The following is a 72089-nucleotide window of genomic DNA, read 5'->3' on the forward strand; positions in this document are numbered from 1 at the left end:
TATACCGCCACAAGCAACACGATTCAGTCATTCCTCCCATCACCCTTACGCTTGGCGCCCACCCAATCCCACTAGTATCCAAAATCCGAGTGCTAGGGCTAGTTATCCGCTCTCATGGCGCGCACAGAGAAGTCTTAAAGACTCTCCAAACACACGCTCAACAAAGTACCCGACTGGTTCGCCGCATAGCGAACCGCCGGGCTGGCTTACGCGAGGGAAACACCCTTCGCCTCACCCAGGCTGACATAATAGGCCGCACCGCATATGCTCTTCCTTACCTACCTTTTCCACAGAAGGAGAGAGATCGGGTAAACGCGCTCCTACGGAGTTGCGCGAAAGCAGCTCTACGCCTTCCTCCCAGCACATCCAACAACTGACTCCTCAAACTCGGTGTCCACAATACCTTTGAGAAACTCAGAGATGCCACCTTTACGGTGGCTTCTAAGCCACCGTAAAGAGAAGCCACCTAACTCAGAGGCTCGCGGCACTCTGTTATCCCAATTAAACCTAACCCCAATTACTCAGCCTACCGAGAGGGTCCCCCTTTCTCATATCCTCCGCTCTAGCCCCAACATACCCCCTGTCCCCAAGAGCATGAAACCTGAGGGAGACGGGAACCGCCGAATAGCAAGGGCTCGGACCCTCCACAAACAGCATGGCGAGGACCATGAGGTGGTCTACGTGGACGCAGCGGAATATACGTCAGGCTCCCGTATGGCCCTGGCGGTAGCCGGCAATAAAGCAAAGCTTCTAACCTCCAGCTCAATCATCACCAATTCCACCACATAGGCAGAAGAGGCAGCCATCGCGCTTGCACTGATCTCTACATCTGCCACCAAAATTATCATTGACTCCAAATCCGCCATTATCAACTATGCCAATGGCTACATATGCCGCACCGCTGCGCGCTTACTACGCTTCTGGCAGCCCCAGCGCCGCATAACCCTAATCTGGACGCCAGCACATGCCGGCCTCCCCGGCAACGAGGAGGCTCATTCCTTCGCCCGAGGTCTCACATTCCGGGCAGTGGGAGCCGAGCCCCCTCTACAGGCCGGGGAGTGCCTGCTCTCCTTCCGTGACATTCTCTCGTACTGCCGGGACAAACGAAGGGAATACACACCTCCAGCACCGTCCCTCACCATTGAGCAGGCCGCACACTAGCGTCGACTACAAACTCGGACTGCTCCATACCCCATACTACTACATGCCAGATACCCAGACCAATTCCCCTCAACATGCAAACTTTGCCGCAAACCAGGATACTTCCTGCACACCCTCCTCACATGCCCCACCTTCCCTCATCCCCCATCCTCTGCCATGGGGGTGTCTTACTGGGAGACTCTTCTGACGTGCACTTCTGCACAAGACCAGTGCCGGATCATCTCCAGTGCAATAAGAAGGATTGCGCTTCAAGGACTCTCCTTCGCTTTGTAAGGGTGCCCCCTCATAGTAAGGGAGCACCCAAGTGCCCCCACCATTCATATCATAGGCAATAAATGTTTCTACCACCACCACCTTAGTTCCTAGTAAAAGGGTCTTTTCTACCAGTGGAAATGTTGTTACAGTGCATAGAGAGCGTTTACTTTCTGAACATGTTCAGCAGTTAATTTTCCTTCACGATAACCTGGAACGAGCGTTTTACCTGACTGAGAGCATTACCTGGCATTACCTGAGTGCATTAACTATAATGAGTGCCTCTTTAACGTGAAGCAGCTTTCTAAAATGTAATATATTTAAAAGGGTAATAAAGCTATTCTTACATCGTTTTGCAATTTTTAATACTAAAGATATATTGGATATTTGATTCGATATTCGAAGACAGTTTTTCGCCTTATTCGTATTCGATTCGTATTCGAAAATTTCAGTATTCGCACACCCCTACAAATAAGTTTCCACGTGCCTTCCCTGGCATCTTCCTGTTGTGATTAAGGAAAATTTTCACCCTCAGTATCCTTTCATCTCGTTTGGAAGAATAGGAGCTATAGAATTTTATGGTTTTGTCAAGGTTTATGGCAATGTTGTGCTTAATATGATGGTTTTGTAAAAGTGTACGACCATGTGAACAGGACGTGTGTGCCTCTGCTGTTGTCTTTGCCAGCGTGGGGCCGAAGGAATCCCTCAAGCCATCCTTGAATGGCTTTTCCCTTCGCCTCCCATACCATGTATATGTGATAAACCAATAAAGAATCAATCAATCGATCAATCAACCTTGTTCAGCATCTCAATATGGTCTCAAATGTTATCACAGCATCTGTATTACTGAGTGAAGTTTTTGTTAAGATGATGGAACCTAATTAGTAGCCTTTGTGTACAGAGATATGACTAGTCTAATAAATAGGAGTATTTTAAGAAGCACTTCTAACATGGTCTGATCATGTGTTTATAAAAACTAATCTAGCCTGATTTCAGGCATAACTGTTGCCCCTGAAAAATATTTTGATCATCTGCATTGGCATTGTGTTTAGAGAGCACCAATAGCGCTTTGATTGAAGTAGCCTCGTGGAACATGAAACATCGCTTCTTGCTGAGTCAAGGAAATATTTGCATATCTGAGGTGCATGTGTCATATTCTCGAATGCTGTTTAAAGGCTGCTAATAAGAAAATTACTTCACTTGCCTTGCAGAGATTGCTTGAGTAGTCTATGCTATTCGATCATAAGCAATTTACCAGAGTGAAGTTTCATCACAGTTGGCTTTGCAAGGTTTATGCAAAATACCACAATTGCCTACTAGACATGTGACTGCACAAAAACTTGGAACTAATGACCAGTAAGATTTATGGGACTGCAAAACTTAGTTTACTACTCCAGAACAAAATGCCAGGCACTTCGGTTATTTCTGCCATAGAGTTTCTTACAGTAATTACTAGACGGAACACTGGCGCTGCAGTCTTACCACCATGGGAATGATGGGAAGCACATGGATTTGTCTTATATTCGTGTTTGTGAATTCAGACGTTCTTGTGGCCTCGTATGTACTACGCTATATAAATCTTATTGTCAATTTCAGCGCAGTCTATACTCTTTGATGTGCAGAAGACGCCGCCAACACGCATAATTGCTATTAATTGCAACGATTGAGCTTGTCCAGGTGGCCAAATGGAAACGCGCCAAGCGTCTCAAGGCGCTGGTATGCCCGCGATAAATTCATCAGGGCGTTGCACTCGCTTGTCGCTAGATGCCTCCGTGGCTTAATGGTTTCAATGTCACACTTCTGTTCTAGAGTTCCTGTGTTTAAACCCTGTCGTCGTACGATTTTAATGTTTATTTATTTATTACACAGTATATTGTTGAAAATGACTAGTTTACAAAGTCACAAAGCCGTTTGAAGCCACATTGACGAAGTTTATGCAAATCCATGTATTCCCATAATTCCCATGCTGGTACAACCGTTCTTCTTTCATCTCCTGTAGACACTAGTGTCAGAGTTCCCTCTAATAATTATTGTGTGAACCTCTATGATTTCTGCACCTCACTCGTTTAGAAGCGGCACCACACCTGCTGCGTAAACATGCTACATGCTACCTTTCGGCCAAGTGCAGGGAATGCTGTGAACTCGCCCTCTACAAAGCCTGCACTAAGTAAAACAAATCACAACGTGCAGTTGCAGCCATGTTGATATGGTGGAACGAGTAGTGAAATGCAGCACCTCCTGAACTAGTTCAGAAAGTGCAGCTTAATCGAGTGGAGATTATATAGTAACAGAAGTGGAGTGATTCTGCGTTACATTCACGAAATATACTTCATGATACCTTTCCATTTGTTTCCTCAGTTATTAAGAATCCCTTTTACATTGTTGGACAAAACTACAGAATGCCAACATATTTTCTAGCATTTACTGGTAGCAAACATGTCAAAACTTGTTCTAGAATCTGGATTGCTGCTTTACCCCTTAACACCCAAGTTAATTCCGAAAAAATGTACCAAACTTTCCAAATTTTTTATGTTCTCATTTTTTCGGTGTCATTCTCATTCTAAAAATATATTAGTTCATTGGTCTCTGGTTAGAAATAACACAAAAATAAAAGCTGCTCTTGAGGGCAGCTTTCCCTCAATGCCGACTGTAACTCATCTTTGACAGTCAGAGCAGCATAACATCGGGCAGAAAGAGTGCGACTCGTCATTGGCGATATTGGTACTACCTGCAGTCACTACTACAGCTTGGGATCAAGGGTTAGAGGTTGCGAATTCTTTGCGGCCCAATTTTAATTCTGCAGCTGTTCCACTTAGGTGTAGCGTGTGTATGTACATGTGCATGCATTAAAATGACTTCATGCTAGAGCAACGCAACTGTAGTGCAGAGAGACATTAGTCATATTTATATATTTGCTTTGTAAAGATTTGCTAAGTTTATCTTTTGCAGTATAGACTTGGTACTCTTTGGTCAAAGATGCCCTTCTGCTACTAAAACCTATTAATTAATTAGCTTTTTGCAGTAGCATCTGCTTACTCGTTTTTTCAGAATCGGTGTGCCAGTTTTAATTTGTTTTTTAACTGTGCAATTCCTTCTCACAGGACTGCATTTCATCTAAGGTGTTCCTTTTTCAATCAAGAATGTTGAGGTTGTCTTTGTGAAACTCTATTTCTTGCCCCAAACGAGCTTGTACAAACTGACCAAGCTGATAACTCTACCTGCTTATATATGAAATATTGTACGGTATGAGCCCTCATAATGAATGACACATAGTACAAAAATTTTATGTATTAAAACAATTTCATGAAATTCTACGTGTTTTTTGCGTTCGTGTTCACTTCTCTACTCTTGTATCCTGTCTGCATGCCTCACCTCTTTTTTTACATATTAAATATCGTCTAAACTTAACCATGCTTTTTTTACCACAATGCTGGGAGAAAAAGTTGCGGTAACACCATGCATTCAGTATGGTAGCCCCGACGTGTATGCAAGCAACCTCCTTCATGTGGACCAAGAACTACTCTGCAGTGTCTCGCAGACTTCCATGCGAAGCCCTCGACATTCTCATCTCAGTGTAATGGCTGCTCATGTATCAGCGTGTCCATCACCAAGACGGCTGTTGTAAAGCTTCTGAACCCGTTTAAGAAAGCTTAATGATTTTTTTATTTAGTTTTCACGGTTGGCCGTAGAATCTTAACATTTTTGATGTTTCTAACATTTTTACCTGGCAGAAAGCCGTGCAATAACTTCAAACCAGTGCAATGTATTTAAGTGATGCTCACTCTAATGCCTTTCTGGTTTTGTTAGTGTTTAAGAAATTTGAATGTCTGATGAGGTAACAGCATTTGAATTTGTCATCGTGGCTCGTTTCAATGAGCCGCTAGGAAATAAGACGCAAAACTTATCACACGCCAGTTGTAGCATTTTTGTTTTCATGACTACAGTATACACGTTTCAAAAGATGGAAAGTGGGGAAAAAGCCTCAAGAACGTAATCATGCGAGGATTGTCATGTCCTTAAGCTCTGCAATGACTAATGCCTCATAGATCTTGGGAGCACATTTGTCGCAATGCCTACAGGTATATTTGATAAGAGTGTAGCTTGAACCCAGATTTGCCACACAGTTGATGGCTGATGGCTTTTTTTGTCATCTTCATGTTACCACTATGTATTCAATATTCATTTAGATGTAAAGGACACTACAGGTACTCACGTACCAAATGGCACTTGCATTTCAGGGGACAAAAGGCCCAGCATGCCTGCCACAAAACGTGTTCTAGGGGCTACCTTGCCTCTATAGATGAATGAACACCAGATGCTCTGTGTACAGTGTAATCGGTGTACTTGTCTGGAGTGCTTGAAAAATGTGCTACGGGCTGTACCGGCACTGTATGAAGATAATGCATTGTTCTAGAAAGCCTGCAGCTGAGCATCTGCCACCATACTGAAGGAATTGTCCTAATTTATTTAGTTAATATGGTTGAAATTTATGAGCTGCAATGAATAGTTGTGAATGTGGCAGTGCTCCCGAACTAAAGTACAAATTACACAACTCGACACACACAATGCACTCTGAAAGTTTTACTACGTGGTATCTGTGTTTGCTGCCTGACCTTATGGCACCTTTACGAGCAGTCGCAAGTCATTGCAGCTGCTGAGGCTTTATCAACTGGCAAGGTGAAAAAAGAATGCTGTGCCACCAGTGTGGCTGCACACTCTGAGATGCAAGCTATCTTGAACCAGGTGTTCGGTAGACAGTACCTGCACACCCAAAACATAATGTTTGAGCCCTACAGGCAACTGCGTTCACAACTGCCCACAAGTGTGCTGTCAGAACAGAAAGTTGAAAACAAGCAGCATTTTTACCGGTGTTTCTTCAAAACATTAGTGCAAGTCAGTCTTTCACCAAGGCTGGCAATCATGCCTATGTAATGAGAGCAGGGCATTTGTGACGCACAAGAGGTCATATGTCAAGGTTAATTAGATCAGTAATCTATGAAATGGAATTATAAAAAGTATACCTTTTGTTCCTCAGTGGTCTCTTGGAAAGATGATCATTTCTGGCAGTATAGTTTTGACTTCTTATGTCTAGATTTGGTGTGCATATTTCAACTACAAATAACAGTCAGTGCTCTGTCCTGCCCAGTTTTTATGCTGTCTGTGTGATATTTGCAATATTTTGCAGTTCAGCTGAGCGAAGTATATGTCTTTACTCTTGTTAGTTTTCACGTTCCAATTTTGGGCAGTGCCCACTAGTTATTACTAGCCATGTTTTGTTCACATATGCTCTTGGATTGTTCCGCGAAGTCACACAGACTACATGCAGGCAGGACGAGCGCTAACTGTCAACTAAATCTTTATTGAAACGAAGAACATATATATATATATATATATATATATATATATATATATATATATATATATATATAGGTGGTTGCAATAAACTGCACGATACGAACTTGACAAGGTATAAAGACATCAGTTAAACATATCAGGAAGTAGGGAAGTCAAAAAAGGAAACTACAAAAAGACACTACTTCAGATTAACACACGTGTTGTGAAGATACCGAAATTCACATTCTAACAGAAAGATGCATGGCTAACGCTAGTCTCTCCTAATCTTTAAATGTGGAATGCCTCGATTATTTTCCTTGTGGTTTGGCATTGGTGTCTTGAAAGAATTTTTGTCTTGAAACAAAGGTTTACAACCACAATTGAAACAATGTGACGCTATATGTGAAGCATTAGGCTTGTAAAGTGAATGTTTGTGTTCTTTCAGTTTATTATTAATGCACCTGCCGCTCTGTCTACTGTAAGTCTTCCCGCACTTGAGAGGAATCTGATAAACTATACCAGGGTTACAAGGCACAAAAAGGCACACACGTCTAACGCTGCAATCGTCTTTTCTTTTTTGCCATCCTGCTCAAGTTTCCTATTTATCATAATGCACATGATAGACAATTGCGGGGGCCGAGAAAACATTATCCACGTCATATCTATTGGCCACGTTCCATAAACCATGGGATAATCTATGTACATAGGGCACCACAGCCAACCTTTTTTTTTCTGTTTTTCTTGTTTCTTAGCGGGGCATTTTACCCATTTTAAAAGCTTTTCGTAGGTTAGTGATAATAAATGTACAGGATAAGCAGCCTTCTCGAGCCTATTTGTTGTGAAAAACTTTGTTTCATATTGTGTATATATATATATATATATATATATATATGTACATATATACATACGTTCTTCGTTTCAATAAAAATTTAGTTGAGCGTTAGCGCTCATGCTCTGTGCTTCTAGTCTGTGTCCATGTCACTTCGCACTAGAATCCAAGATCATGTTACTGTACCAACTCGCCGAACCTTCTATCCTTGTTTTCACATAGACACACTGAGACTTGTTCTTTCTTATGTGACCGGCTATTTTTGTACTTTATAATAAGATGCAGTGCTTTTCGAATGAAAACATGTCATAGTTCATAGTGAGGTTATCTAAAAAATCTTTTCTGCTTAAAGTTTATTTGAACAGCCTGTGCCATTACTCGGTGCTTATGTCTTTGTATTGGCATGGTTTTACTGCTTATCTTTCTTTTTTACTTTTAAAATGTGCAAACGTTATTATGTAACCATTTCTGTTTAATGAAATAATAAATACTTTTCTGCTGAGATTTCGTCAAAAATTTTGCAATGATCTTGTTCAATTACGTAACCTTAGACTACCTGATTGTTCTTCTGTTAGCTTAACTTACAATGCCTGTGGAATATTCAATGCAAGCACATGGAGAAAAATAAACTAAATTATTGGGTATAAGCATGTCACTGGCAGTAAATGGAGCATACATAAATTTCAGGAAATAGTGCATGCTGATATATTAAACAGCATGCACAGCTACACATGCAGTTTTGTCTGTAAATGCTGAAACATTATTCTAAGTGGACGCGCTTCATTGCACTTTGTTCTTGGGCTTTCAGTGCTACCTTTAGGTCATTATATATGTGAAGGTACTAGTATAAGCATCCCGTGATGATAAATGACAACATTGCTGAATAGAGGTATCAAATATGTGCTTAAAACGGCAATAAACTGCTTGACAGGCAAACGTATGCTTCTGTAGTACTGCACTTATTACCATCGCCAATCCATGCATTGCTTGCGCTCTAATGCATTCAATATGAGCTACAACAATGAGCTGTGGTGTTTTCCCTCCTGATCCAGCTGGTGGTGCTGCGAAAATTTTTGACCAAGAAAAGTGGAGGTTTTTACTTAATTCTGAAATGCATGTAACATCATGCTTTTGGCTGTGCTGTTTCCATGGAGTGATAAGTACTGGTACACCAAGGTTCGGCAGATCCTGTGTCCTTAGTGCAGCGCGCGTTGTTATTGCGCTCTGCATCCTGCCGGCAGTGTACTATCACTGCAGAGGAAGATTACGAAAAGCATAGGGTGTGTGCATTGCTGCGATCGTGAAACTTAAATTTTTTTGCCTTAAAGGGTCGCACGTTATATATGCTACCACATGACGGACCAGAAGCGCAATATGACGACGCCTCACAGATTCTGGCTCATACTGAACAAGGTAGTACCATAGCTAAAACTAGGCAGCATTCACAACAGCTAGTCTGTCCATTAAATACATGGCTGTAGTGAACGCTGAAATACTTGCAGGGATAACACCCTTTTGGATGGGTGTTGTCCATGCTACACCCATATTGAAAGGGTGGTGTCTGTGTTACGCCCATATAGAAAGGGTGTTGTTTGTTTTACACCCATAGGCAAGGCGACATCATAATACCACCCTTTCCTTCGTAGGGTGTTAATTTGCACCCCTTTGCTTGGGGTGTAGCAACACACCGAAAAACGGTGTCACCCATGGGACAAGTCATTTACATCTTTAAGGGTGTTAAAATTTTTAGAGTGTGTGTAACAATAATACCGAAGTTAATTTTTCATTTATTTAGGAAGTCACATATTTATTCAAAATACCAAAATAATTTGTCGTCAGAACGTCATAAAAAGAAATAACAGATTTTTTTATCAACACTAGAAAAACATATTTTACTTCCATTTCATGGTAAACGCACGCTCGAGCAATATAGTAGACCCACCAGCCAGCGTGAGCGCCGCCATAGCACCGATGTCCAAATTACGTGCGAATTAGGTCACCTAAATAAACATTAATGTACAAAATGAGGAAGCGGTGCAGCCTTTTCAAATTGAGATTTTATACATTTCTTTCAGTTTCGCCGCACCAAAGCGAGAATCTTTTGTACTAAGGAAGACACACAATGACACCGGTTAGTAAACTGATTAGGTAACAATAAATATTGTGAGTTGCGTGAAGTACATCAAAAGAACACTGTACCAGATTTGACGGCTAGCATGAGGTGCGGCTTCCTACATAAGTGATTGCATGCTTACTCTTTTTGTATCTTCTCCATAACAATGCGCAATATAATTAGGTGTGCACTGAGGCACAATTAGGAAAAAAAATGGCATTTGGGCGGGCTGCAGGAACATCACCTTGATGAGAGGAATGATGTGCATGACATCCACAGAGCGTGAGGTCATCAGCAACTTGAGCCGTATGTAGTACTCTCTGTGGGAGGACACAGGTGCCACAGATTAGCGAGCACTTCGAGAATAATGAAGCGCCACTCACCCTTCGTTCTCAGGGTCGTACGCCAGCCAGAATGACTGTTTCGTCTCATAGATATACTCCCTGCGAGAGAAAAATCACCCGCAAACAGTTTATTTTTACAAAGCGAGACATGGTTAATACCAGCTGAAGACTCTAGGGACAGTCTATAGCAGTAGTAGCAGCCGCACACATTACTCTTCACCACGCAGAATTGACACAGTGCATCGAATCTGGGCGGCTGCTGTTCCATTTTCTATATAGCAGCAACAAAAAAGGCAGTTAGAAGACATCGCTGACTGTCCGCTGAATTTGTATATGTATGTTAGAGCAATACACAAGTGGTGGCGCCAAACAAACCTGTAAATCACTAACAGAACTGATCAACCGTCACAGCTTCAAGGCTATGATACAACAGCAAAACCATACGAAGCAAACCGATAAGCAAGCCAAGGAAAGCACGGGGGAAACGTTTGTAGCTTTAGGTGGACTCTGAAAATGACGATATTGAGGTACGAAAGCGGACGAATAAACAAGTACAGCCAGTGGCAGCAGAACCCACAACCTCCGCGCTACTTGCGCACTAAACTACCAGTTTTGTCTACGACCGCGGCTGCTCTCACATCCACGTTCTTGGGTATTTATGCATGCGTACAAGATGCAACCCTGGGAGTGTTAGCCAATAACACTCAAACCCAACGTGGCAGTCGCTGCCCTACACAAAAAGGAAAAGCCGTGCTTGCACAGAAATGGAAAAGGCGCATGCGTCAGTCAGGAATATCTAACCTTGCGTCATATCATTACAATAATTAGTCGATTTAGACAGCGCTTCCTGCTTGAGGGTGTGTAGTATGTTTTTTTGTTTACCTTTTGCAGGGAAGCTGCTGTTGCGATTATGGAAACGCTCAGAAATGTTCTATGCCAGTTATATCGATTTGGGAAAATGTATATATTTTCTTACAAAGCAAGGGAAATTGAAGGCAACTTTAGGTAAGTTTGGGTAATTTTAGGGAAATTTGAAGACAAATGTTGATGTGTGCGTGTCAGTGTAGAGCTAATGAAAGATTTCTAAACCTTTTATTACGGCTCGTTGAGAGGAATTATATAAATTGCTTTAAAAAATTCTCAACATTCTTTGTCTATATACAGGAAATGTTTACAGGAAATGGGAGCCACTTTCTGAGTACGTCTATCAAAAGTTTGAAGCGTGCACTTTAATCCCGTGCTTTCAAAATATTTGCAATACTTGTCTGTCTTCAATTTAATGACCTATAGGAGGCATGTAGTCGTTTTTTTCGAGCTCTCCTCGGTGATTTGTGTGAAGCAGGGTGTTTGTATTTCGTCGCATTAGGAAGCAAGTCAGTAGACAAGTTTTGCGCTAGGCGTGCCGAAAAGGATCAGACAAGTTCCGGGTGAACGACGTTTATTAACCCATGCTTGTGGGTTGAGGCTCGGCAAGACAGAGAGGGCCGCTAGCAAGGGGCACTCTGCTTTTTAACACTTAGTGGCGCATGCGCACTTCGCAGAGTGCTCTTATCAAGATGAGCGCCAGCCGACACAACACCACCTCCCCTTTTAATGGAGCACAGTCATTCAGAGTCCAGATTAGAATCTATCTGGTGGGCGACGAATTCGCATGTGGTAGCGTCTTGCCTCGGCGAGTGCTGGTGTTGCCTGTTGCGCAACCGGAGTTACTATGGGCGGTTGTGGACTGGAAGGAACTGGTGCGCCGGCAGTCTCAGGATAAACCAGGAACTCGCTGGTCGTAACTTCGCCAGCTGTTCCATGCTTAGGGGTAACGTCCTCTGCAGGCCTCTGTAGCAGCTGATCCTGGCGACGACGCCAGGTGAAGGTGCCCCTCGGGGTGGTTGCAGGCACTTGGAAAGAGACAGGTCCTGTTTGAGCAACAATCACAGCAGGAGCCCACTTTAGTTTTCCGGAATAATTACGTGCTAACACGCTGTCGCCTACCAAGAAGTGACGTTCGCGACACGGACGACTTAGTGCCTGAGTGCACTGTCTGTGTGCTACTCTTTCCCCTACGGAAGGCTTTACGACATCTAGCCGACTGCGTAAGCGTCGTCCTAGGAGCAATGCCGCTGGTGATTCACGAGTCGTCGCATGTGGCGTGTTGCGATACAAGAGCAAAAATTTATGCAGCTTTACCTCCAGAGCTCCTCCTGTGCCGTCTTTGCGCAGCGCATTCTTTAAGGTTTGGATGAAACGCTCTGTCAACCCATTGGAGCTGGGGTGGTAGGGAGCCGTGAGGACGTGCCGCGCTCCCATTGCTTGCACGAAGTGCTTGAACTCCTGCGAAACAAACTGAGGTCCATTACCGGAAACGATTCTTTCAGGGAAACCAAAACGTGCGAAGAGCTCGGTCAAACAACGAATCGTGCTTTCTGTAGTTGTCGATCTCATTTCGAAAACCTCTGGCCATTTAGAGTGTTCGTCGACCACCACTAAAAGCATGGTATTCTGAAAAGGTCCCGCAAAGTCTACGTGAACGCGCTGCCACGGTTAAGTCGGCCATGACCACGGGTGAAGGGGTGCGTTGATTGGAGCGTTACGTTGCTCTTGACAGCTGGCGCAGCTTCTGATGCGAAGTTCGGGGTCCGCCTCAAGACTTCGCCACCACACGTAGCTGCGTGGTAGTTCTTTGCTGCGCACGATGCCGGGATGGCCGTCATGGAGTTCGTCCAGAACAAACCCTTTCAGCTTTGCAGGCACGACTACTCTTGCGCCCAGCATGACGCATCCCTGATGCACCGTCAGTTCGTTGCATCTGCGAAAAAAAGGCTTCAATTGTTCATCCTTGATCGACGCGGGCCATCCCACATTTGTGAATTCCTTCACTTGACAAAGAACTTGGTATTTACATGTGGAAGCCGCGATATCTCGACTTGAAACAGGCGACGAGTCCAATCGCAACGAATAAAATGTTTCTTCTGTTTCTTTGGTTTCCGCTTCAAGATCTGGCAGCGGCAGACGCGAGCAGAAATCGGCTTCCGCGTTCTCGCTCGATTTCTTGAAGATAAGATTGTACGAGTATGCTGCCAACGTAACGGCCCAGCGTTGCAAACGAGCAGCCGCGATGGTGGGAATCCCGGTTGTCGGGCCCAATATTGCTTGAAGAGGCTTATGGTCTATGGCCAAGGTGAACGAGCGCCCATAAATATAGAAGTGGAGCTTCTTTACACCGAAAATGATGGCTAACGCTTCTTTCTCCAGTTGACTGTATTTCTTTTCCGCTTCAGATAGCGTTCGTGAAGCGCAAGCAATGGGCCGTGCCCTTCCGTCATCGTAGACATGAAATAGGACTGCTCCTACACCATACTGAGACGCGTCGCATGACAGCCTAAGTTGTCTTTCAGGGTCATAGTGTGCGAGCGTTGGTGATTGTGGCAATAGCGCTTTCACTTGGTTGAACGCTTCTCTAGCATGCCCGTCCCAGTGCCATGCTACCTTTTTTTGCAGAAGTCTGAAAAATGGTTCAGCTATCGTTGCTAACACGGGCACGAACTTGCTGTAATAGTCGACAACGCCTAACAAACACTGAAGCTGATTCTTTTATTTCGGCTCTGGTGCCTGGAGAAGTGCGTCAACTTTACCTGACAATGGGAAATGCCTTCAGCGCTGATTTTGTGCCCAAGGTAGTGAAGTTCGCTTTGAAAAAACGAGCATTTCTCTTTCTTTACCCTGACACCTCGGCTTTGAAGACGCTCCAGCAGCGATTCGAGATTAGCTAAGTGGTCATCTAGTGTTTTCCCAGTTACCAAAATATCATCTAGGTAGCAGCAAACGCCCTTGAGGCACTTCAACATCGTGTCCATTATCTTTTGGAAAATCCCCTGCGCGGAAGCGATTCCAAAAGGTAATCGGTTGGCGACAAACAATCCCTTGTGCGTGTTCAAGGTTAGGTATTGCTTTGAGGCATCAGACATGACCACTTCCTGATGGGGGCGGTTCAGGTCGATCTTTGAAAAATATGTGCCTCCATACTGAGCCGCGAATAAGTCATCGATCTTCGGCAACGGGTAACCTATGACGTCAAGACACGGATTCACTGTCACCTTATGATCGCCACAAAGGCGTATGCCACCGTCTTTCTTGATAACGGGTACCACTGGCGTTGCGCAATCTGCCGTGACAACGGCCGTTATGATGCCCATTTTTCCCATCTTGGAAAGTTCAAGCTCAACAGCCTTTTGCAGTGCGAACGGCAAGTTTCTTGCTTTGAGAAATTTAGGTGCCTGATTAAGCTTGAAATACAGCTCGGCCCTTTCTTCTGTAATCATGCCTAACTCATCTCTAGAGAGTCGTAATTTGCGATCAAAGCGTGCAGCCTTTCCCCTAAACGACAAGAAAAAGGCAGCTCTGACCTTGGCAGATGGTGGACGTTCCAGATATTGCTCCACTCCAGCCTAATTGCCTGAAGCCATTCCCGACCCAGCAACGGCGGCCCCTCCTGGTCGACGACGTATAGAGGAAGGCTCGCCGTGTTGCCACCGTGCTGCACCTTGACTTGTAGGACGCCTTTTGGGAACACTAGGGCTCTTGTATAGGTGCGGAGCCTCACTTCTGTCGGGTTGAGCCTGGCTGATGAAAGAAATTGGCGGTATTGTTTGAAAGGCATGACTGTGACGGCGGAACGTGTATCTGGCTCCATAGGGACTGTCGTCATTTACTTTCATCGGTACCACCGTGACGGGCTCAATACTGGGAGCAGATACGCCCTTTACGGCTACCACTTCCTAGCGGGATACCACAGATAACGTTTCTACAGTGTCCTTGATGGGGAGTTTCTCACGCGACGTGCCGGAGGTGCTACGGCAAACTCGTTGTAGGTGCCCCCTTTTGTTCCACCTATAGCATTTGTCATTTACGTGGGGACACGCTTTGCCGGAATGTTTCGGCGACGCGCAGCGAAAACATGCCTGCGATTGGACACTCGAAGTCGCCTGTACCTTATGCATGGGGTTGGCTGTAGACACACCTGTACGGGCTTCCGCAGTGCTTTTCGTTGCCGCCTCCATAGCCACAGCGTGCTCTACCGCTCTCTGAAACGTAAGCTTGCTATCCTCCGTGAACAGCACTCGCTGTATATCCTCTCTTAACAAGCCGCAGAGAAAGGGATCCCGAAGGGATTCATCTAACGCGCTTCCAAAATCACAGGTTCGTGCTAGCTTCCGTAGCTCGGCAACGTAATCAGAAATGGACTCGCCTTCGACTTGCTGCCTCCTGTGGAAGTTTGCTCGCTCGTCAATGACCGACGGTTTCGGCGACAGATGGTCCCCCAGCGTCTTCTTTAGTACCTTGAAGCTCTTAGCTGAAGGCAGCTCCGGGGCAACCAGCGATTTCAGAAAACTGTAGGTACCGGGGCCTATGATGCTCAGGAATGCATGTACTCTGTCACCATCGGGAACGCGGCTGACGATAAGAAACGACGTCAGCCGTTCTTCGTACGACGCCCAGACATTCGTGGAAACGTCGAATGGTTTTCCATCTGGCCCAGTTGAGCAGCAAACTGCGTCGAACCTGCACTGACTTCTTCGTTCATGATATCAGTCAGCAAAGAACAGAAAAAGCATCACTCATCGATACTGAACAGAGGCTGAATGCCGAAAACACTTGCCTTCCTTGACGCTGCGCAACTCTTCAAAATCCCATCTTCGTCGCCACGTCTTACGTTTTGCGCCAGGCGTGCCAAAAAGGATCAGAGAAGTTCTGGGTGAGCGACGTTTATTAACTCATGCTTGTGGGTTGAGGCTCGGCAAGAAAGAGAGGGCCGCTAGCAAGGGGCACTCTCCTTTTAACACTAATGCTATCTTCGGCTGGTCGTTTCTGAGCACTCTGGAGCGCTCTCGCGAGCATCGTTGCCTTCGGCTGGTTGAAAGAGGGTGCGCGCCCTGCGTTCGGCTGGTTCTTCTCGATTGCTCTCCTCTATCTTGGAGCGCTCTGAGGCGCTCCGAGCCCTGTCGTCGGAGCATTCATCGAGATTGAAACGTCATCGCAGCGCCGCGTCGCTGCTGTTGGCGACGGCCCACCGTAACCTTGGCAACCTAGGCCACTGCATGGTGGCGTCTCGACGAACGTTCGCACCGCCGGCACGTCCGCCGGTTTTTCGGGCAGCGCCGGGAGCTTTGGATAGGCGAAACATCAGACGTTTGCCGTAGTCACGTGGTTTCGCATCAGCAATTTTCTCCTCCGAGAGCGAGTCGCAAGTTCGGCTTGCACGCTTGTCCCCTACCTTTGAGCTCCCGATCTACCCGACTCTGCTTCGGGGCATACAGGCGACCAGTCGAAGATGCCATTAGTGGCGCATGCGCACTTCGCACAGCGCTCTTATCAAGATGAGCGGCAGCCTACACAACAGAGACAATAATACTAAATGTTTTGTTTCTGTAGCCTAATTACAGGCTCTGGAAATTTAGGTACTCAAGCTTTCCAGATTCCCATACTGCCGTTAAGTGCAAAGTTGCCCAAGGTCTGAAAGCAACTATGCGAGATACCAACTTCAAATGAAGAAAAAATTCATAGCATATTGAGTTTAATGCATGGAAGAAGTTTTCTGTTGCTACTGTAATTAGAAGTGTTTGAAATAATTACTGAACGGTCATCTTTGTCTCTATTTTTCTTCCTTAGAAGGTGTTACTCGTTTTCTCTTGTGTGCTCTACACGAGACACTTTCATATTCTGTGTGAGTGAGAGCCAGGCAATTTTGATGTGTTGGTAAAGTGGGTGGGTAATTCGTGACTTCACCAATGTTACTTATGAAAGCGCTCCAGAGCATTATGAGTGTGTTAGAAACGGCGCATAGTTTAGCACGATGCTGCGTCAGAGCTATAAACGCCACCGTGATCGTATGAAGCAAGAAACGGGGAGGGGATGATATAGAAAATTTGTGAGTTATGGTAAATGTGTTTAATTAATATAGCCTTCGCAAAATATTCAACTAGAGCTACAAAGTGTCATACAGCTGTTATCAGTAATATTTCCGAATGTTCCGAAAATCTACTTTGAACTTAGTTTCCTTTTGTTGGAAAGGTGGGTGATGTTAGGTGGAATGTGTGGTTAAACGTTACCATTTCTCGCCTGAGTATGAGCGTTGCCAATCATTACTGAAACCTGATTTCCTCTTCTTTTTTTCTTGCGTTATACTATGGTTTGTAGCAAGAGGTTTACCCTACTGCCCTGACTTCAATTTACGAAAATTCCGCGGTAGGACAGTTGTTTAGAGATAAGTTTGACGTAATAGTTCTTCGGAATCCCGCAAGATGGACAGAAGTAATTATTAAAGGGAAAATGAGACATCCGCCCTAACGTTGCAAATTGCCACAAAGAAAACCCATACTGGTTCCTCGAAAGAAAAGGTTGTAGCAATGTACTTAGTTTGGCTGGATGTCTCATTCCGCCTTTATACATTGTTTAGACATAATTAAAACTGTTCGGCAAAATGATAAATGGACCGGACTTAAGCGAGAAAGCAAAACACGACTGTTTAAGCTCGAATGTCGTGTTTTGTTTTAACGCTTAAGTCTGGTCCCTTCGCCGCTTTGTGCAAGAGTTCATTTCAGACTTAAATTTGCTTAAAATAGGGGTGCATTGTGACTATTAGGTAGGCCATGTTCAAAGTATGTGGATATATTGCAACCTTACCAGTGAAGTATGTACACAAGCAGGTCAGAGCACCATACGTGTGTTTAGGAACAACACATAATTGATCCCGCTGCCCTAGAATTGCTATTAAGTCAACCGTGGTGAACTCTAGCGAGAAAAGGAGGGCGCGGGGCAGAGGAGGGAAGAGGGAGACTATATAGCCAATGTTCTGGGGAAGTAAAAAGCACTGGGATGAATTACCACCTCTGTGACAATTCCTAGACAGGGGCTTGAGATCATTGTAGGTGTTTCATACGGGCCAGTCATGCTTGGGCAATGTTTGAAACATGCCTAAAATGTTTAATAGGTACAAATTGCTGGTGCAGCTGCTCTAAAGAAACAGCTTCATGAAAATTCGGCTGGGATTGTGCAATACCGCACATGTTGGCTGTCATTTTTTTTACTTCAGTATATGCATGTGTTCGGGGAATATTAATTTCAATTCTAGGACAGCGCTCATATCCTGCACTTCGTTCTACGTTTCTGTTTTTTTTTATGTTGGCGAACAAATAATTTCAGTGATTCACTTATCTGTCTAAGTGCCCATTTGTAAGCCATATACCGTATTGCACACTGCCCGATCTTGTTTTGCAACTAGGTGCAGATTCTATACTGCTGAATCTAAAATGTCAATCTACACCTGAACTGCAAAGCATACCAAACCTACTTTTGTGCATTTACGCAGAAATATTGGCTCCCTTTGTCTTTCAGACTTTATTATCCTCGGCTGCCCTACCTAGCTATTGGTTAAAGGCACGTGCCATCCACGTACCTCCCCCCCCCCCCCCCGTAGTGGTGGCGTTACGCTTTCAACAAGTTACTGCCCAGGTTTACCGTACTAAATCGCAACCTATTCGAGCAGCAGCCTGAACATCGTATCGCAATTAGAACATTTCCGCCCTACGTTCACTAGCAAAGAACTAGAGCACTGCTAACCAAGCTAAATATGGCTTGTACCCTCGTTTATAAACACTGACAAGAACATGTGGACAGCCGACGTTCTGTGCCACTTGGAGTTGCTATACACCTCATTCCCGGATATTGCGCATTTCGCAAGTGAGGGGCTATCATCTCTTTGAGCTGCGGTGTGCGACGTTCGGTAAATTTCCTATTGCAATGGTTGTGAGCTGTTATGCCACTAAGGTTATTGTGCCCTCCATACTTTGCTAGAAGAAGCTCTCTTGGCTTGCCATTTGTCGATTGCATTTTATTTTTCTTCTAGGGACAAGACCTCCGACTTGATTTCTGCAGTTCTTTAATATTCGTTTAGTAACATGACCTTCAGTGACCAGCCGTGCTCTATTTTTTGTCATTGTTTTGCTTTAGTGTGTGAGCTGTGACATCTGATCACTTTATTTCATATTTTCTTCCCAACGTGCATTTCTAAGCTTGCGGTGCCATACATCTAACACGGAATCGCCTTCGTTCGTCGAAACTCCTGTTCACCGGTACAGTCACCGCCTGCTAGGCCTAACGCCCGAGTTGAACTCCTTGCGGGGCCCTGCAATAATGCGCCTACCTACTTCTGCAATGGCCGCTGGAACTCCATCGCAGGTGACGCTGCAGAATCCTAAGATCCTAGAAATTTCCATGGCGACGCTTTTGAAGATGTCCGACATTGGCTGGACCAGTTCGAGTGTGTCGCAAGTTACAATGACTGGGGCTCCCAGCAAAAGCTGGCTAATGTCAATTTTTCCCTTTAATACAGTGCGCGGGCGAGGTTTCTGAAGCGGGAGAGGAGTTTGGCCACATTGGATGCTTTCCGCACCCAGCTGTTAGAAGCATTCACTGGTAGCGCCAGAGGAGACAACGTTCAGCGCCTTTTCGAATCCCGTATTCAAAAACCAATGAAAGTGTTGCCAAGCTTGCAGAAGATATGGGCCGCCTTTTCCGCCGAGCAGACCCTGAGATGGCCGAAGTAGTTGCTCTATCTCTTGCGGAGAGTGAAGGTGCAACTGTTTGCCTGACTCTTGAGGAATTTAGGATGCATAGTTGGGCGTGTTGGTTAAGCATGATCTGAAGTGAAGGCCCGGCAACAACGGCGTGTTCCCTCTTCGTCCACCGTCATTGTCGCGCCTTTATTTCAGATCATGAGGAATCCACCGACGACAGTGGCTGAATTTACCAAAGAGGCTACCGCTATCGAATGGACCCTACAGCAGCGGTAGCACCAATACGATCGCAAGAACTCACCGATGAATACTTCAATTCTACCTGAGAGCTGCGGCACATCTGTGTGTGAAGACATCCGAGAGATTGTGAAAGGAGGTCCGGCAGCTCGCGATTGCTCCCATGGCACCAGCGGTGGCTTCTGTCGCTGATATCGTCCGGGAGGAAGTACGATAGGCCTTTCTTCGCCCGACTGGCAGGCGGTGCCACGACGATTAACCTATGTGGAGGCTACTTCTCGTTCACCTTCCGCCACCCCGATGCTGCTGACACCATCAACCATTCCGACGTAGCCACCACCGTCAGCTTCGACGCCCTGTCTTCGACAGTCACCGCCGCCGCCCGCTATGCCGTATCGCCGACAGTCGATCGTTGCGCCTCGGCCTCACGGAAAATTTTCTGCCGGCTACCTGCTTCGAAAGACCCAGTTATGATTCACCGCTGACCACCGGCCGATATGCTTTCATTGCGGCGAAGCGGGACATGTTTATCGCGCGTGCCCCTACTGCGCCCAGCTGGGTACCCAAGATTTCCCACCAAGTCCGAGTCACTGTGGCTTCTTAACTGCAAATTTCTGTATTTCGTTTCACAGTGCTCATAGGGCTATCCGCATTTGTTTGACTACTTATGGAGTGAATGGATGATAATAGAACACGTCCACACTGCACATTTAGACAGAACATATTGTGAATTCGGCACAAAGCTCCACCCAAGAAACTATCTCTTGGTTACGAAAATAAAAAAAACGATAACAAGCATTCCATTACTTCTTGTGCTGCCCTGCACATGATGCTAAAGAAGTAATGTGTATTATTCAGGCATTCTGTTCTTTCATTAGAGGTTGGTGCAAGTTGCGCTGACAAAATAAACATGCATTCATTACCTACAAGCTACTGCGTCTTAGAATTGGTGTTACAGCAGGCGCGGCAAATGTTCTGTGCTAATTGTGTCTTGTGCACCATATGAGCCAGAATTTCATGTACCTGTTTAAGCAGTTACTGATTAAGAAAGGCAAATATAAATGGTTTCGCATGCAAGATCACTGCACTCATTCTAAAACCCATTAAAAAGTTTGCTCAGTGGCTATGGTGTTGGGCTGCTGAGCACGAGGTCGCGGGATCGAATCCCGGCCACGGCGGCCGCATTTCGATGGGGGCGAAATGCGAAAACACCTGTGTACTTAGATTTAGGTGCACGTTAAAGAACCCAGGTGGTTGAAATTTCCGGAGTCCTCCACTACGGCGTGCCTCATAATCAGACAGTGGTTTTGGCACGTAAAACCCCATAATTTAATTTTAATTTATTAAAAAGTTTTAGGAGTATGCGAATGTTGGGGCGTCCAACGTCAGGGGGCCTCAACTCTTGCGTCCCCCTAATCTAAATATGTCTGTGCACTTCATAATCATGATTTGCTTTCAGATAAAATACAGGCACTGTGCGCCTATTTCTGTCAGCCTATGCACTTTCTCATTTTTTAAGCGTGTGACTGTGCATTAGCTAGGTAGGTTGTCACTACATGACTGGATATTTGGTCCATGCACTACTCAAATAACTTGTATAGTTTGGTATAGCTCACTGACTCCATGCATCCTGTGCAATATTTTTTCATATTCAGAAAAGTAGAAAACACGATAGCGTTAAGAGCCCCGTATCGCAGAAAATGTAGCGTCGGATTTGAATGCGGGAAAGAGAACTTCCAACCAAATTTCGAACTACGCATACCTAACCGCTGTTTTACCACCAATGTTGCTCAGACCTTGTCTTTCGTTCTTTACAAAGTTATTACTCGCAATTTTAAAAACGGTAGCCCACAAACAAACGCAACGGGGAAAAAGCAACGTCAGCGCCTATCTTCTATGTTAGCTATTCTCAGACTTAAATATACTAAAAGTGCGAAACAATAACAGGAGATCAACCAAATCAAGAGGCCGCATTTCTACCAGAAAGCTTGCCTTTGTGCATAGAGTTCGCCTCCAGCATTTCCCTGTGAACGTTACGGTTACATAAGCTACAGCTGCCTGGAAGCATGAAAAGGAGTCAAGGGTCTTTGAATGTCACTGCGTTCTACTCTTAAAGGCGAAGCTAAAGCTTGCTCCAGAACTAGTTTTTAGAGCTAGTTTGCGCCGGAGCAAACTAGCTCTAAAACAAACCATACAACGAAACCAGAGAGAGGGTGGCGCGAGAAGGGTCCCCTGTATTCCCACATAGCGTCAGCATATGCTAGGAAAGAAAAAAAATTAGGATATTGGCGCACTTTGGAAACGTGCAGACGGCGCCGGATGGCATCAACCATTTTGGACTTCTTCGCAGCGCCGTATGTTTAGGGTCACTGTCCCTGAAAGGATTAGTCAAGTATTAATTTTTACAAATTCGGCCATATTTAGGTTTTTGTAGGTAAAATCCTTTATATGTCCGCTCCTAACTTAGCAAGGATCAAGGCAAGCGAAAGTATACCTGACTTAGCCAACATCCGAAATTACCCAAGTTAAAATAATCCCCGAATTATAATGTTGTCTGTAAAAGCGACCAAAAATTTCAGTTGGAAACTGCGGTACGAGAGCCTGTAACGCAATTCTGGTCGAGACGGCTGTAGTTGCAGCTTTAAGCGACAACGCAGAGGACACCGCAAATATGGTAAGTAAATTTTCTCTTCTGTGGTTTCTTTAATCAGCCCTCTGAGACATGGAACCAAGCAGAACAGGTTATCACTTCATTTTTTTTTCTTTTGCGTTAGGAATCTCAATTGAGTTTGAATATCGACCGTGCACATGCGCTTGGCACATCTCATCAAAGCAAGAACCGCCCAATTATACACCGATTTGTTCTACTTAAACAATATGACACGGTTTTGGTGGTGTGCTACAAGCTGAAAGGAACAGATATTTCTCTTCACAAAAACTTTCATCGGTGAGCCCGTTTTTCCCAAAAGAACCTGCTCGAGTTGGCTAACGAACAGTCGTAATTTAAACTTCATGATAAAATTTCTATTATAGTCTCGGTTACACTTACGACACTTCACTTCCTCGAATTCAGTTCTTCGGTCAAAAAAGTTAATTTCATGCCTCGTATAAAATGTCATTCCATGTTTTTTCTTATAATTCTGTTTTAATGCGACTCTCAGTGTACTGCAGATTAACTGCGGGTGTATCAACAAAAAAGTGACAACCAGTCCACACGGTGAAGATGGAATGGCAGCGAAAGTTGACAGTCGAAGCTATCAAACGAAAAGCAAAGTGCTTTCGTTGCCATTACATTTTCACAGAGTGGAATGGTTGTCACTTTTGCATTGCGAGTCTGGTGTCGTTGCTCATTCGCGGGCGCCCGGGCTCGCGACTGTCGCTTTCATTCAGCATCGCGGGAACGTTCTTCGTCGGTGATCGTTTCGCGCCGGCGCCGTTTACATGCTCACTGATGTTCTCTCGGGCGCTCCTCGCACGCATGTTGTTCTTCAGGTGTACGAACTATGCGTGTCCGCCTCATCGATAACGCCAGTGGCTCTCACCATGTTAATCAATCCATGGCTCGTACCTCCGTAGACGCGTCCTCCCAATTACGACGGCAGAAGAGAAGTGAATTCTGCGTTGGAATAATGAGCGACAACGGAACCAGCTGTGAAAGACGACGATGCTCACGCTTTTGGTGAGGATGAAAGGGCGCGTTGCAGGTTCCCGAGCCCACAGGGGCATGTGCCATTGAGATTGGACGCCTTCTCCACTATCACCAGGATCCGCCAACGTGATCATTTTTTCTGTTGCGGACACCGAAAAAACTACGGAAGGTTAGGCATATGCAGCTTTCCCTGTAATAAAACAGACGAACTTGAAGCCCCGTTATCATCTGTATGTTGTGATATTGTGAATGGCTGTGAATCACAGCTTGACGAGTGAGTGCCAAGGACGGATGTCTTTCCTGTCGAATACTCGTCGTATGAAACCGATAGAAACGCAGGTGGCGGCGATGTACTGGAACTCGTCAAAAACAGCATACCTCGCTTCGGTGATGACTTGGGTGGCATGCGCGTCGAGTGTGTGTGGTGAAATTTTTATTTGGTAGTAATAAGTAATACCTCGCGGAAATTGCGGCGGTTTATCGTTTTGTGTGCACTGGACCACCTTTCTTTGTCCGCGTCTTCTGGCTCAAACACCATTTCGTAGGCATAACGAGGTTGTCAATTTGTTTCACTTTATTGTGCTCTAGTAGCTGACGTAAAAAAGGCGTTATTGATATTACTACCACTACTACTATTGCTATTATTATTATTATCAATTGTTATTATATAGTGTATTATATTAGCACTTGAAAAAAAAGGAAAGTAAGGAACAGACTGGGAACTGTTACCGAAAGAGATAGATTGAACGCCCGCCTTCATTTAAGAGCGGACAGAAACTTAGAATTGCAGGACAGGAAGAAAAATTGCTAATAAAGTAATAAGATGACACGCCTCAGACACTAAATAAAACAATGACAAAAAGTGGAGTACGGCCGGTCGTATGTATAGAATACGTTTAGAGCACAACGCCTTAACAATTGCGATTAGCTGAAACGCCCCCGGCGACGCCCTTCGCCCTTCGAAACCACTGTGGGAGCACGCCGCGCGACCCAGCGCCTTTTACGCTAACCTAACTTAACCTAATCCTAACCTAAGCTCTCGTAAGCGACACACAAATGCAATTATCCTCAAGCGTGACGTCAGAGCGTCGCCAGCGGCGTTTAGGCCAATCGCGTTCCAGCGCGTTTTCTAAGGCGACGTGCCTTCTAGAGTTTCATTATACGCCAGGCTGTCACTGCAGGCCACGTTACTAACCGAACCTTAAAGACCTGCAGAAATCGTGCCGTACGTCTTGTCTCCAGAAGAAAACGTCCCTGCCCGGCACACGCCGCATAGTTACACCGTAAGTGGGAGGAGCCCATAGGAGTTCCATTTTCGACAGCACGCAGTAGAGGGCCTTCGTGGCGAAGTCTCTCGGTGTTGTCTTTTACGAGAACGATCCGAACTTTCCGTCCGGCTTCAACGGCGAGCTGCGCCTTGTGATGCTCTCTGCACGGTGGTCTGCGCCCGACATTGCCTGGTTGCAGCCGTGCGCGTAGCTCTACATTTCGCTTCTTCAGTAGCGGCTCATACTTTACGAGGAGGGGCCATAGCGTGCACCGAAGAGTAAACACAGGTATCCAGACTACGCAGCGCACATGTCACATCCAGTAACCACTGGCCCAACACGATGCTGCTGCTGAGAGTGCTCATTTATTGATATCCCCTTCGAAACGGCACGGTGACAAATAGTCACCTGAGTTAACCTGAGTTGAGTTAACCAGCGCCAGCTACATGCAGCCTGCTGCTGCTACGTGCAACTGCTGCATGTCGGGACGCCTGGTGGAATACCACGCAACTGCAATGCAAAGTTTGCACTTATCCACGCTTCGCAGCGCGCATGTCACATCGCGTGAGAAATTGCATGATACGATGGCAACGATGATGAAGTTCTATAGGCAATCACTTTTAAACAAACCATTCGAAACAGTACGGTGACAGTCACCTAGCCATGCTTGACTTTACCAAGTACGCTTATACATGTTTTTCATTCTAGCATATTTCTATACATCTGCTATACCTTATTTTTCTTCCGCAATACTTAGCTACCTTGTACCACTACGTAGGCCACTACTACATGGCCTTCAAGGGGAGTACGGTAGCGCGATTAAAAGACGGGACAAAAGAAGACAGATAGGGACACACACCGTCCCGTCTTTGTCCCCTCTTTTAATCGCGCTACCGTACTCCCCTTGAAGATGCATTACCAACAAGCCCACATTGCAACCCTCGTGTGCTGCATGGCGTTCCACCTGGTGTAATAATAATATCCAACTGCAATTCAAAGTGTGCACGTGTCAACGCTACGCGGCGCTCAAGTCACATCGCGTGAAAGGTGGCACGATATGGTGATAATGATGATTATTTATCTGCATCTTCTTCGAAACGGGGCGGTGACATCGTCACCTAACCAGCATCATTTAATCACGTATACAATACGTTTTTTTCCTGGCATGTTTGTATACATCTCCTTAATCTTTTTACTCTCAAACCGTCACTGTCTATACCCAAATATCGACTGCTAGGCGGGAAGTCGTTATTTTTTTTTATCAAACCCGGAGATATGAGCGACGGACAACGGCGGCGCAGAATCGCCAACTGAAACGGCTATTGGAATGAGTCCATAACAGCTTGTGTTGCAAAAAAGTACAATCAACAGGCGAGAATATGAGATGGCTTCTTCAACAAAATTAGGGAGGGCACCATGAGCTTGGTGGCATCGAGGCGCACAACCACTGGGATACAAAGATTCACTAAACGTCGTACATCGCAGGTCAAGGTAATGACAGTCCCTCACTAGTGACATGCGCTGCTCAATGAAAGCAGGACACTGACAGGGAATGAACCGTATCGGAACCGCAAGAATAAGAGGACGCTGGCTGCCCACACATTCATGTCGGTGTTCATATGCGAGATACGGCCAACGTTAAGCTTGATTAGCAGTGCTCTAGTTTTGCGCCGGTGGACACGGGTAGGAAACATTCTATTCGTGACACGTTTGTCAGGCTGCTGCTCGAAGAGATGGCAACCTAATAAGGTAGATTTGCACGGTGACTTGTTAAACTATTAGCGTCGCCTTCTTTCGGTACGCGCAGATGTGTCTTTAACCAGTCGCTAGGTAGCAGTAACCGAGGATAATGATGCATGAAAGCATAACCGAGACAATTGTCTGCGTAAATGCACAGAAAAGGGTTTGGCATGCATCGCGGTCTATGTTGGGATTGTCATTTTACATTCAGCAGCATAAAAGTTGCACCTGGTTGTCAAATAATTTCGGGCAGTGTGTAGCACGGCATATGGTTTACAGAAGGGCAATCCGATGGATAAAACAAACACAATATATTTGTTGAGTTGCAAGCAAAATTCAACGAAACAATAAGATAGAACGAAGTGCAGAATATCAGCACTGTCCCAGAACTGAGAGCTTTGTTGCCCGGACCTATGCATATACTGAAGTAAAAGGCCAAAAAAAAAAGATGACATGTGCGGCATTGAACAATCACAACCAAATTTCTAGTGAACCTGTTTCTTCCGAGTAGTTGCAATAAGAATTTCTCGCTGTGGTAGCAGTGTCTAAATCCTCACTTAAAATGTTTCCCGCGTTTTACCTTCCCACTTGAAACCTTGTGCGCATATAGCGCTATCAAACACATGTCTAATAATTTTTACGAAGGTGATAATTCATCCGCACAAATTTTAACGAGAACACTCGCCGCATAGTCCCTCTCCTCCCCCTAGCCTCCCTCTTTTACTTGCTAACTTTGATCCCGGTTCATTTCAGAGTTACCCCAAGTCAGCAGGATAAATGCTGCATTGTTTGTAGAATGTATTTATGACACTCCGGCTTACTCGCATATGTATGTAATGACTAAGGTCATAATAAGTCCACACGTACACTTTGAGCATAGCCTACTTATTACTCGTAATGTGCCCTGAATTTAAACAAATATAATCAGCTGCCTTGTATTGTTCACCGAGGGCACTATGGTGAACCTCGCATTACGAACCTGATAAACCACATGAAACAAACGCTTCAAACTGTGGTTTAGTAATCATTTGTAACACTTCTACACATTGAGAAACATTAAAAATTCTGCCACACATTGTATTTCCACCAAAGAGAAACTAAATGCAACGTAATGTCGGGACACTGCACTCTAAAAACTAGGAAGGGTATCGCAGGAGTGAAGTGGCCGGTTCACTCTTCAAAGCGCAGTTTTACTCTCGCAAAATGTCGGGTAGAGTGAAATGCATTATTCACTCCGTCACCAAGGAGAGAGTGAAATGTGCTTTTCACTCTCCCGTTCAGAGAGAGAGAGAGTAGAATGCCCGTTCTACTCTTGCGGCAATAGAGAACAAAACGTAGCGCAATCTTCTGCTTCAACTGTAGTCGGCTGGCCCCGAACATGGCAATGTATCACTCATGCACGCTGAGCAAGAAACACATCGTTTTGCTTCTAAGAGAACAGGCCGCCGCAGTTCAAAAGAACGCGTAGCGAGCGCTCTACTTTTTCACTCGGAGTTGCGCTACCGCGCGCGCGCGCTCAACATCGCGGAACAGCACAGCACCGGAAAAAGAGGATCCGTCCAGCGAGTAGCAACGAAGGCCATCCAAGGGAGATCGTGTGTCAGCCATCTCGAGTCGCCGCGAAAACACGACAGTCGTTCCTCATTCCTTGGGTATAACAACAAATCCTCCACGGTAGGTGAATTCTAACTTAGGTGCACATTCTCCGTATATGACATGCTATCGCCAGGAAGTCGTGGCGGCGCTTAGCCGACGCGATTGACAACGGACAAGGCAAGCGCGGTGTCTCTCGATGTCAATCGAAAAAGCCAGTCGTCGCGATAACTGAATGTGATTTTATCACTTTGCTGTTATCCGTAAGAGCTTTGAAAATCGCAAAAGCTGTGAGAACTATGGTATGTTCAGTAAGACGCCAGGCGAGAGGACGCTTAAAATGGTTTGTTCACCAGCCCATGATGCCGAACCTATGCGGAGCGTACTTAGCGTAGGTTTTGTGTGTTTGAATTTGTTCAATTTGGCAGTATACTGTGTACGGAACGCTGTTGAAATAAGGAGCCGCATAACAGTAGACGTCATTTTACTGGCGGCATGCTTTCGTTATAAATAAGCCGTGACCTTGACGGTGTCTCGCCCATGGTAATCTGCGACCGCTGAAGTTACGTGCAACACCAGTGCTAGTTAGAAACTTTGCCGCAGGCATTCAGCTGCATGCTGCAAGAGGTCAATTGGGCGCGTTATCTTGAACTTACTGAGAACGCATAAGGAATCCATGTTTCATGCTGAATAAAATATAAATCCCACATAAGCGATCTTGTTTGCGACAGCTACAAGCGACGCGATGGAGATGCCTGTCGCGTTCGCTTGTCGCCTACAAGTCGTACTCCGTGCAAGCGACGATATTGAGCGACGCCTCCCCGGTGTTGCCGGTATGAGGGCTGCAATCACGCGTGACGCGTGCTTTAGTAATTTACGTTGATGTATTTTACTATAAAAGTAGCATGAAATATTTCCGGAAGTCTTGCAGTAGGTTCTTATCCTTGCACGTATAAAAATTGAATCATTCTCTCGTTTCGCGCGGCAATCGGTAGTATTTGAGCGATGTATTTACATCCTTGCAATTTTTTTAACAATAACGCGCGACCGCCGACCACACGACGCGTCAGTGGCCTTGTAGTGGCCAGGGACGGCGGGATGGGCAACTTTACGCGCGGTCGTGCAAGGCGAACTCTAGATCGAATGTGTACTGCTGCACTGTTCGCTGCAGGAGTGCCCCCTACCGCTGCAAAGCCACTGACACGTCGTGTGGTCGGCGCACGCGCGTTATTGTTAAAAAATTGCGAGGGTGTACATCCAGTTCCGGCTTCGCGGTATTGGCTAGTCACTCATAGCACTTCCGGGAGACGAGCGACGGTCTCTAGATTTCCAGCGCCGAGCCACCTGTTCAAGCGACGGCCCATTTTGTCGCTCGATGCCGTCGCTCGTCGCCGTCGCGCACTATATCGCTCTCACGATGTTTATCCCTAAGACTGAACTGTTTTTGCTCATCTATTGAAATGGTGTGATTATAGGTCTGGTTTTATGTCTTGTGTTGCGGTTTTCGAGCACGGTGCGAAACTGAAAGGATGCTGATGTCTACGAACTTGGTGAATTGTCGAGCAGCGAGTTATGCATCGGCATTGAATATAACGGCTGCTGTATGGAATTACAATTGCAGGGGCACTTTGCATACGCTTATTGTTTTGGACATGCCTGCGAATGTGCTAATATGAGTTGGCGTGTCAGAGTTATGTCATATGAACAGCTAAATCAGCCTTCCCCTGTGGGTTATAAGCGTAACGCGTGTATTTTGCTACTGCATGGCAGACCAAAATGTGTTTATCGCTTTAATATTTTTAGAGGAATAAAATATCAAATTAAAATGTTGCTTTAATTCCGTGTTACCAGTTGTCTGTCGTACACAAAACAATAAGTTTATCTAATGAACTAATAACTGCGGTCTAACTGCAACTTTTACATGCCTTTAAGAATCTAAGATGCTAGATTTCAAACTGCAGCAGTAGTCGAGTCTGTCAAAAATGAACTTCATTGCGCGCCTAATAAATGAAAATAAGTTCATACCTTTTAGTAAGCTTAGGTGCAGGCCGCAGTGAACTTTCTTGTTAGTATTGAAATGTGGATAAGCTTGCCATAACAAGCCTTGTTATAAACAAATCCAGTCATATCCATTGAACTGGACGACAATATTTTCATCCCTACTCAGCATCATGTTTGCAGCTATGATCCTCAAATTATGGCTTCACCAGTGGTACAACCAGGGTTGGTGCGGGGGGCACACTGGGCACGTGCTTAGGATGTGTAACAAGTGGTGTTTGCGGTACACCGGATTTATGACAGACCTATGACGTCTGACAATGACCAATATTCTATTTATTAGCAGGAGTATTCTAACATTGGTGACAAACAAGGATGAACTGTTGGTTATTTGTTTTTTGTTTATATCTAAAAATTGAAGTTAGTTTAGCAGTTGACTGTTGCAGTCATTTGGATGTTTTGCATGCATTTCACTAGGAAGACTAAGAGCTAAGACTTTCTTTTATTGCCATGACCTTGACTGTCTTGATGTTGTTTTACACCGTGCCCTTGCGTTGACTTTTGCACACTATATTTTTCAGGCACCCGCTTTATATAACGCAAGAAGGCAGCTGCAAGGACACAAGGATGTGAAAGAGCCAGTGCAGCCCAAGATCACGTAGTGCAGAGGAACGAATGCCAAAAAATCAAAATACATTGGCATGCAATTTGGACAAGATAAGTAGTATGAGGGTACATTGGGTGCACCATTTGACCAAATGTCAACAAGATGAAGAGACAGTATCTTACACCAAGATGAAAGTTATCACGTGCTCTAGGCAATCATCTTAACATGGTATATTTATGTAATGTCTCTTATTGGAAAGTCCTATCAAGTATGCTCTCTGAAGACAAACACATAGCAGCAAGTGTCATTGAATACTTAGACACGTGTTTTAAAAAAGCTGATTTGTTGTGACAAGTGACTGCTTTTTGTTTTGCCTCTCAACAGATGCATCCATGTGATAAAAAAAATAGTGGTACAATGAAATTGCACATTTGCTTACTGACATGATACATACTTGCAACAAGCACGGTGCCTGTGTTTACTATAAAAAGCAACAGCCCATGCTTGGTTAGGTTAGGCTCCCCAGTTGAAAAAGACAGCAGGAATTCCTGTCGCAACTACAGAAATTTCTGTCGCGACTACAGAAATTTCTGTTGTACGACAGAAGTTCCTGATGTTTCTGTAGTTGCGACAGACATTTCTGACGTTACGACAGAAATTCGGATGTCGCAACAGAAACATTCAGTCGCGAAAACCAAGAGTTCTGAAGTCTCAACAGAACCGTTCTGTCGCGTCAACAAGAGTTCTGAAGTCGTTACAACAGCTTTCTATTGTGACAGCGATTCTGACGTTACGACAGAAATTCTGTCGTCGCAATAGAAATATTCTGTCGCGACGACGAAGAGTTCTGAAGTCGCAACAGAAACTTTCGGTCACAATAACAAGAGTTCTGTAGTCACAACAGCTTTCTATTGTGACAGCGATTCTGACGTTACGACAGAAATTCTGTCGTTGTAACAGAAAGATTCTGTCGCGACGACGAAGAGTTCTGAAGTCGCAACAAAAACTTTCTGTCGTGACAAGAATTCTGTAGTCACAACAACAGCTTTCTGCCGTGACAGCGACTGACTTTATACGACAGCAATTCTGACGTCGCAACAGAAACACTCGGTCGCGACGGCCAAGAGTTCTGTAGTCGCAACAGAAACGTTCTGTCGCGACCCCAAGAGTGTATGAAGTCCGACCAACAACTTTTTATCGCAACAGCGATTCTGACGTCGCAACAGGAACTCTCTGTCGGGACTACACAGAAATGTGCTACTTTTGTGGCTGCGAGATAAGTTCTGACGCCTCGACAGAAGCGCGTTCCGTCGCGACACTTTAAAATTGTTTGTCAGTTTCGCATTGGTGGTGTATACTGTACTTCTTTCTTGCACGGTATTCAATCGTGCTTCTCTGAAGCCGGCAATGATGATAGCGCCGACACCGGTATTAAAGTCGACGTGGCGAATTGTTATAATTGTGCCTTACGACGAGGCACTAGCAACGCCATACTGGCCTCATCAAAATCATACCATCTGCGGGAGTGGCTGCGTATCCGTTTTACTTTATTTGGTAAGATGTGGCACACAGGCCTGTGGAATTACATGTGCCGTTACACTGACACATTAGTTAATTTCCCAGAAATATTGCATAAGCTTTTGCGAAGCAAAAAGGAAGTCTTGGGTTGTTCCTCAAAGTTGCGTGAAAAGCTGTTTCGCTCTGGTCTCATTATTCTGGTACAGCGCAGCGGTGAGAAACCAGTATGCTGTCAGAAAGAACACTCATCCACAAATGTTTATGTAGCTATTTTGCATTGAACACACGAATTATTTGCGCGCTCAGAAGTGTAAAGAACGAGAGACAACTGTCGAAATTAGCAGTAACAAGCCCAACAGTCACCGTTGTCTATTTCTGAATTTCTTATTTAATATGGACATCGTATATCAATATTGATGTTCTAGCACTGCACGATGTACCTGTCGATGGTAACAACACTTTTGCTCTTCTAAAGATGCGGCAGTGGACGCGGTGGAGTGATAGCGGATCTTGGCGCTTAAAATGCAAATGTAAACATCAGCGCATCGTACTGTTGACATGGCCAAAATGTACGCTTAAAACACGTGGGCGGAGTGGTGCAGTGGTAAGGCGCCGAGCTCGGAATCGCGAGGTCGCAAGTTTGAGTCCTCGACGGAAAAGGTTTTTTTTTGTTCTTTTTTTACTTTCCTTTTTTTTCTTTTTCTGTACTAACAAATTTACATAGCCTTAAGTAGGTCTCTTTCAATTTTTAATTAAATATTGATGAAGCACTACAGAACTTTCTACTACAAGACGTCACACTACAGACAACAGAACTACAGAAACAACGTCCCAAAATACGACAGACTGAAATTTCCTGTTGTGTTTTTCAACTGGGTCAGTACAAGATGCACGAATTGGTGAGTGGCGCTTCTTTTTTTATTTCTTTGTCGTGAGGTTTACTGACGCTCGTATAGGTGCAGTGGCATGCAGTATGGCTAGTACAAAAAAAAAGGGGCGGGGGAGATATATGTAGCTCACTGTACACGACACAGAGCAAAGGAAATCCATGTTCAGCAACTATGTTAAATGCCACGTACGTAAAATTTACGACGCCACTCATTCGATGCCGCCACAGGTGCGTCTTGAAGAAAAGTTTTCCAGGGTACATAAATTAGTGCTTAATTTACACTAATTACGCTCTAATCACGAGACATCATAATCTAAATATATTATATTGCACGGAAAAACCTAGAGTGAATTGAATTGTGTGTCAGCTTCGTGTGTATATATATAGTCTTTCCTATGCATTAGGTTTTTCGCATAATGCATAACCAGTTGGCAGCCTATCTTATAATGTGTACTCTGTTTACATTACATTTGTTTACTCGTTTACTCGTTTGTTTTTCGACTTAATTATGAAATGCTGGCGTATATATATTTTCAACATTTGACATAACCCTGTATGTTTTGTAAGGACAACCCAGGACGTGTATTTCTCAGCACCCAGTTAAATGCCAGAAGTGACTCAAACACAGGCCACCTGTAACTGGACATCAGTTGCAATTTCACATTATGCAGTTGGCTGCTGCTTTGTACTGAGGGTTTTCTTTTAATGAGATGGTGATGTCGTTCTAACGTACATTTTGACCACAAAGGTACGATCATGTCTCACAGAGGCATATATGGTTGCCTTTTTCTGCGAGAGACGTGTTCTCGTGTTCGTGAAACATTTGTGTTAGGCAGTATTGTCGCCCAATGAGTCAGCTATAAACGCTGTTACTCGCCACTGCCAGCAAGTAGTTGCGAGAAACGCAATATATTATGACGCTGTAAAGTTATTTCATTATTTCGAAGGAAACATTTGCAGCAGGAAATAAGGTTGCCATTCCAGGTAGACGTCTTTTACTCGCAAGTTATTTAGCCAAACTGTGGATGCGTGAAATTCGTGATTTATGAGTAGATTTTAATTCATCCTTTAGTAATGCTTCTGAAATAGACTAGAAATGGCATGTGGCTACCTCTCAAATCAGCAGATCATACACTAACAGTCATAAGTGGCAGTTCCATGCAGTCTCGCACTCTATGTAACCTTTGCTTTCAGCAGCATTGGAACTGGTGGCCGCGTTTGAAGAAGGCGAAGTGCACTTGACACTGTATATGTATTTGTGAATTCAGTTTTCTTTGTATGTGTCGGCTCACTGACACAAACAGTGCAAAAATCAGTTGTACCATGAGGCTGACGACGCCTTCTGCTGCTAGAAATGCGGCACTTCCTATTTTATAATATTGCATGACATTTAAAGCAAAGCTAGCACATAAAATGATCAAGAAAACTAACCGCTGTTATAGCTGTTTTCCTCAAAGAAAGCTTGTCCTTTATAGGCTGTATTAATCTGAGCTCTCCACCGATGTTTCAGTAGTATTATCCCGTAGCGAGTGAGAGATTGGGGCAATTATTCGTGTTAGTGTTTAAATGGTGTCCTAATTATTTGCATTTGTTCCAACAAAGTTGTCTAGATTACTTTATTGTGCAGTGTACAGCTTATGAAACCGTCAGCAACTACTGAGTTGCTAACATGCATACGCATTTGTCACTATATAGGTGGCACTCGGCTGTACCACTGCAGTGCTGCGGAAATTGCCAGCACCAGCGGGTTTGCAACAGCTGTTTCACAGCATGTCGGTATGTGCCAATTTATAGTTATGTTGTGATGGGCTAGTATTATGGACCACTGCTACTCTGTACAGTGACAGGTCCATATGATAAGTGATGTAATGGGCACAGCGAAAGCCTTTTAATGTTTTACTATGGTACATAGAAAGGCTCTCCTTTTTGTCATGCACTGGAGCAGGGGAGAAGAGCATGCAGGCACTCCGGAATATTTCGCAACATGAGAGAGACGTATATATATATATATATATATATATATATATATATATATATATATATAAATATATATATATATATATATATATATATATATATATATATATATATATATATATATATATATATATATATATATATTTATGCATACAATTAAACTAAAGGCAGGGACGTTCCATCTTTCACCTTGAATTGACTTCTAGAGCACAAGAATACAACACAGACCACAGAGAAGCACACATGTTACCAGGTTTGATACACACGTTAATTGAACTGATTTCATACTTCAGGTGTGCTATTCAGGGGAGAAAGCCAGGAAAGAGTGGAGTGGAAAAGAAAGGAATCGTGCCAAAAAGCATGAGAAGCATCGTGCTGCCAGGATCAACAGCAGGACCTCTAAAAAGCACTCTGATAAAATTACATACAGGACAACCTTACGTATTGTTTGTTTCAATCAACTCTGATCACATGCAGCCATTACTGCAATCAAGTTGTTTCCTTAGGTCATATGAGGGAATGCTGTGGGCCCAAAAAACTGTTTAGAGCTGAAGGATTATGTTCCATGCTAGCCTCATTGCCTACTTTTTTATTATATTGTTATCAGTTGCTTATGTTAGAGACAAAAAGTAAGAGTACGAGCTGTTTCCTGATTTGTCATTCTACATAACATGTATTTGTGACTATATGTACATGCAGATGATCCATAGATTAAGAATATTCTGTACAGTAGAATCTCGTTACAAGATACACCTGGTTGTAAGAGACATTTGAAAATGGTTTAGTTGGTTTTTCGATGTTTGCCACGCTAACAGCACTGTATACAAGAGACGCCTTTGTTACTGAGGATGACTTTCTAAGTATTCACTACTTCGAAGGGACACAACCTAGACACATTCACTTCGTGCACCTTGTGTGCTCCGAAGGGCTTAAAGATTACGCAATCCTCACACAAGTCAATTGTGCATGTCCCCTTAAGCATGAACTAGAAAAGGAGGGCAACGAGGATTGTGCACGGCAGAAAGTGTCTGCAGTTGAAGCTGACGAGCGCCTAAGTGCACCTAAAAGGTACGGTGAGTAATAAGGATGCTTGCGAAGTGAAGGGATTAACTTCCAGAAGTTGGGAAGGAAGCTAACACAATCTACAGTCACTAAAGAGCTGTGTCTTCTTTAAAGGGCCCCTAAACCACCGAGGTTGAAATTTGTTGCGGTGTTGCAGTTGTACACGATAAGGCAACGAACACCTAGCCACAAAAATTTTTCGAAACGGTGCAGTAATATTGCAGTTATGTGTGTTTGATTATCGAAAAGTAGTCGCCGCTCATTTCACTCTTTCATCAATTTTTTAATAGGATACTAGGCCAAGGCCCGCACTGATAAGCACGCCTTTTTCATTGACAAAAGCTGTTATGAGCGCTGCCTCACTGCCAGGGCAATACCTTACTGGGATCAAATGACAATCGACGTAGAATTACAGGCCTCCGTGAATATGTCTTCATTGCGTTTGAACCAGTGAATAGTTTTCATTCCTATTTGTTCATCTGATGCTGCGCATTTCTTGTGAGCTCCTTTTGCGTTTCAATGCTGCGATGCATCGTATGCTTCTTTTTCTATTGTCCTAACCCCACCCTTAAAAAATATAATTTTTCGGGAATGCAGAACTAAAGATTAATATTATGAAAAAAAGTTGACAGTCACTTTAGCATCCGCTAAAGAGCAAGCTCACGAGACATTCATTAAATTGCTTGACATTATCTTTCGAATGCGTTGTTACTTCCTAAAGTGGAGGGTTCGACTCCCACTAAAGGCCGTGGATTCGAGTACCTGAATAACTCTATCCTAATTAACTGCGCCTTAATTAACTTCACCCGAATTATTACGACAGGTCGTGGTTTATGTTCCCACGAAAGGCCGAAGGTTCGACAGCCACCGAAGAGTTCGAGCGCCTTGGTTAAGCCTATCCTAAGTAACTGTGCCTTAATTAGCATCAAAGGTGTTCGGTTTGAGTTCCTTTAATAACTCTGCATTAACTGCTCATTAACATAAGCTTCATTAACATGCGTTAATTAACATAGTCCTAATTAACACCAAAGGTCGGGGCCGCGACTCCCACTAATGGGTACGAGTGCCTTAATTAACTATCTTAACTGCACCTTAATTACCTTGGTCATAAATAACACCAAAGGTCATGGGTTTGCTTGCACCAAAGGTCGAAGTTTCGAGTTCCACCAACGGTCGGGGGTTCGACCCCAATTTCGGCGCCATTAAATTTTCTGGACGGTTAAGTTTTCCACGCATGAGCCCTCTAAGGATTTCACCTCGATGGTTCACCTAAGGCTTTCACCAATGCCGACGTTAGCCACAAAAACGGTCGCCTTAGAAAAGCACCGCGCGAAATATGTACATATATATCTAGCATGCGGTCGAATAGGGCGACGGCATCTCCTCCGCCATCGGGTCCAACCTGAACATTTGTGTGAATGGTTTCCATTCATTGGACACAATATGAGTCTAAACGTGTTTCGACAAAGAAAAACTTACCTGCAGCCTTTGCCACACTCCTTCGTGCAGGTGTCGATCATCTTTCTTCTTGTCTGACGAACGCAGGAAACTGTAAAGCGAGAGAAGTGCCAGTAAATGTAGAACACAGCTGTTGAAAAATATTTGATGTCGATGTAAAAAATATTACGACAGAAGCGATCTCACGATGGCTGTCGAAGATAACGCGTTTATAACGAAATGTAGCGACACGACGTATTACTGAAGTCACGTTTATGCAACATCTCCATGAGTCATTCAGAGAGATACGTTACTTTTGCGCTATTTAACATACTCCGATATTGTCACACTTAGCTACGGCACTCGCTTGACAAGGTAGCCCAAAGGGATGGCGGTGTAAGGATGACTTTATAACGACGACGCGTTGATGACGATCGAATGACGAAGAAGAGGGGACATCAATGGAACAAGAAAGGCACTATGACGATGATGGCATAATGATGGCGTCATGACAACGGATGCGTAATGGCGACTGTCTCACGACAACACAATCACGATGTTACGATGGCTTGATGGGTAGGTGTGCCAACTGAAGACTGTGAGGCGCAGTTCGGCACATCTCCGCCTCGTGTCATCAAACGTAGCCCTGCGGTCACAGGCCTGCGACAAGCAGCGCGTTGTGTGCTGCTGCGGTCGTATTACAATGGAAATGCGGCGTATTCATGACAGTATCTAATCTGGAAACAATCTTCACAGAGACACCTTACATAGTTACAGATTTCTGAATGCAGCGGAGCTCTACCACTTGTGAAGGTAACTTGCTGGCCTTGCCCGTCACCAGTTTCCCGGTTTGTGGTGTGAAAATGTAGAGCTCTTAAGGCTGTTTTGTTCGGTAAATACGTTGAAATTGAGTGCGAAAATTCTGCACGAATTTAATAGCCCTTCATCAGCTTTACAGCGAAGCTGTGCATGGCTAGCCGATTTGTCCGCCCGTCCTTCTGTCTGTCGCCTGCAGGCCGAAAACTCCTCAGGCGCAGCTCCAAGTGCTTGCGCGAAAAAGAAAGGAAAGAAAGGCGCGTGATTAACCAACAGCACCTAGATAGCACAAGGCCTGTTTACTCCGATCCATGACGTGACGATACCTGGCCCGAAATTTCTATGTAGAAGGCTGGCGTGATGAAACCGGGGACGTCAAAATCACTGTTGCCTACTCAGGAGCATCCCCATTAGATTCTATGACAGTCGGGACAGGTAACATGACGTCATGAATCGGGGTGAAAAGGTCTTGTGCTAAAGTGGCGTTGGATTAGCTGTGCCAATAGTGATGTCATTGCTCTCGGTCGCAGCCAAGCCAAGGTCGATTCAAATAGGTCGCGAAGCTTCGGGCGAAAAGCGGTTCAGTACAGATTGTCACCGACATCAGCATGGGGGGTTATGGGAGCAGCGATTGAAGCGCGACTATGTTTGGAGGGAACAAACATTGGGAAAGAAAAACGCGTTTTTTAATTCAAATGAGACACAGTTAGATTCATTCAACGAAAATAAAATTCCTAGTCAATTTTACATATTCGTGACGAGTTAAGAAAATACAAGTTTATATTTATTATTATTAATAAATGCATTTCTTTTCAGCGCCCATCGCTACAGGGGGCGTTGACGCCACTATCACTCGCAATGCAATGCACGTCTTGAAATGGGCAGAAAGGCGCACTCGTATCACCTGTTGAAATACGCCCCCCTCACAGTTTGTGCTTTCTTGCTTGTCGAAGTTTGTCTGAATTTGGTGACGCGAGTAGCTTGATTGCTTCTTAATCTTCTCAGTCAAAAGTAGTGAGTTACAACCGCCAGGTAATTGTGTAGTTGTTTTCGTGCGACTGCGCTGACCGAGGGGCTTGGCATCCAACAATAGGATCAGCACTCTACACCTAAAGATTTCGTCGGCCTCCAAAGAAAGTGTGTTCTGTGCAGGGATGCTATTTCGACAACCGTACGGCTGGCCTTTTCCTGCATCGCTTTCCACGCTGCAAGCTCGAAACGCCCATCAAGTCGAATGGCGGGGCATTTGAATATATAGCTCCAAAAGAAGAACAACAAAATAAATTTCGCGCCTTGAAAAACAAAATGACGTCACTTCTGCTTTTAACGGACATGGAGTCACATTATTTTTTCTTCCGCCGGAAGTGTTCCCCCCACATACAGATGGCGCTAAGCCCCATGCACCGCCGATGGACCGCCATGTTTTGAACGTATGGGCTCCTATGGAAGCTTCGCTACCAGGTATATTTACCTTGGCCAAGCGCGCGCAGCAGTTTCTCTCCGGCTCCGAAATGGTATAGGCCACGCATCATACGTACTAAAGAGCAGTCAACTTTCGAGCAGCAGTGCCGTGAGCAGAACCGCGAACGAACTCGTCTACTCCGTGCCGATGCTGCAGCCTGGGCACAAAAACAGGCTCGTGTAGCCGAGCGCAAGCAACAACTGCCTACCGAGGATCCGGCAGCCTACCAAGCCGCCGTTCAATGAACCATCGGGGTTAACCTAGGGATAAATACCGGGGCCGCACATTTCAGTTTCGCTGGTTGACCATCTGCATGGAGTGCTTGGGCGGCAATTTTTTCTAAAGGAAGAGCTAGAGTCAAAATTTCCTTTACGAATTTGTATGTAGATGCTGTATGCGAACGTAATTTGGGCAGGGAAGCATTCTTATACCACGAAATGCGTAATAACACCACTTGGCCTGAAGCAATGTTAAAAAATCGAATAAATGTTGATATTTCCACAACCAGTCTATTCGGATGGCTTACTGTCTTCGCCTGTATAGTTATATTATAAAAGAGATGAAATGGTAATTTGTGCCGAGCTGAACACTTTTGCAATAGAGACCAACAACCTTTTTTGACAACAGAAATAAACATGGTTTACTATTTCTTACCTTGTTCGACGATCTATAATAAACTTACGATCTGTGATGAGAGTAGCAGCTTGTAGCGTGCGAAATAATTGTTTAGACTTTGATGGTCGCATACGTATATTTGAATGTAATAGGTTAATTCACAGGTCGCGTGTGTAAGCCAGTAACGCAAAGCTTTTAGAGCAAACTATAGTCTTAAATAAAACGCGGCACCGCATCATAGTACTCAAATTACATGTAGCGTGGAGGAAGATGCTTTTTTTTCTGCGGTGTGCGCACGAGCCAAGTTCTTGCTCGTCACTAGGAATTTCATTTTCATTTCATTTCATTTCATTTCATTTCCATTATTGCTACTCTTGCCATACAAATTATCAAAGCACTGACTGAACCCATAGCCAGAGGTTAGGGTGGGGTTCAGAAAAAAAAATAGCCGATGACACTGACATAGCACTTGTGTAAAATGAAGAGCCGAAAATCACGGCGAAAACCAAAGTACAGCATACAATGAGGAGAAAATAAAATATTGCGCATTTTACAGCAGAATGAATAAAGATCTGTCATGAAGAACACGGTACAACAAACACAAACCGAAAACGACTGTCACATAGATCAAATAAGGCTCATAAAGTATGTTCTTAATGTTTTATTTGTTTCGTATGACTGTATTATTTCTGGGGGTAAAGCATTCCAACCCTTGGCTACTGAAAACTGCACCAATCTTTCACTGTAGATGTTATTATTCGGTGGCAGATTAAAGTTAATATGTGTGAGGTTTATTGTGGGTGGAGAAGGAGAGCGAAACTGCGAGGCATTGAAAGGTTGATTATATTTTACTATGTTGTTTACACACATCGCTATCTTTAAAGACCGCAAAAGGTCAAAAGCGAGGATATTTAATAACTGGAAAATTGGTTTACTTGGTTCAGCATACTGGCTTTGTGTTATAATTCGGATAGCCCGTTTTTGTAATCGCCGGATAGGATCAAGGTAAGTGTTGTATATCAAACCCTATGATTCTATACACTATCTTAAAAGACTGTTGTAAGGGCAAAATAAAGAGTACGCAGTGTATGCGTGTTAAAACAATCGCGGGCCTGTAATAAGGCATAACAGCCAGAAGCCAACTTCGAACAGATGTCGCTAATCTTATTTTTCCAGTGAAAATATTCATCTAGAATGACACCAAGATACTTAAATGAGTGTGTTCATTCGAGTGAGTGGTCGTTAATGAAAACACTAATTTGGAAGCGGTCAATGACTTTTGCTCGTGAGCTAAATACTGTATATTTGGTTTTGCTTGAATTAATCGTTAGCTAGTTGGTGAAAAATCAGCTTGAATTTTTTTCAGCGTTTGTTTTTGCTTCTAGATCCTCATGGTTGTCATCTGTGACTATCATCACAGCGTCATCTGCATAAATTAGAATATGAGAACAACTTAGGACCGTTGGCAAATCATTCAAGTATAACGAAAATAACATGGGCCCTAAAACGAACCCTTGAGGAACCCCAGTCTGTAAATATTCAAGTGATGATATAACATTATTGATAACTAGAGCTTGTTGACGGTTTTCGATATAACTGAAAAGTAAGCTGTATACTCCCCCGCGGAATCCAAAGTGGTATAATTTGTTGAGCGTAATAGCGTACTCCACGGTATCCAAAACTTTCTTTAAATCAACAAATACAACGGCGGCCAGTTCGTTTTCATGTAATGCTGTATTAATTAATTGAGTTAAACTTAGGACTCCAGATGGCCTTGAATGATGTTTTCGAAATCCATGGTGCTGTTGACAGAGTAAGTTATATTTTTCTAAGAATTTGCAAATATTATTGGATAGAATCTTTTCGTAAACATTTTTAATAACACTTAGGACAGACATGGGTCTGTAGCCTGACGAGTTGGATCAGTCTCCGTCTTTGTATACCGGGACAACTTTGGAAATCTTTAGTGCAGAGGGGTACTTCGCACTTTTTTACGAATGATTAAAAAGTTTGCATAAGATGGGTGCCAAGCTATCAGTGTTTTCTTTAAGTATGTGTGGGTAAATTCCGTCCAGTCCGGCGGATTTATTGCCTGGTAAGCTGAGAATAATGGATGCAATTTCATCGGGTTTGATTTCAAGCATTCCAAAAGTATTGAGAACTGGATTGGATGCAGCATGTTGGTGTGATTCAGGGAGTTGAGCAGCCAATGACGGCCCGATATTGGTGAAAAAGGAATTAAATTTTTCTGTAGTATTGCGATCTATTCTTTCCTGGAGAAGACGGCGCAAACTGACTTTGCCAGTAACTTCATTTATTATTTTCCAGACTTTATGTGAATTGCCGGAAGCCAGTTCAACGAGACGCGAGTAATATGCTTTTTTCGTGCCCTCACATCGACACAGATCTATTGCGCAGGTTTTCCAAATTGGTTTAGGTAGTAAACATTATCATTGCGCTGCTTCCACTTGCGGTACCATGAATCCTTCTCTTTTAGAACCGCAAGGATTGGCTCAGTCATCCATGGGCATAGTGGTGCCTCGTAAGAGCGAACACTAATATTTCTGCTACAGTTAGTAACCATTTGCGAAGCGTTTCCATTAGGTTACTAAACTCTGTATCGACGTCATCATGGTATATTACACTGTAGTCGACGGCCAAAAGATTTTCATGCAGTAGGGCATAATCTATTTCAGATACATACTTCTTGCCCTCACGCTCTGGTTTAATATCAGTGTCAGCAGCAACAAAAAGTGGGAAGTGATCGGAGATGGGTTCGCTGTAAACACCAGAGCATATCCCAGTCGGTATATTTGTTAATGCATGGTCAATAATAGATGAAGAGGAGGTAGTTACACGCGTGGGTGTATTTAACTTTCGGAAATTGCACGACGTTAACAGGTTCACGTAGTCTTTGTGGCATTGAGTACTTGTATCAGTGTTGAAATCACCAACAATAATTATACGTTATGAATGTGTAGTAAGTGTTTCAAGAACTGCTTCGAGTTTATCAAGAAAGGACGAAAGGCGTGAATTCGGTGGACGGTAAATAACACCAACAGTGAATGAATCGGGCAGTTTTATGAGCAATGTTTCTACGTCTGTATGAATGAGCGCGACTGGTACCAAAAGCGGGAAAAGGTAGACCATTCTTTTAGAGCGCAGCTCTTTGGCGTCCGTTCCTGGGTTTCGCGTCGTCGTCGGCGTCGTCGTCGGCGTCGGCGTCGTCGTCGGCCTCGTAACCAGCTCCGCCCCCCTTTCATCCCCCCAGCGCTAGCAGCGACCGACTGATACCGCTGGATGCCGCTGACGCCGCTAGAGAGTCAAGATAACGTGACTGCATAGAACACCGTCGCCGCCATGCAGAAAGAGGAGGAAAGGGTCCCCCCCCCCTGTTCTTGTGTGGCGGATAGCTGGGGTTGACTCACTATCGCCGTCAGCGGCATCAGTCAGTCGCTGCTATCTCTTCCCTCCTCCCTTTATCGTGTTGTCCGCTTGCTGCGCGCGCTTCTGCCCCCGTCGTTTGCCGCTGGGTGTACACGCCGCCCCCCTCCGCTTCCGCTTACTGCTGGTTGCTCTCGACGGCGGCGATGAGCCTCCGCTTCGGCGGCGCGAACTGCAGGGTCTTCTCGGCGGCGGCGATGAGCTTCTGCTTCAGTCTCGCTTACTGCTGGTTGCTCTCGACGGCGGCGATGAGCCTCCGCTTCGGCGGCGCGAACGGCAGGGTCTTCTCGGCGGCGGCGCTTAGCCTCTGCTTCCCCCACGGCTGTGACAACCTCGCGAGGCACTTGTATAGATCTCGTCTTTGAGAATCAAGCATTGGTGTACCAAGTCGAACATATATCAGTCTATTTCTCCGACCACAAAGCTTCCTTCATGACTGTCAAGAACTGTTAGTGGAGTCTTTGTTAAAGGAATACGTGTGAAAAATAAAAAAAAAATTATGTGATAGCGCATACATGTGTTGCTCGATTTCTTTGCCTCAATCTATCCAAAAGGTGAAACAGCTTATTTGCTGGGCTCAAATTTCGCATTAGGAAGTAACGTAATCGTCGGTAATTTTTTTAAAAAGGCAACACCACCACCACGGTATTTTGATTCACTCAGATGAGATAGCATAACATAGCCAGGAAGCATAACTTTCTCATCTTTTTGCAGCCAGGCTTCTGCAAGTGCTACAATATCAAAGGATGCGAATATCTTGCCAAAGAAGCCACTAGAAGGTTCAGGTTCTTCCTCACGTTGCGAATATTAGATTAAAATATTGACGTATTTTTGTCACTGCTTAATAGGTCATCTTCATCTATGGCCAAAGCCATTGTAGGAGTAAACAAGTACTAAAACACAAGAGCATTGGTACTCAAACACTTTGTTCCAGGTCATCTTCACAAGTTATGGATCCTTCCTTCTTCAGTGCGCAAGGTGACAGCAGTACGAGCATCATGCTTTGCCGCTGCCTATTTCTTACGCAGGTATGTTACTTTCAGAATGCCCGCTGCATTCGCTCTGATGATCGATTCGTACTGCTGCTCCCTCGCCCACACCATTCTCGCAGATACTTTGCTTATATTTCTTTGTACTCCCAGCTCGCTGTTTGTATTAGTAGATTGTTATAGAGTGGTCCTCGGTCCTGGTCCTCGCTCCCAAAAAAATCTGAGCCTTTCGCAAGGCTTTGAAGATCAACCATCGGTCTCTGAAATGCTCGCTGAGCTCTTGAACGGACAGAAAAGATTAGCTGATACTATCGCCGAAATTAAAAACCTTCAACAATCTGTTAATACACGTTTTGAGACTATCGAATCGCGTTTGGCCGCTCTGGAGTCCTCGTCACATAAGCCTGCCGTCCCAAGCGGCAGCCTTAATAGTGAACTCGCACGTCTAACAAACGACCATTCACAACCTTTCAACTAAAAATGATGAACTATAAAACCGTGCTCGAATAAACAATTTAATCTTACACGGTCTGCCAGAAACCTCCGAATAAGATAATGAACGCCTGTCCTCAGAGATTGCAAAATGGTTTGAGGATAAACTTCAAATGAGCTGTCCTCAAATAGAAAGATGCCATCGTCTTGGAAGGCCTTCACGTGAACGTCCGCGACCCGCGATTATGAAACTTCTGGACTATCCTGAGAAAGTTTCGGTGTTAAAAAGTGATCACAAGCTAAAGGAAACCGTTTACCGTATTTCGGAAGATTTTTCACTACCTGTCCGGAATATCCGCAAAAACTTCGGGAAGCGTCTGAGAGCTTCAGAAACAACGGGTGCACGGTCCGCATACGATTTGACCATATATTTATCGATAAAGTTCGCTATAACTTGAACAGCGCTTCTATACGTTAGTGAAAGTACATCATAGCACAGCACTAAATAGCGTCTCACCTGCCTCTCCGCCTTGACTCCTTCGTCGCAAAACCAATGACCTCCGAGTATTAAATATTAACGCAAGAAGCCTTCGCAATAAATTTTCCCACTTCATCTCTCTAGTAACTGCTCATTCGCCCCATGTTATAGGCATTACGGAAACATGGCTACATGACAGCATATACGACTCCGAAGTTGCGTTAAGTGGATACACGTTGGTAAGAGTTGACAGACCAAATGGTAGAGGCAGCGGTGTCACCCTCTATATACAGTCCCACCTGAAGTTTTCAGTTTTTGAAACCCCATGTGAAATTGAATTGCTTTTATGCAAGATTCATTTGGAAAGGTCATCAGCGCTAATTGGAGTGTTTTACCGGCCTCCAGGATCTTGTGGTGATCAGGTCGGTTTTTTTAGCAACATGTTGCATGATTTGAAATCATCAAATATAATACTTATGGGAGATTTTAATGCACCAGGCATTCACTGGCCCTCTCTCACCATTACCGGCTGTGACGTGTCACTCTCAAGAAAATTATTGCGCCTTTCCCCATCACTTGGTCTTAAACAGATTGTCCACGAGACCACCAGGGAAACGGCTGTCCTAGATTTAGTTTTTCTTGGCTCAAGTCTTTTCGAAAGTGGCTTCCAGTGCTGCGTTATTGACGAGATTTCTGACCACAAAGCCGTACTATTCTCGGTTTGCTGTATTGTCCCCAAACCGCGGATTGAGTACTGCACTTTTCGTGATTTTCGCCGCGCCAATGATGCTGCAATTACCGACACAATTAGCGAATCGTTTGAGAAGTTTCATGAATTATCTTTGAACAATGATGTCGATGTTGCCGTAGGGTTTGTCGAGAATACTGTTGAAACATGTATTAACCAGTTTGTTCCCCTTAAAACAAAAAAGAAAAATATTAATTCACCGTGGATGACAAGATGTACTGCATTCATCGCGTCGTGCTTCGCGATTGCGTAAGTCTAAAAGAAATGGTAATCCTGACAAAATTGCAGAGTTCAATGATGCCAAGAAGGAACTTCGCCAGAAACTAACATCTGCCAAGGATTTCTAGCATCTTGTTACTTTGCCAAAATTAATGAAAACAAACCCTTGTATGTTCTGGAAATCGATAATGCCAAGTAACAGCACAACTAACAGTTTAGTTGTTAAGGACGTTGCAGTTTCAGATTCACTCGCGATTGCTTCCGCTTTTAACACCTATTTTCATTCCGTGTTCACACAGGATAACTCTTCACTTCCATCTTTTAGCTGTGACTCATACGCTCCTATGATCATGATCGTGAACATGATCCTCCATTTAGATACTAAAAAGAGCTGCGGCCCAGATGACATACCCAATTCCTTCCTCGTTCGCTACTCCCTTTGGACAAGCAGATACCTCTCCGTTATCTTCCGTAAATCATTATCCACCTCCACTGTTCCCCAATCCTGGAAACTTGCTACGGTCATTCCGATGTACAAATCCGGTAACGCTCAACTTCTGCAGAACTACAGACCCATTTCATTACCTGCCCGCTCATGCAAGTTACTCGAACATATATCTTTTAAATACGTCACAGAATTTCTTGAAAGCCACAATATCCTATCCAATTACCAACATGGTTTCCGTCGCGGATATAGCACCACTACCCAACTAATTGAATTCACGCACGATATTTGTCAGTCATTAGATTTAGCCGGACAGATTGACGGCATTTTTGTTGACTTATCCAAAGCTTTCGACACCGTCCCGCATCCAAAACTCCTCTACAAGCTTAACTCCATTCTAAATAACCCTTCTCTTGTTGGTTGGATACATAGCTTCCTAACCCAGCGTTCTCAGTCTGTGCACTTTAACGGCTCTATTTCCTCTCCTGTCAGCGTTTCATCCGGCGTCCCACAAGGATTCGTTTTGGGCCCGCTTCTTTTCTTATTATATATTAATGACTTGCCGCATTGCGTGTCCGTTAATATTCGTCTTTACGCCGATGATTGCCTCCTCTATGATAGCATTAACACACCAATGGATCATGGTTTACTTAATGACTCCTTTGCAAAATTTTGTAGGTGGTGCAAGGAATGGCAAATGAACATTAATTTCTCTAAAACTGTTTCCATGTCCTTCTCCAGACGCCCATATCCATCACTTTTCACGTACACTTTCCATGGTCAAGAGTTAAAAAGAGTAACCGAATTTAAATACCTTGGTCTTCATTTCTCCCATGACATGTCATGGCAGAATCACAATGACAGCATATGTAACAAAGCTTTTAGACGTCTCGGTTACCTCCATCGTACATTGCGTAAGGCTCCAACGGATACCAAACTGATGACGTATAAAACACTTATCCGCCCCATTCTTCATATGGCTTCATCATATGGAATCCTCATAAGAAATCCGATATTAAAAAGCTAGAATCAGTCCAAAAGAAATCAGTGCGCTTCATTTTTTGCAACTATAGCCGAGATTTTCCCCCTTCTTCCCATTATACAGCTACATGTCTTACAGTTCTTTCATCTCGCCTCCGCTTTGAATGCATGAAATTTTTACACACGCTGATACATTCTGAGCGCCTTGTTACACTAAATAATTATTTGAACTTTAGTCCACCTTCTAGCACAAGGAGTTCTCATAATCTCAACCTTATCCTTTTCTTTTGCCGAACGGAGATGTTCAAGCACAGCTTCTTTCCATTGGCCAATGAACTCTGGAATTCACTGCCTGGAAGCATCCGCTCTTTACCTACGCAAGAATTTTTGAAAACAATTACATATACTTGATATTCATATTTTTTTTGCCTGTATATCGTTTTCTTGCTTTCCTTTTTTTTCCTTCACTGCCCACTCCTGCAATAGCCTCACCGAGGCTGCAGTATGTATAAATAAATAAATAAATAAATTACTCTCGAGCTTTCCGTTTTTCTCATCAAGATTTTGCCTTCAGATACCCATGCGAGCTTCCAGCCTCTATCACGCTTTACTCCGATAGCTTTGCCGAGCAAAACCTTTTTTTTCGGGCAGAAATGTTCGTTGACAAAAGCGGGATCGTTCTCTGGGAAGCCAAGCACGGAAGTATTTAGCCAGTACTCTTTCGCAACATGCAAGATTCTGTCCCGTGGGGGCGTTGACTTAAACTTCAGAATTACATTGGAAGGTCCCTTCGACTTGGTTGGAACACGCCGTAGCGCGTAAATTTCCTCGCGAGAAAGCTCAATTTGTAGGTAAGAGTTATCTGTGTCATCATGCTACCGAGGTTATCGTTGTCAGTTTCATGGATACCTTTCAATTCGATGTTATTCCTTCTGCTGCATTGCTTCAGTTCAACCAATTGTGTTTTAGCTCCTTCACTTCGTTCGCCAGCTTCTTGTTTTCTTGCTGAATTTCCACGTTGTTCTTCTTTACTTCTGTGAGTTCAAGCCTCATCGTTTTAACTTCTGAAGCCCTCAAAGGCAGTGTTCATGAAACCCATTGATTCCTCCACTGCTGCTATTTTAGTCTGTACAGGATCGCTAGATGAGTACAACTTAATTACTGTGAGCTTAATTTTAGTCATAGCCTCCCTAAATTTAGAACTCATTTCCACCAGAACCTCAGTAGCTTCTTTAATGCCTTTGAGAGCCTCGTCTGCGAGTGTCTTTGCGAAATTGTCAAGTTGCGTAGCCTCGTCTTCCCCAATGTTAACAAGTTTTCCACAAACGCGTCATACACACCAAGAGGCACCAGAGCAATGCAGTAACCGTAAAATGCAAGGAAATAAACTTTCACACGAATGTGTATGGGCCCACCTGCACATATAAAACGATACGGTTAGCAGTCACACAGACGGCTGCCAGTACCGTTCTGACCACCGCACGTGGTTGTCGCTGGCTTCTTTTATCGGGTTGCTGGAGGGGCGTCGTCAGCCTTCCGCGCAGGCGCGAATTTTCTGGTTGATTGCTTGCACAGATTTCTCTGCGGTCACGTTCCGGAATTTATCGTTGGTGCTGCGTTGGGTAAGATGGTCCTGCGCCGATCGATCGAAACGCGTCAAAAGGCCTGCATAGATACAACCATACGGTTAGCAGTCGCACAGACTGATGCGAGCACCGTTCTGCAGGCGAGCAACGGATTATCTTGATGTCGTTCGTAAGTTTATGTTTTTACTACTCACAAGCAACCAGTCAAGAATGCTTCATTTGCAAAAAGGAGGAAAGATCTGTCAAGGGCAGTGCACACATCAGTCGATTTCTTGTGAACCGTGGCCTCTGCACTTGAAGATGACTTTTATTCTGCTATGCGGCCGTTGATATTTTTGTCGTCCTGCTTGCCAAAACGTGTTCAAGCTGCTCACACGGAATCATTTTATCGACTGTCTTTCAACAGGTTCACTTCTTTACAAGTGTACAACACTCATTCTTCAGTTATCCAACACGCGTCATTTTCAGTAGCATCCTCTCCGCAGGGCCATCTGCGTAAGCAGGTTTTTGGTGTGTTGCGACACCACGAACCCGAGCACATGAGGTTTCCACCCTCCCATGTGTAGCCGTGCGCGGTTTAGCCATGTCTGGAGCAAATGGGATCCTGGGCTTTGAGCCGATGCTGGGTGTTCGGACGTTTGAGGCCCCCCGGTGGAGGCAACACACCCCTTCGGCCTGTGATTCATATAGGTGGCACCTCCAGATTGACCTGCCTGAGGGAAAGTGGCAGTCGCATTTTCTTGTCCTTCTCTTCTATCTTTTTCTTTCTCTCTTGCCTTTTCATCTTTCCTATTTCCTTCTCCCTTCTTCTCACTTCAGAATTTCTGGGCGCCAAGGGTTAACCTGGCGCAGTTATCCAACCTTGGGTATTTTACATTAGCTTACAGCGGCGATGCATGACTGGCATCTGCAGATATTCTTCTAACCTTGTAGCGTCTCCAGGATGGACTCGGTGGTGGGTGGCTACCGTCGCTGCCGAATTTTGCAATTTCATGTGGCAAATGCATTTCCCCCACTACCTGATCGCTCCCTGAAGAGGGGGCGCACCGATTATGCATGACACCAGCGCATCTGGCGCAACAGTTAAAACAGGTGGTGGCTACGTGGTTGTATCCGCAGCCAGTGACGTACGGCTTTGCAACAGCAAAATGGACCTTTGAACAAGTTTGCGGAAGCTGCACCAAATCATCATCCAGCATGACTTCATCCACTTTCCGTGAAGTCATCTCACCGCCCATACTAGCATCGGCGCATGCTCCTTCCTCGGGAACAGCTCATCACGCGGGCATGCCTGACACTATAAGATCAGTGCAGCAGGCGACGATCAGTGTGCACGGCAGCAGCACATGTGGCGCATGTAACACGATACTAAGCGCTTTCTGCTTTATTGTACGGGTCAGTAGATATATGCCTACTGATTCTTATAGAAGCGATAACCGCTCCGTACTGCTGCTGCCATGCGCATTGATTGTACGAAACTTTGTGCCTTCTATGTTAGCCTCTTGACGTGCTAAAATTAAATTATGGGGTTTTACGTGCCAAAACCACTTTCTGATTATGAGGCACGCCGTAGTGGAAGACTCCGGAAATTTGGACCACCTGGGGTTCTTTAACGTCCGCCTAAATCTAAGTACATGGGTGTTTTCGCATTTCGCCCCCATCAGAATGCGGCCGGTGTGGCCGGGGTTCGATCACGCGCTTTCGTGCTCAACCGCCCAACACCATAGCCACTGAGCAGCCACGGCGTGTTCTTGACATGTGGTGACATTGAATCAAATCCGGGACCGATGGAACAGGAAGTGCTAAATCATTTACTTTTACGACAGGCAAACGTGACCACATCATTCAATAATACTTTAACAAAGCGAATCAAAATCGAAAGGCATATGTATTTGAATGAGCGTATTGGAAGCTTAGAACATCAGCTAGCCCCCTTATTGTCACTAAAATAGAAAGTCAATGAAATAAAATTAACAGTGGCTCAGCTTGAAGAAACCACGCTTATTACTTTGCAAAAAAATGACCAACTTGAAAACTGTAGCAGGAGAAATAATGTAATAGTATACGGCATTGAAGAGGGCACTTATGAAACTACTGAAAGCCTCGCCAGTGCCATCAGAGATGACTTGTTCCTAAAAAAAGCTAGTAGTAAATATTAACGGCCCAGAACAATGCCATAGACTACGTGAACAAGACACGAAAAATCGTCCTGTGATAATAAAGCTCTTAAACCATCGTGAACATTTTCTATACTGAAAGCGTGTTTCAAGCTTAAGGGGTCTTCAGTTTCACTTTCACAGGATTGTTCTGCCAGTGTTTGAGAAACTAGAAAAAACTGTGGAAAACTGCAACACAAGAGGAAACAAATGGTTCTAAAGTCAAGCTTGTATTTGATAAGCTCAGTGTGGATGGCGTTTTGTATGGCTTTGAAAAGGTTAAGGGCAGCCGATATATAATTTCTAAAGGTAACAAATGACCCCCAAAACAAAAACAAATATCCAGAAACTATCTATTTTAAGCTATAGTTGCCTTAGCGTAGTAAATAAAGCAGTGCTGCTTGATGCTTCTTTCTTACTTATTTATCAGAAATCGCTGTTCTCACAGAGACTTGGCTCTACAAGGATATATTAGACAGCAAACTTGTTCCAAAAATTACATCTGCTTCCGTAAGGATTGAGACAGACGACGTAGTGGGGTTGCTATCATATTTATGGCGTCTTTACAGCTCATCAGAATGCCCGACTTATCAGACGTTGAAAGCATTTTTTTCTATTACATACTTTAACAAAATGCGATACATCCTCGGAGCAATTTATAGGCCCCCAAGCTCATTCGTCTCGATTCTCGAAAATGTTGAGGAATACGTGATCTCTTATATAAAGCCCGACGATAGAGAAATTTTAGCCGGTGATTTTAATTTGCCGAATATAAATTGGAATACTTTCTCCGCACAGTACTCAGATAAGAATCACCTAAAAATGATAGGCATTGTTTTTATTTCGATTTGTTACAGGTTGCATAGGAGCCTACCAGAATTCCGAACGCCATTTCAATCTTAGATCTGTTCCTCGTGAGTGGTGCTGTGAAAAACCAAGTATTGTGTTACGTCACACCTGGTATATCTGATCACGGAGCTGTGATGTTAGCCTTAAGGGATATTTCTTAAGATCAGCGCATGAAAAATCGCCAGTTCCGAAATCTTAATTGTGCCGACGATGAATCAATCATTTATTTGGTGGATCATTACTATAATGATTTTATAGAGAGCACTTGCAGTATAAATGATCTATTGCTAGCTATCGAAAACATTAATCAGGACTGTATAGTACGCTTTGTGCGAATGATGAATAAAAGATCTGCTTGTAGCAATGCTTGTATTATTTGACAAATAGTGCACCTACAACGCATGCTTAGAAGACTAAAAAAGAAACAATTTAAACATGCGGGTTGTCAATGGCTACAAGAAGCCATTTCTAAAGTAGCAACGCTATTGCAACAACAAAGTGAGAAAGATAAGGCAATACACTGCCGTGTATCACTTCCTTCTTTCATCAAGATGCCCCCCCCCCCCCCCGCAAAAAAAGAAATTCTGGAGGTCTATTAAGTTGACTTCATGCCCTAACGCTTCGTTTTCAATTAATGGCCACTTTCTGAGTGATGACTCTGTGGTTGGTACAGCTTTCAATTACCATTTAAAATCTGTTATTACGACAGATAACAATGATCTTCCAATGTTCAATATGTCCTTACCACGCATGCCGGATGTGAAAATTTCTGAGCACGGCAATCTCAACCTTTGGTTAAAACTAGATGTTAAAAAACGTCCTGGCCCGGATCCCAGATGCTTTTTTGAAAAGGCATGCAGAATAGTGTGCCAAGTACTTGTTTGTATCGTTTATTAGGTCTCTGAAAGAAGGTGTATTATCTGAGGACTGGAGGAGAGCCAGAATCAAACCATTGCACCAATCCGGTAACAAATCACACGTAACAAATTATCCACCCATTTCATTACCATCTACTTATTGCAAGACTTTCACGCACATAATTTATAAACATATAATTGATTTCCTTGAACAACACGAAGTGCTAACAAACGCTCTACACGGCGTTAGACGAGGTTATTCAACTTGCACCCACGACGATAATGGAAGAGAGAAAAGGTGATAGGAATTTAGGACTTTCACGAGGACTTTCACGCACATAATTTATAAACATATAATTGATTTCCTTGAACAACACGAAGTGCTAACAAACGCTCTACACGGCGTTAGACGAGGTTATTCAACTTGCACCCACGACGATAATGGAAGAGAGAAAAGGTGATAGGAATTCGAAATCCCACAGGTAACGCCGGAAGAAGTAAACAAAGCCTTGGGAGCTATGCAAAGGGGCAAGGCAGCAGGGGAGGAGAAGGGTTGAAACCTGGGCAGTCGGTACATACTTGAAGGAAAAAACCATTCAAAAACACAACGTACAAGAGGAGAGGTTGTCTTGTCCTTTATGTTTTTGACTGGTTTTTTCCTTCAAGCAGGGGAGGATCAGGTAACAGCAGATTTGTTGAAGGATGGTGGGCGGATTGTTCTAGAGAAACTGGCCACCCTGTATACGCAATGCCTCGTGACCTCGAGCGTACCGGAATCTTGGAAGAACGCTAACATTATCCTAGTCCATAAGAAAGGGAACGCCAAAAACTTGAAAAATTATAGACCGATCAGCCTACTGTAAGTTGCCTACAAACTATTTACTAAGGTAATCGCAAATAGAATCAGGAGCACCTTAGACTTCTGTCAAGCAAAGGACCAGGCACGATTCCGTAAAGGCTACTCAACAATAGACCATATTCATACTATCAATCAGATGATAGAGAAATGTGCGTGATATAACCAACCCCTATATATACCTTTCATTGATTACGAGAAAGCGTTTCATTCTGTTGAAACCTCAGCAGTCATTGAGGCATTACGGAATCAGGGTGTAGACGAGCCGTATGTAAAAATACTGAAAGATATCTATAGCGGCTCCACAGGCACCGTAGTCCTCCATAAGGAAAGCAACAAAATCCCAATAAAGAAAGGCGTCAGGCAGGGAGATATGATCTGTCCAATGCTATTCACAGCGTGTTTACAGGAGGTATTCAGAGATATGGAATGGGAAGAACTGGGGATAAAAGTTAATGGAGAATACCTTAGTAACTTGCGATTCGCTGATGATGTTGCCTGGCTTAGTAACTCGGGGGACCAATTGCAATGCCTGCTCACTGACCAGGAGAGGCAAAGCAGAAGGGTGGGTCTAAAAATTAGTCTGCAGAAAACTAAAGTATTGTTTAACAGTCTCAGAAGAGAACAGAAATTTAGCATAGGTAGCGAGGCACTGGAAGTGGTAAGGGAACACATCTACTTAGGGCAGGTAGTGACGGCGGATCCGGATCACGAGACGGAAATAATCAGAAGAATAAGAATAAGGCTTAATCACTCGGGGGACCAATTGCAATGCCTGCTCACTGACCAGGAGAGGCAAAGCAGAAGGGTGGGTCTAACAATTAGTCTGCAGAAAACTAAAGTATTGTTTAACAGACTCAGAAGAGAACAGAAATTTAGCATAGGTAGCGAGGCACTGGAAGTGGTAAGGGAATACATCTACTTAGGGCAGGTAGTGACGGCGGATCCGGATCACGAGACGGAAATAATCAGAAGAATAAGAATAAGCTGGGGTGCGTTTGGCAGGCATTCTCAGATCATGAACAGCAGGTTGCCATTATCCCTCAAGAGAAAAGTGTATAATAGCGGAGTGTTACCAGTACTCACCTACCGGGCAGAAACCTGGAGGCTTAGGAAATGGGTTCTACTTAAATTGAGGACGACGCAACGAGCTATGGAAAGAAGAATGATGGGTGTAACGTTAAGGGATAAGAAAAGAGCAGATTGGGTGAGTGAAGAAACGCGAGGTAATGACATCTTAGTTGATATCAAGAAAAGGAAATTGGCATGGGCAGGACATGTAATGAGGAGAGAAGATAACCGATGGTCATTAATGGTTACGGACTGGATTCCAAGGGAAGGGAAGCGTGGCAGGGGGCGGCAGAAACTTAGGTGGGCGGATGAGATTAAGAAGTTTTCAGGGACGGCATGACCGCAATTAGTACATGACCGGGGTTGTTGGAGAATTATTGGAGAGGCCTTGGCCCTGCGGTGGGCGTAACCAGGCTGATGATGATGATGCTGATGATGATGATGATGATGATGATTCAACTAGCACACAATTAATTGGAATTACGCAAGATTTCGAAGCCGCAATAAATACTGGAAAAGAAACAGACGTTATATGCGTGGATATTATTAAGGCATTTGACAACGTCTCTCCCAATAAACTACTACATACCTCAGGTTTTGTAATATCCAATCAGAAACTGCTAGCATTGATTAGAGCTTACCTTTCGAACTGCTATCAGTATGCTTCGCTAAACGGCTCTTCCTCAAATCGAGATGGTGTTGATTCTAGTGTTCCCCAGCGGTCGGTGCTTCGACCTCTGCTGTTTCTGATTTTTATAAATGAGATCATTACTGCCATTAATGTTAATAATGATGCTAGGCAGAAACATATTTAAACAACGCGCGCAGGTCCGTGCGCCCTCCCCCTCCCCCCCTAAGAAGGACGACGGCGTATTGCAGGAAAAGACGAAATAATGGCATGTGTTTTCGCCTCATGCACTCGTATCGTAGGTGGCGGTTAACGGCGGCTACATGAAGAAGAAGAGATGAAGCAACGCTCGAGAGAGAAGAAGAAGAAGGCATTCCTGATGTCCCGTTTAGAACGCGGCAGTGTTTTTTTATTTACCCCCAGGGCACAAGCTAGCCCACGATAAATAGTTGTGTCTGTACTCCTTTAACTGTTCGTTACAACTCTGGTACAGGTGCTGGGTAATGATTTCCAGCCCAATTCGAGTTGTAAAAAGCAGCCCGGAGCCACGTGATCTCAGACCCAACGAGCTCACGCCTGTCCACCAGCGCCCTAGCCGTCGCCTACGTGGTGAGCCACCTGAGTTTCCTCTTTTGCCAGAGCAAACTATGATAGGAGCCGCAGATAATACTGAAATGACATCCCGGACAGCATAAACCCGCATGGTTTTTGATCACTTGCGGACGCCCGAGCCTTTTCACGGCGACACCTTCGAAGACGCGGAGGACTGGTTGGAAGGCTACGAGCGCGTTGCGGACGACAATAGATGGGACGAAAAGCCGAAGCTACACAACGTTTACTTCGCAATGCAAGACTGTGCGCGAACGTGGTTTCAAAGCCATGAAGCTGTCCTCCAATCGTGGGATGACTTCTGGCTGGAGCTGTTGGCCGCTTATCCGAGCACAGACTACCGGGAAAGAGCTGAAGCCGCTTTGCAAGCAAGAATCCAACCAAACAACGAAAGCGTGCCAATGTATCTGGAAGATGTGTCCAGCTTATTCCGCCTGGCCGATTCGAGCATGAGCGAGGACAAGAAGCTTCGGCACCTGATTCACGGAGTGAAGCAGGAGCTTTTTGCCTGTTTGGTTCGCAGCCCTCCACGCACCGTCGCCGAATTCCGCTCCGAGGCGAAAACTATGGAAAGGACACTTCAACAGCGAGTGAGGCTCTACAACCACGATATGAACGTCGCCTCTATGGATGCGATGTCGGCAGTGTTCGGGAACGGCGTCGAGGTCTTACGAGAACTCGTAAGTTCTGTGGTTCGAGGAGAGCTCCAGAGGCAACAGCTCAACAATAGCCGCACAGTGCTCTCTGCGTTAGCAGAAGTGGTTCGTGAAGAAGTGAGACAAGCAGTCCGCGAACAGCACCCCCAAGCACAGCCGCAAGCGTCGTCACTGGTACGGCCGACGGTATCGTACGCCGAGGTACTCAGGGGATCCCCAGGACGTACTTTCGTCGGCGCAACTGCGCATGTACCCGAACCTCGGTTTTCGCTGTCTCCGCCGGAGACGAGACTCCGGAAGGATGACATATGGCGCACCCCTGATAGAAGCCCACTCTGCTACCACTGCGGTGAAGCTGGTCATCTCTACAGGATGTGCGAATACCGCAGAGCGAGGCTTCGGGGGTTTTCCGTAAACGCTCCTTGCCCAAGAAACGGTGAACGCCCTGTTGAAATCCAGGAGTATTTGTCCATGCGTCAAAGGCCGTAGGCTTCACAGCAACATCAACCTCGGTCAACAGTGCCACTGAAGTATCGATCACCGAGCCCGCGTCCATCCTCAACCTCCCCAAGGCGACGCCCCCAAAGCCCACGTCCGGAAATCTAATACCGGCGACCTGTGGAGGTGATGCCGCTGTCGACGCACGAACAGAGCCTCCAGCACTAATTTTAAAATATAACGACGGACGCGAGGGCAGTTGCGGAAAGAGTGACGTTGCTTCCGTTTTATGTGTTTTATTAGACGGCGGCGACATTACTGTATTAGTAGACACAGGCGCAGACCATTCCACTGTGACTGAAATACTGGCCAGAAGACTGAAAGTGCTGACTCCTTGGAGAGGACCGCAAATTCGAACCACTGGAAGACACCTTCGCAACCAGGTGGGCACATGCACTTCTAGAATCGGAATACCCGGCTCTACATACGTCGCCAGTTTCATTGTCCTGTCAGAATACTCAAGGGATTTGGTAATTGTAATAGACTTTATGCAGGCGAATGGTGCAGTAATCAATATGAATGCAATGACAACTACTGGCACAGCGATGAAGATAAAGTTAAAAACATGCGACTGTTGCTATCAGGAATAGCCAAGAGTTAAAAAATTATGGGGTTTTACGTGCCAAAAAACTTTCGGAGGCACGCCGTAGTGGGGGACTCCGAAAATTTGGACTACCTGGGGTTCTTTAGCGCGCACCTAAATCTAAGTACACGGGTGTTATCGCATTTCGCCCCACACGAAACGAGGCCGCCGTGGCGGGGATTCGATGCCGCGACCTCGTATTCAGCATCCCAACGCCATAGCCACTGAGCAAGCACGGCGGGTTAGCCAAGAGTGGGCACGAATTGTGCGTCAACGAGAATTCGGTGGAAGATCGTCGCTAAGCCACGCCGTTGCTCGTGTGACATCCTCCTACAGCAAAGACAGGAGCGGAGACGTTTTGGACATCCTCACTCCGATTTGAACAGCCAACAGGAGAGGGACTGGCGTCGTATTCAGACGAATACATACGCCAAAAGAGTTTGGGCGAGCTTGTTGGTACGGATCATTCATATTTAAAACAGCGCCAAAAAAGAACACGGACAAGGGAGGGCACAGGACGAGCGGTGACTGCCAACAACCATTGTTGTTAGCAGTCAGTGCTCGTCCTGCGTCCTCCCTTGTCCGTGTTTTTGGCGCTGTTTTAAATATGAACATACCCCAACCTGCACCACCTGCACAGAATACACCCCACGAGGTTCACTGACGAGTGCCCGTGGTTCACAGACACACCCACACTAAAACACATCACATGTGAGTGCCCCAGGAGGTCTCCGCACATAGACAGCCCCATATTACACCAATATCCACTAATGAGGAAACAGCAGTGGGAGGCATAGCTTGCGGACGAGGGTCGGGAGAGCCAGTTGGCTCGTCTCAACCAAGCTAAGCGAGCCGCTCGTGCCAGTGGGGCCCTGGAATAGGGGCTCCTACCATCGTGCCTTATTTTATTTATGTGCGATAAAGTTTTTACTCTCTCCATGCGTCAACGCTCACAGCAACAAGCCATGGACGGAGTGGAAGGAGAATTTTCTCGGCTCTTTTGCAGAGAACAAAGTATAATTATGGGGTAAAGCTATCGCATTTAAGTACAGGTGTGGGACTGCACTCAGCTATTTTTATCGGTAAAGGAGGCCACTCCAGCTGGCTGACTCAGCCTTTCCCGAGACGTCTGTAGTTCCGCTTATCATTAATGGTTTGAGTCCGGACCTTCAGACGCAAATACAAGTGAGAGGGTCCAAGACGGATGAAGAACTTCTGCAGGGAATACGAAACCTTTACCTACAAGACTCGGGACCCCAGCGGTAGCCCATGACGCCCGGTGCAAGGTGCCCAACTGCCACATGAGCTGATGAAAGACGTCCGTTGCAAGCTGGAAGTCTACCGCTTCTCCTGTGTCCCTTCTGACTGACCAAGGAGGCTCAAGCCAACACGAAGAGTCAGATGCTGTGACAAAAAAATTAAATAAAGGGGGCTTCGGCTTCCGCATGAAGACACCAAGAGAAGCTGTTAATGTGTCGCATGCAAACCTCTTGTATATATCTGCTTTTGTTGATGGAAAGGAAAGGAAGGCGTTAGTTAACAGTGGAGCAAGCATCACAATTTTAAATGCACGTATTGTTGGCTGAGAAAGTACAACAGGGACGGGCTGTGGAAGTACATGGATACGACGGTAGGCGAGATATACATGATAAATGAACATGTTTAGCCACATCCTGTCTCAGCAACAGTGTCGCTACGCAGGCGGTAAGACTCCACGGAATACCCTATGGATTACTCCTATCATGTCCAGCCATCAGTGCACTTCGCTTTAACATCTACTGGACTGGAGAAGTAACTACGGATGAAAAGCGGCACAATCTCAGCGTTACTTCAACTTCTTCTTCGAGGAAACTGCAGCAGCCATCGTCACGTGGAAATGTTAAGAGGCTCTACCCGGAATTGCTATGCTTGCAGGGATATCCCAAGGCAACTACAAAGTTTGAGGTACCATTTAAGTTAGGCGATACTACAGTGGTGAAAAAAAGCCGCATAAAATGTCACGGGAGAAGAGAATGTGGTTGAAGAACGAGCTTCAAAAGATGTTGGATGCTCAGATAATAAGTCCATCCACGTCTACATTCGCGTCGCCCATCACTGTTGCACCTAAGGAAGATGGAAGCCTCCGACTCTGCAAGGACTACAGGCAAATTAGTACGCAGACACAGCGTTTTCCCTTTCCTATGCCACGAACAGACTCTATCATAGACGAGACGCGTGGTTGCAGAGTATTTCCGCGTATTGATTTGTGTAAAGGATTATCTGAAGAATGAAAAAAATAATCTGCCTTCATAGCGCCTTCTGGCATCTATGAGCATAATCGACTCCCGTTTGAATGGAAGAACTGACCCGCTTGGTTCCAGAAGATGACGAATGACGTCTTGCGACTATTTCTTCGGAAGTTTTGTAACGTGTACATCAACGATATAATAATTTACTCTCGTAATGAGGAGGAGCACTCAGAGCATCTTACTAGTGTGCTTCAAGCACTGAGTGATGCGGAGCTCAAGCTTTATGACAAGAAAAGTGAGTATTTACAAAAAAAAGTTGTGTTTCTAGGTAAAGTATATGATGGCCAAACCAAGACAATAAAGCAGTATTCAATCGAACTAATCTCAAAAATGCAGAAACCTTATGACCTATATACGCTTTTTGCGGCCATTTCTCGCCTTCGCGGGCCATTTTCGGGCTTTCATTGCAGATTATGCCACGAAAACAATCTGCCACACAGAAATGACAAGAATAATGTGCCATTTCGGTGGACAGCCCAGTGTGATTCCGTTTATCAAAGCCTTGTGAGCATCATTTCGTCTGACCCAATTCTGAGACTTCCCGACTTCAAGTTGCCCTTCCAGCTGAACACCGACGCTTCTCATTACGGCAAGGGCACAGTGCTTTACCCGAGGGATTCAGAAGCTCCATTGGCCGGCAACAAAAGGTCGTGGGATATTATTCGTATACATTCTCGAAAGCGCGACTTAATTACACGTCTACGAAGAAAGTAGCTTTGGCAGTCCTAATAGTCGTACGCTATTTTAGACCTTACCTGGATGGCAGGAACTTCACGATCTTAACCGATCACAAAGCCTTAACGTATATGCTTAACTTCGAGCCCAAGAGAAAAATTGCGTGGTGGGTGAGTGAACTCCAGCAGTTTGTGTTCGTGGTCCATCACAGACCTGGAGAACACCTGAAGGATGCAGACGCACTCTCCAGACTAGCGGCAACCCCAGATCAGGAGACTGTCAGCGCAACTCTTCTGTGGGAGGGAACTGAAGGATTGGAGTTCCACGATGTTACGACTTTGAGGTGGTCCCGTAGCGCTCGTCACCCGTTTCGTGACAGAGCGTTGGTAGCGAAGACTCCGAGTCAGGCGTCGGTGAGAATAACAAAAGGGACTTTATACACTATATACAGGTCATTATACAGGACATGAAGGGATCGGCACTGGGGCCGAGAGCTCACAGCAAACGCGACTGTTCTCGCACGGCGACGTCCGGCGAAAACGCGTGACACATCTCACCCCAGTCGAGAGCGGCACTCTGCTCCCGGTGGGTCGGCGGATCCGGTTTTCCAGGCGGCGCGCCGCGGCTTATAAGCCCCCAGAAACCATTGTCACTCAAACGGCCCAATACAAAGTGAGCACTCGACGGTCGTCGGAAGGGGTCCAATCAGCGACCACGCTGGCCACCCCGTTCAAAACTGGCGGGCGCGGTGACCTCCAGGGAAGGGGAGGTACGGCGCCGGGCTGTCTGGCACTTGGCGACACGTTTGAACATGTTGCCCGCCGATGCTTCTCCGGAGGACACCACTGCCTGACGGCTCAGCATCTTGACTTGTCAAGGGAGAATTAGGGCGCTGTGCCTTTCGGCGCAGCCCCGGGTTTGTCCAAAGGGCGCTCGCAGGAAAATTCTCCATCTTGCAGATTCGGAATCCGGGCTTGTGGTAATGGCACAACAGCATCCCCGCCCTCAGATAAGGCGCCGGGAAGACGAGCTGCCTCCACGTGGCTCGGATGCCAGGCGCGCACGTTCGTCAGGCTGGTCCAAGTTTACGTCCAGTGTCGGGACGCCAGGTCACTTCACGTGCCCAGGTCCCACTCGCCAGGACAGGAGCTCGGCTCACCGCGTTGTCGCCAAGGCACCTCAACCAGCTCCGCTCGGGTCGTTCCTAAGCCCTTGCTTCTCGCCACTGGTCCCGGTTGGTCGTTCTGCAGCTTGCAAAACCGACCGGCAAAAGGCAACACCCAACACGAACAAGTGCCCTCTGTCTCCCGTCAAACACCAGACAAGGCTATAACCCAAATCAACCTAACTGAATTGCTATCCCCCTTTTTTGCTCCCGCTGCAACAAGAGGCAGGTGTACGATCTAGTATACAAGGCTCAAACAACCCTTTTTCAAATGAACAACACACCAAAAGATCAGGAACAATTAATAATCAGCAATAACAATGACAAATAGAATGGTCCCCTTGAAATCACTTGGACCGAAAACATACTACTGAGGAAGCAAATGAGGTCATTCATTTTTCCCGGCGATATTTTCGCGGAATCCGAAGTTGCTTATATTTGTGACCCTGCTTATCCGTGTAGCGGTGTTACAATAAGCCAGATTCCTTGCCAAATGAAACCCACTTTTTTTCCACTCCCCGTTTGACGCTCTTCCTCAGATCGGCTAGTGAACAGTCTTCCTGTTGCTCGCGAATCAGAGTTTCTCTTTCAACTGCAGCTAGCTCCTGCCAGCTGGCGGAAACCGGAGCGAGTATGGAGCCTGCGTCGCCTAACTGCGGCGTCGTGTCCATATCGCGGCTAGCACGGGACGTGTCACTCCCAGTCACTTCCAGGACACGCTCGACCAGGCTAGCCTCCGCGCTCTGCCTCCCCCGTGCCTGCTCGCCACTCAAGTTACCTTGATCAGTCCGTGTGCCGCACCTCTGTTCGCTCACCGACTCAAAGTCAAGTTCCCTCGACAGCGGGAGCGCTTTGGATCGCGTGAGCGCCATGTACGCCACGTCGGCAAAGAATGATTTGCCCTGATCCTTCAGCAGCTGCTCCGAGTTATTTGAGAAGAGGTAGGAAAAGTGCTCCGGGAGGGCGGCTGACACAGCGGCTTCAGTGTTAAGTTTCCCAAACGCTCCTTCAATGCTAACCGTTGCGATCGGTAAACTGACACTCTCCTCCTCGGCCACTTGCCGTATCCTAGCGCACTCTCCCGTAAAATCACTCGAGGAGACGAAGGACGGGTGGACCACGTCCATAGTTGCTGCAGAGTCCCGAAGTGCTCGGCACTTCTTGCCGTTTACCTTAATTTCCCGCATATAGGGCTCCAAGAGTCGTATGTTTTTGTTAGTTTCCCGTATTGTTGCAAAAGCAATTTTCTCTGGGCAGCTCGCAGCGATGTGCCCTTGCTTTTTGCAATTGTAGCAAGTTAACGGCTTCCGTTTTTCAAAAGAACGCGTCGTATCGTTTCGCTGCTTGGGACCATCGTTAGTATTCTGAGACGTATTCTGTCCTTCCCTTACAGTTTCTTTGGTAAGGGACTCGTCTTTCCGAAACTCGCGACGCGTGATTTGCTTCCTGTTCGTCGGGCTTCCCGGAAAACCCATCTCTCCTATCTGCTTTTTCTACGCGCACTGCCTTGCTGTGCAAGCTGCGGCGGGTGTAATACTCTTCCGCTAACTCTGCTGCCTTGTTTAGCTTAACCTCTTTTAGCCTATCTTGCAGCCAGAGCCTGACATCCTCATCAATGCAACGGTAGAACTGCTCCAACGCGATGCATTCGACGATTTTGTCGCGGTCGTCGTAAACCTCTTCGCCCTTCAGCCATTCCACCAGATCGGCTTTTAGACGAAACGCGAAGTCAACATTCGACTCCTTGCCCTTTTTTGCATACCGGAACCTCTGCCGGAAAGCTTCGGGCGACAATTTGTACTTCCGCAGTAGCGCTTCCTTCACATCACTGTAGCTCTCAAACGCCTCTTTCGATAAGCAAGTTATTACGTCTGATGCCTCCCCAGGAAGCAAGGCTAACAGATTCTGTGCCCAGAGGGATCGCTCAATGCTATTTCGTTCGCACACGTGCTCAAATTTCACGAGGTATTTGGCCATATCCTCTCCGACGACAAAGGGTGGAAGTTGATCGCGTATTCTTGGAACATTAGAAGTGAGACTAGGCGCCGGCGAGCTGTTTCGAGTCTCCAACTCTTTCATTTTAAGCTCGTGCTCGCGACGTTCCCTTTCTGCCTGCAACTCCCGACGTTCCTTTTCTGCCTGCAACTCCCGACGTTCCTTTTCTGCCTGCAACTCCCGACGTTCCTTTTCTGCCTGCCACTCCCGACGTTCCTTTTCTTTCCTTTCCTGTTCGCAACGTTCCTTCTCCCTCTTTTCCTCCTCGCGACGTTCCTTTTCTTTCCTTTCCTCCTCGCAACGTTCCTTCTCCTCCCTGTCCCGACGTTCATTGATACCCGCCAAGGCCTCTGCGGCTTCCTCAGCCGTTACGTCCCCAGTCCTCATGACCTCAAGGATCGCATTCTTTCTTTTGGTTGAGCCCAACTCAATGCCCAACTCCTCACAAATTTCGAGAAGTTCCTTTTTGAATATACCTGCCGTACGCTACTATAATGCTACTAGTAAGACATATGCAAATATTTCACACACTGCCCTGTTTACCCCCTCAGCATCCCCTGGTTTTCAAAACACTCTTACTAGGCTTGAAGCACACAAGGTTATCACAATGCAATACCAAATCCTTCCCTAAGCTACTATAACCTGTGTCAGAGAAAGTCTGGTGTTTGAGGTAAACTTCAGGCACTCACCGCGCCGAGGTAGCTGATGCCGGTCAATCCCGTAGCTGCCATCCACTGTTACGACTTTGAGGTGGTCCCGTAGCGCTCGTCACCCGTTTCGTGACAGAGCGTTGGTAGCGAAGACTCCGAGTCAGGCGTCGGTGAGAATAACAAAAGGGACTTTATACAGGTCATTATACAGGACATGAAGGGATCGGCACTGGGGCCGAGAGCTCACAGCAAACGCGACTGTTCTCGCACGGCGACGTCCGGCGAAAACGCGTGACACATCTCACCCCAGTCGAGAGCGGCACTCTGCTCCCGGTGGGTCGGCGGATCCGGTTTTCCAGGCGGCGCGCCGCGGCTTATAAGCCCCCAGAAACCATTGTCACTCAAACGGCCCAATACAAAGTGAGCACTCGACGGTCGTCGGAAGGGGTCCAATCAGCGACCACGCTGGCCCCCCCGTTCAAAACTGGCAGGCGCGGTGACCTCCAGGGAAGGGGAGGTACGGCGCCGGGCTGTCTGGCACTTGGCGACACGTTTGAACATGTTGCCCGCCGATGCTTCTCCGGAGGACACCACTGCCTGACGGCTCAGCATCTTGACTTGTCAAGGGAGAATTAGGGCGCTGTGCCTTTCGGCGCAGCCCCGGGTTTGTCCAAAGGGCGCTCGCAGGAAAATTCTCCATCTTGCAGATTCGGAATCCGGGCTTGTGGTAATGGCACAACAAGGATGGAAGTTCGCAGTCCCGGAAACATTGGTGCCTCAAATCTTGCAACATTATCATGACTCCCCCGACTCTAGCGGGCACGACGGGTTCTGGCGAACTTATCGCAACATTCTTCAGTGTTTCCGGTAGAAACACTTGAAAGACGATGTCCAGCGGTACGTCCAGTCTTGCCTTCAATGTCAAGTCCATAAAGTACCTTCAAAGAACAGACGAGATGGTCCTACCTCGACATTCTGGCATACCGTATGAAGTCATCCAGGTGGATTTTGCAGAGTTTCAGAAAAGACTACAGGAGTAATAAAACACAGTCTTAGTGGCAATAGATCAGTGCACTAGAATAGTGGCCGCGCGACCGGGTAGGGAAGACGCAAATAGTGTGATTGCCCTTTTGAGCCGAGAGATGTTTAAAAATACCAAAGTAGTAATATCAGAAAATGGACCAGCATTTATAAGCAAGCCTCTGCAAGAATGGGCAAAGGAACGAGGAGTTGTTTTGCGACGCTGCGGGCCCTACCATCCTGCAGAAAATGGCATGAATGAAAGAAGCATACCAGACTTGAAATAGTTTATTTCCATGTATCCTAGTTTCAAACGCGAACGGAAGTGCTGCTTGGAGGGCGCTGTAGCTAATGACAATCGGTTGCGCATTGCGAGTATTGTCTGTACTCCCTATTTCGCAGCATTTGGAAAGACTCCGGTGCTCCCTGCTGATCAACAGCTTGGTATTGCTGACCACCTACAATTATGCGAGAAGCTGAAAACTGCGGAACCCTACCAGGGATACCGCGAAGATATGAAGAGGCAGTTCGACCGCCGTCACAACACGCGGATACCCTGTATACAGTTGAACGATTTAGTACTTGTCAGAAAAGGTCTTCCGGGTACGAAGCAGGCGTATATGGGTCCGCATCGCGTGGTGCAAACTGCAGTGCATAAAGGTGTTCTCAAGAGTGTTGGTTACGTCAACGATGACGGCGTGCTCGAGTTTGCAACCATTGGGAACGTATTTATGTATCATTCGAGGAGGGATAAGTCTTCAAATAGGGGGAGTGTGCGCGGACGTTGTGAAGAAGTTACAGGGTGTCTTAACAAAGACGACGAAGGGACGAGGGTGGAGAATAAAGAATACGGTTGACACCATAGCCTATCCCCTACTGTGTATTATTACATAAGTAAATGAAGATGTTATTAGACAACAATATATCGGCAGTAAGCAATGTTGTGAAACTAGATAAAACTAACATAGAAGAGGAGGAAGAGGAATAAAAAAAATTTAAAGAAAGACTTAGGTAAAATGATGGAGTACTTAACAATTGCAGGTCTAAAACCAAAATCGGGCTATACAGTACATAGTATTTATTTACTTATTTATTTCTTTATCTATTTATTTATTTATTTATTGCTATTGTAAGCCTTGAAAGGCTCTTACGGGATGGGGAACAAATATAACAAAAAGTATAGATTGCTAACAAGTCCAAAAAAAGTAATGATCCGAAAATAAGAAATGAAAGAAATGAAAATCCTAAAACAGTACAGACTAACAGGAAAGGGTACACATTATACACTGATTTCAGAAAAAGAATTGCAAGCGGCATACACAGTAAAATCATACACTAAAAAAACTGCAATCAGCACTCACATGAAAAGCATACACTCCGTGAGAAGCGCTTTTTTTTTCTACAACGGCGCAACTTGCTGATAAAAAAAACTCTATCTTGACAGAAAACGTGTTGACAGATTCTGAGGACACAATGTCGCGTGGCAATTTCTTCCATAATTCTATGACTGACGGAAAGAAGGAATGCTTGAATGTAATACAACGGGAGGTAAATGGCCTGATACCCTTGTCATGGTTTGTTCTGGCTGAGCGCTGGTAGGGTGGTTTTATGGACTCATGTTTGCTTATATTCATGCTGTCATGACAAAGAAGGTAGAGAATCTTTGACAGTGTCACATACATATCACATAACAAAAATGTTTCAGTTCATCACAATATCGATGGTCTTTCTCGAGTTTTAGGACAAATGGTGATGTATTCAATGAAGTTATTACAGTGGAATGTCAAGGGTTTGCTCCACAATCTAAACGACGTTAGGGAGCTGCTGCATAAATACAATCCAAAGGTGATGTGTGTCCAAGAAACACATCGGAATCTTTCACACACGAAATTTCTCCGGCTGTATGCCATTTACCCAAAAGACCGCAACGACGCTATTACCTAATCGCGTGGTGTGGCTATAGCAGTAGGTAAGGGTGTTGCATGGCGGCATTTACAGCTTAAAACGCCCCTAGAGGCAGCTGCGGTCCATGCGGTGCTCTTTAATAGTCTGGTCACAATTACTCCCTATACAAACCTCCGAACTGCCATCTTTCGAAAACAGAATTTCACAGCTTTATTTATGAACTGCCCGAAACTTCTATTGTAGTATAAGAGATTTTAATACGTACAACACCATTTGGGGTAATTGTCGTTGTGATTCCAGAGGGCGCTTAGTAGAAGACCCTCTTCTCTACAGATGCATTCTTTTTGAATGAGAAAAAGCCTACATTCTACAATGTCGCAAACAAAACGTTCTCGCATATCGATTGAAGCATCGCATAGATTGCACTCGCGCTGCATCTGGAGTTGAACGTGATTAAGAATCCGTGCGAGAGTGACCATTTCCCCATTGTCATAAAACTAACAAAATGTGATGAGCGCTCTCCACATGTCCCCCGGCGGAAAGTCCATTGTGCCGACTGGACACGATTCAGGGAGCTCACACATTTGATCTGGGATAACATCTGTACACTTTCTATCGACGATGAAGTGGCATATTTCACGGCGTTTATAAATGACACGGCGTCAGTATACATACGCGAAACAATTTGACTGCTCTGTAAGCGACGTGCTCGCGGGCGGAACGATGAGCCCAAGGAAGCGCGTAGAAATCGAAATAGTGCGTGGAGCCACCTTCTAGGCTCTCCAACTGCGGAGAACCTGATCATTTTGAAGAACATAACGTCTGAAGGTAGAATAACACGCCTCTGTGCCAAAAGGCAAAGTTGGAAAAAAAAAACATTTCCATCATTAATTCTTATATTGACGAAGGAAAAGCCTTTAACAGAGTGAACAAAATGAAAGGTCGATAGATTCATGATCTTGGATAGTAGCGCGAAGTGCGGACACAGACTACAAGCAGCCAGGACGAGCGCTACCTTTCAACAAAATTTTTACTACAACGAAGAACACGCACACACACACACACACACACACACACACACACACACACACACACAGACACACACACACACACACACACATATATATATATATATATATATATATATATATATATATATATATATATATATATATATATATATTTATTGTGAGCATTATTCATACGCTTCATATTCTCACCTGTACATACTCATCATCACCGTTTTGGGGCCTGGTGGTGGGGCTCTCACTCGAGAGAATAAAGAAGAGACTGGCTGCCTAAACCTCGTCTCACAAGTGGTGGAGTGTGCTGTCCGGTTCCTTCGCCCTCTCGCTTCCGGTCTCTCTCCAGCTTCACCTACGCTACATCCCTGGAGCTCCGCTCGGGTCGCCGCCTCTACCAACTGCACTCAACCATGTCGCAAGACCAGCAGACCAGTACCACGACATCCACCTTGCCTACTCCTGCGGGAACCCCTTCTTGGACATTCACCATCGCTCAGAAGGATCCACCGGTATTTGCTGGGCTTCCAGGTGACGACGTTGAAGACTGGTTGGAGCTATACGAGCGCGTGAGTGGCTTTCACCACTGGAACGAATCAGCAAAACTTGCTCACGTCGCATTCTACCTAGCCGGAGTTGCGAAAACTTGCTTTTACAATCATGAGCTCGATTTGGTCAACTGGAGCATCTTTAAACACCATCTACGCCAGATTTTCGCGAACTCGTCTTTCCCCTCTGATATCGCTAAGAAGAAGCTTGCTGAGCGTGTTCAGCACTCAGGCGAATCCTACACTTCGTACATAGAGGACGTCCTCGCCTTCTGCCGTCGCGTGAACGCCTCAATGGCAGAGAATGACCGTGTACGCCACCTGCTCAAGGGTATTGGGACTTCGGCATTCAATGCTCTTGTAGTGCTGAATCCCACTACCGTCGCCGACATCATCAGTACGTGTCAGCGTCTCGATGAGCTTCATATGCTCCGCTTACACCCTGACACATCTGATTTCAAGGCGTCCAACGACAGCGAGCTACGTGCCTTGATTCGCTCCATCATCCGTGAGGAACTGCACGCCCAAGCTTCGTGAAACCCTCCTGAGGTCCATCTGACGCCTCCTGGTGGCGGCCTACGCCATATCGTGAGGGAAGAGATAGCTGCCGTGACCTGCCCGCAAATCACGAGCCCACACCCTATCTATACGCCAACGTACGCTCAGGTTGCCTCTATAGTGCCACCCTCCCAGCAGCCACCACAACAGGCACCTGCACCGCACATGTCCCTGAATCCTGTCACTGCGAGAACATCGCCTGTTCCATCTTATAACGCATGGAGCCCACCTCGACCGGTTTGTTACTACTGCGGCATCCGTGGCGACATTTCCAGGTTTTGCCGACGCCGTCAGCAAGATGAAAGATGTGGCTATGACGGCTTTGAAAGGGATCACTTTTCTGGCCCTGTACCACGGCGTCGGCGTTCTGACTACGATTATTATCCACGACGTTCCCCATCTCCACAGGACTTCAACACTGCCGGTTCATTGCGTTTCCCGCGTCGTCGCTCTCGATCCCCGATGCGGCGCTCTTCTTCCCCTCTACGACCGGCTACTTCGTCCTCCGATCACCGCCCGGAAAACTAAATGGTGCAGCTTCAGCAGGGAAAGCTGCATCTTTTGGACAACGTGAAACTCCTCCGGAGCGCCCGTCAAATGTACTTTTGGTGTGTGTTAAAGGTGTCCGAATCGAAGCCTTGGTTGACACAGGTGCATCGCTTTCCGTTATTAGTGCTGACTTGTGTTCTCGATTGCGAAAAGTGAAGACACCGTATAATGGTCCTCCCCTTCGTTGTGCTGATGCAGTTCTTGTTCAGCCCTCCGGTGTTTGCACTGCGCGCGTTTTCATTGATGGCATCCTCCACCACATTCAGTTCGTCATGCTGTCTTCGTGCACTTACGCGATGATTTTGGGATCGGACTTCCTGTCCTCCGCCTCAGCTTTCATCTCTTGCCGTCAGCGAACTATTCATATGACGGACACTGAATCTTCGTCCGCTGTCAATGCTGATAGCCTGCGTTTTGTCACGTCTACCGACTGTTTCATTCCCGCGGGCAATGAGCATATTCTGACACTGACTTCCGACACTATTATTAATGGTGATGTGTTCCTTGCACCGAGCGGTTATTGCATTTCTGGTGGGCTTAGCCTTACTCCTAGCCTAGTATGATTTCAGGACGGTAGAGGGTTAATCGCTGTTCATTACCCTACTTATTCCCCAGTTGTGCTCTCCCAGGGCTCTACTGTGACATGCTTTACTGACACCGAACCTCTTTCGCTGGTACCGCTTCACACCGAATCACCACCTTTGTCTACCACAACTGATTATCACACTGCTGCCGCTGTTTTAACGGCCGCGATAAATCCCGATTTGACCACTGCGCAGAAAAAAGACCTTCTGGCACTCCTGCACTCCAAGCTTCTGGGACGCACTTCCGTCGCAGTACATCGCATCGAAACCGAAGGCAGTTCGGTTGTACGCCACCGCCCGTATCGCGTGTCTTCCGCAGAACGGAAAATCATTGAGGACAACGTGGATGAAATGCCCAAAAGAGACATCATTCGGCCATCGTCCAGTTCTTGGTCATCTCCTGTCGTGCTGGTTCGCAAGAAAGACGGCTCCGTACGATTCTGCGTCGATTATCGAGCCCTTAATAGGATCACGCGCAAAGACGTATATCCCATGCCAAGAATTGACGATGCCATTGACTCCCTCCAGGGTGCAGAATATTTCTCTAGTCTAGACCTCCGATCCGGATACTGGCAAAT

The sequence above is a fragment of the Dermacentor variabilis genome, chromosome 10 (genome assembly GCF_050947875.1).
Source record: "Dermacentor variabilis isolate Ectoservices chromosome 10, ASM5094787v1, whole genome shotgun sequence".
Lineage (NCBI taxonomy): Eukaryota > Metazoa > Arthropoda > Arachnida > Ixodida > Ixodidae > Dermacentor > Dermacentor variabilis.